General features: G+C 38.0%; 1 protein-coding gene, 1 long non-coding RNA gene and 2 pseudogenes across 3 annotated transcripts; 1 reads left to right on the forward strand and 3 right to left on the reverse strand.

The window, feature by feature from the left end:
• Positions 1-9,261: 9,261 nt before the first annotated feature.
• LOC145634626 (uncharacterized) lies at positions 9,262-12,407 on the reverse strand. Its single transcript, XR_014113450.1, has 5 exons — positions 11,986-12,407; positions 11,184-11,382; positions 11,028-11,068; positions 10,410-10,689; positions 9,262-9,451 (listed from the first exon to the last, which is right to left on the reverse strand). It is a non-coding gene; the product is annotated as an uncharacterized LOC145634626 (long non-coding RNA).
• Positions 12,408-37,931: 25,524 nt separating this feature from the next.
• LOC145636695 (endochitinase EP3 pseudogene) lies at positions 37,932-38,625 on the reverse strand (annotated as a pseudogene).
• Positions 38,626-45,510: 6,885 nt separating this feature from the next.
• Positions 45,511-49,579, forward strand: LOC145636696 (rho guanine nucleotide exchange factor 8-like; annotated as a pseudogene). The gene is made up of 7 exons (XR_014114144.1): positions 45,511-45,561; positions 45,646-45,904; positions 46,056-46,168; positions 46,837-47,156; positions 47,249-47,521; positions 47,830-48,032; positions 48,150-49,579. The product of XR_014114144.1 is annotated as a rho guanine nucleotide exchange factor 8-like (transcript).
• Positions 49,283-59,250, reverse strand: LOC145636697 (uncharacterized). Its single transcript, XM_081688259.1, has 8 exons — positions 59,194-59,250; positions 56,398-56,481; positions 53,393-53,923; positions 53,237-53,290; positions 51,697-52,298; positions 50,247-50,507; positions 50,153-50,169; positions 49,283-49,374 (listed from the first exon to the last, which is right to left on the reverse strand). The coding sequence occupies exons 1-8, from the start codon at positions 59,248-59,250 to the stop codon at positions 49,283-49,285; spliced, it is 1,698 nt and encodes a 565-aa protein (XP_081544385.1).
• Positions 59,251-72,089: the final 12,839 nt, after the last annotated feature.

A 72,089-nucleotide genomic window follows, 5' to 3' on the forward strand; every position in this document is an offset into this window, starting at 1 on the left:
GCCCTCGCTATTCCCTAGCAACAACAGAGTTACTAGGAGGTCCAACGACAAGAAAAACTGGCGTCGTAGACCCTATGACAGGCCAGGTCAGGTAAATGCAGTGAATAATGTTAAAACTAACGTCGCTCAAAGTTCTGTCGATAGGTCCCAGAAGCAAGATGCCGACGCATACCCCGACATTGCTGATCTGAGTATAGCTTCTGCGTCGACATCGGGGGCGTGGTGAATGCCCTGCACTCTCTAGGAAATGTCGCCCGTTGGCCAAGTAAGAGCGATAGGCCGGACGAGGGAAAAGACAAAACCAAGTGGTGCGACTATCATGGTGATAATGGCCACCGCACTGAAGACTGCAATAAGTATTAAGGTATATAGAAATAAGCTGATCAAAATAAAAACATGGACATATATATGAGTAAATCTGGTTATTAGACGGGTTAGTTCAATGATAACAATTGGTCTAAGCTGCACCCTTGTGCATATATTCTACATGCAGCATCGGCCCAATAAAGAAGACCGGTTGCAAAACTCGCCCAGTTGGTATTAGCTGGTCCCGAGACCAGCCAGCTCTAGCTGGTCCCTCACTTTGAAAATAAACATTTTCTTACTATGGCTGGTCCTTCCTAACAAAAATGAACATTTGCTAGGAAAAAAATGAACATTTAATAGAAAAATAATGAACATTTTTTGCTGGTCTCATTATTAGTCCAACTAAGGCTAGTCCTTCACTAGAATAATGAACATTTTATATAATAAAAATGAACATTTTATGGTTGAACATATTTTGACATTGTACCTATTAATATATAATATAATACATACAAATGTTAAATGAACATTTACTAACACGAAAGTGTACAAAATAACATGTGCACTTTTTATTTGAAAATCCTTGAACATAAAATTGAACATTTTATACCACTACGCAAATCCGAAAATTTATGTTAATTGAAAGAGAAAATGAACATTAATTTTATAAGAATGAACATTTGATAGGCTGAAAATGAATCTTTAATTTTGTAAAAATATTACCCTATAGCAAGAAAATGTTCATTTTCATTATATTAAATGTTCATTTTCAAAACGAGGGACCAGCCAGAGTTGGCTGGTCTCAAGATTAGCTTAAAAATTGCGAAACTCCCCCAAAACGAAAACGCGACCCAAACCATCACACCCCAAACGCGACCCACTCCAAAACCATCAATTTACGACCGTCATATTTTGGTTTTCAATTGATTTTTTATTTTTTGAAAAAACCGTTTACTTCTCATTAATTTTTCAAAAATAAATTTTGTAATTAATTTCTTTGATTTTTCTCTCTCCTCTAAAGGAATTTACTTCACTAAAAGCTGAAAAATCAACAATGAATATACGAGAAGAGATTCAAAATCAAAAGAATTATCCCAAGAAAAGGTAAATTTTCACTGATTTTTGTCTGAGTTTATGTGAATTTTTATCTAAATTTTTTTAAACTCTGTTCTTCAAAAATTTTCTGTTAATTAGTGAAATTGATGTTTAGATTAGTTTGTATTTACATTTATTTCACTTGTGTTTGTAGAAAATGGTTTAGAATAATTTTTGTGGGTGAATTCATAAAGTAACACGCTCACTTGTTTATATATATATGTTCACTTTTTGAAATACATATGTTCGTATTCTTTATGCATATGTTCATATGATCATATTCTTTATGCATTTACTAAGGAAAACAGTTAATATATATTTTGAATGATTATGTTCACTTTCTGAAATAAATGTGTTCATATATTTAAATATTTTATGCATGTGTTCACTTTTTGAAAATCATGCCTATGTTCATATATCTATTCTGAAATGTATGTGTTCATATATTTTATGCCCATGTTCACGTTCTAAAAATCTTATGTTCACTTTTAGGGAACCTATGCATGTGTTCATATTTTGCTTGATTATGTTCACTTTCTGAATTTTTATATTCACAATTTTATGCATGCATATGTTCATAATTTTAATACTTATAATGCGTATGTTTCATAATCATTTTATTTTTTATTTCTTCCATTTTTTATGATCATAATTAAAGGCCTTATATTTATTACCTTTGTTCTATATGTTCATTCTATAGAAGGAATTTATGGAAGATTTTATTGACTTGGGGCTTGTTTACATTTACAAAACTGAGCTGAACTGAACTGAACTGATTGGAGCTGAACTGAACTGAACTGAAATGATTAGAGCTGAACTGAACTGAACTGAGCTAAAATGAGTATTTTATGAGAGAAGGAAATTAGGAGCTGAACTGAACTGAACTGAACTGAACTGAACTGATTGGAGCTGAACTGATTGGAGCTGAAATGAAATGATTGGAGTTGAACTGAACTGAACTGAAATTAAGTAAATCTGAACAGGCCGTTGGTCAAACTATGTGAGGGTATTGTGAAAAACTAGGTGAAAAGCTAAAGCATGCAAAAGAACTTTTCCCAAACAATCTTCTTTTCAAAACTGTGGAAATTGAATTCATCGAAGCTATTAGCTAATTAACAAAAAATCTAACAAAATGCAATTGAATCCAAAATCAGATAAAACCGAAATAAGACAAAATGCATTCAAAATTAATCACCACATAATAAATCAAAATTCATACATACATTGATCAAATTGATCGAACTTAAGCAAAAATCAAATGAAATTAAATTCATAGAAAGTAAATAAAAAACAATTATAATTGAAACTAACCTAAAAAAAGAAAACCTAATTAAAAAAAAAATCAACAAAACATCATACTAATCTGCATGGATGATCTCTTTCTGAATAACAACTAATTTCATGTTGTAAGAAACAAATTAGGTTGAAAAAGTGAAAAAGAAGAGAAAATTTTAAAAAACAGAGGAGAGAGAAAATGAAAAACAAAGGAGGGAAAAAAGAGGGGGAAATAGAGGAGATGAAAATTATAATGAAAATTATAAGAAGAGAAATTTTGATGATAATTTGGATCTAAATTATTATAGGAAAGAAAAGATCACAGAGATAATTTGAAAGAAGGAAACTAAACTTTTAAAAAAAGGAAAGTGTTGGCGCGAAGAATGTTGATCGAATTAGGAAGAATGCTGAATGGGCTGCGTTTTATTCAGTAAAGCATGTGTTTTGGGTTGTTGTAGTTATTCTAGCTGCACAAGCATGCAACTTAGTATATGCGTAATAGGATCAAGGCAAGCTTATAAGGTCCTTAATGGATACAGTTTTAGTTAATGAATAGTGCCCTTATTGGGTAAGGTCAATATTAGGGCCAAAATGTTTATCCAATTTGATACATAAAGGAAATAGATAATGTTTAAAAAAAATTGTCAAGAATAATCCAAACTTTGTTTCGTCCACTCAAATTAATCCCACCTTTCGATTATATTTTAATAATCCCAACTTTATACTCCATTCGCCCAAAACAGTCCCAACTAGTCATGCAACTTGTTATTACGGAGTGTAAGTTACCGGACACATGTCATCCTACGATTGCTAAATTAAAAAATAATTATAAAATAAAAAATTATAAAATAAAAAACACCAGCCTTCAGCCCAGCAAACAGTCAACCCCCACTGCCACACAACCCAGCCTAACCCCATGCCTCCAATGCACCGGTCAGCACCGCCCCGACCACCTCCCTCTTCCCCTTCCCCTTAAACCACCATCCCTCCACCCTAAAATCCCAAGAAGCAAATAACCTAAAAAATTATTACACTCTACATAATTCAGCAAAATACCCACAAAATTTAAACCAAAAAGAAAGCAACCCAACTCAAAAAATTTGGTAGATATAAAAGCCTTTGTAAGCAGCAAAGTTCATAGCACATATTCAATAAAGTTTAAATTTTAGCCGTTATGTTGAGTAATTAGGTTTTGATGATTGTAAACTAATGATGATTATCTATCTAATGTGTTTGTTAAGTTGTGCATAGAAAGAACAAGTTATACTTGGAACAGGATACAAGGAACCTGAGCAGTCACATATATATATATAAGGAACCTGAGCAATATATGATAAACAATAGAGAAACAAGAACAATGATGAGTGTTATGGTTGATAAACATGATGATGGCTAAAGAACCATGAAGGTAACTATGTAAATAGGTGTTTGCATATGTTAGCTTCATAAGGTAAGTACACTATGCATACATGAGTTGTATATGTGTAGGAGTATTTACATAAGCTTTAAGTTTAATTAGTTCTCTCACTTGAAGTTTGTTTATGACAAACAAACTTCAATCTAATGTTTCTCTTAAGTGTTCATGTGAAGACATGAACTGACTTAGGTGAAGTCAATGGGTTGGAACATAGAAGACTTCAAGAGGAACAAGAGAGAATGAATGAACCTAAATCAGGTTCTCCCATGAGAACCAAACCACGAAGGAACCTGAAGGTATTCTCTAACAAGATCCACAAGGAACTTTCGGCAGGCTTTCCCACGAAAGCTGGAGCATGTTCCCTAACAGGTACATGAAGAGTTCCATGTTCCCTAACAGGTACATGAAGAGTTCCCTAACAGGAACTTAGTTCTCTAACAAGAACTATCTAAGTTCCCTAACAGGAACTTGCCCCGAGATATAGAATACATCAATATTACAAGATTCCAGAACAAGTGTTTCAAACAAACAACATGAAGACGGAGAAATCGAAGTATGTCGCTCTAGGATTCATGTAAGTATGTTGGACATAAAAGTCAGTCTGGAACAAGTCTAAAGAACCAAGGTGAACTCATGATAGTCAATGAAATTAGAGTTACTGACTTGTCAGGAACTCAGAGACTGTCAGAGTTCCAGAACCTAATTGGAACTTACGTCTGCACGTCGTTAAAGGTCGCAGGTCGAATTTAATGATATATATTTATCTACCGCGTGCATATCTTTTAAGGATTTGATCATGTTTCTTGAGTAGTTTACTTGCTAGGGTTTGGGTAAACATGTGTGATTGATGAATTGAGATTGATTTGGGAATTTGAGTAGTTCTTGTGTTGTGATTAAATTGATTCATAGAGGTTTGCATGTTGCATAAGTTTGATTGGAGTAGCTAGCCATGATTGCTAGCATTGATTGCATGATTGAATTGATTGACATGACCACTTGATATCGATTTGATCATAATTAGTTGAGTTTTTGATTATGTTTCTTCATATTGTTTAGCACTAGAGAAATCTATGTTAGAGAGTATGAAGATGATTAGTTGAATGCTCCTAATTGCTCCTACTATTTGTCTTTGCATTGCTTTGATTGCTTGACTCCCTAATTAGCTTGATTATCATGAATGCATGTTGATCCCCACTCCCTAGTGTTTCATTTGTTTGCTTGCTTTAGGAAGTAGAATAGCGCTACCTTTCACCTTAGACTTCGACCTACCTTAGGCGTAAATTAGAAATACTTGAACATAACCGTTCCTAGTGGTTCGACCCTTGACTTACCTCTATACTTGTATTTAGGTAGTTGAGTGATTATAAATTTGTTTGACCGTAGGGAGGATTAGTTTAACGACCTAGTTTTCCCCACGTCAAAGGTTTCTTCATACTCCACCCCATACTTTTGTGTGTATGTAACACCCCAATAATTCTCCCTTTTCCAAACCACTTACTTTAAATAAAATAGTGGAGAACCATTGGCATGCTACCGCCACGTGTTAAAACGTTAAGGCTTTATGAAAGTATTGCTGCGGAAAACCAAACATAAATAGTTTAGAAAACCAATAAGTCAAAGCTTACAAATTGGAACCATAAAGGCCCTTATTTAAAACCAAACCAATAATCAAAGTCCAAAGCATAAACGAAATAGCAAAGCATAAATAAGTTCAACACAAGCATCGAATACTCTCAATCACACAAATCCCTTGACAATGCGTTTGTCAAATCCCTGAACTTCGCATCATCAAGCTAACCTGTTCAAAACTGCTCCCCAATAATATACAAGTGTAATAATTGGATCATCACAGGGTCATTGAAAGGCGAAGGCCATGACCAAAAGAAAACACACAAAAGCACGCAATCAGCAAAGCTGAGTACATACAAGCTACAACCCACAAAACCTAGCATGCTCAACTAATTAAAGTAAATAAACATACAACACGAATTCATTAATCAAGACTCCACGCTTAAACAATTATCAATTGACTCAACATACTTTCTAACCAATTCCAAACACTTGACTCTTTATATTCAATTTAATTAATTTAATTTGGAGTAAGAAATAGACGAGGTTGTCCAATCACTACTACAAAAAGCGTGCTTTTTAGACGCTTTTCAGCCTTTTTTTCGACACATAAAAGCGTCCCAAAAATCTTTCTCGTCGCTTCTAAAAAGCGTCGAAAAATCGTGAGTCGAAAATTTTGTTAGACACCAAAAAGCGTCGCGAATCTCGACGCTTTATTGTGTCCAAACTTTTATACGAAGCGTCGCAATTAGCCACAGTTGGCGCACTTTCTTAACTTTGGCGACGCTTTTTCACGTCAAGAATCTTAAAATTGGTGACGCTTTTCTATGTCCAAATTTTCATACATTTGCTATTTAACATTTTGTCAACGTTTTTCCTGTCCATATTTTCTAATTCGGGGACGCTTTTTCTTGTCCAATTTTTTTAAAAAAATATCTAGAATACCAAAAAAATATATTTCATTCACTAATAATTATTTCTAGTATACTAATATTACAAAAAAAAAAAAATAATAATAATACATGTACAACAAATTTATGCCAATTTTTTTTTATTACATATAAATATATTATAGCATATGTACAATATCTCATAGTAATGGGTTTTCTATTACAACAAGTACAATTCCAACTTATGCTTTATTCATGACTAATTGTAGTGGAACAAATTCGGAATCACTAATTGAAATCTTTAAATAGCTTAAATATATCTTTCTTTCATCCTTGAAATATTGCAGCATTAGTTGTTAGCCCTTTTTTGCCGTTTCTCAGCATTGCAATATCCTAACTCAAGCCAATAGCCCACCAAAATCAAAAATGGATGAAGGTCAGTACTAGCAGCTCACCAACTATAAAATCAAAAATGGATATAGAATTGCATCCGTGAAAAGCTCCACTTTCTTCACATCAAAAGCCTCGACCATAGCCAAAGCATCTCTAACAGCATAAAGCTCAGCTGCTAGCGTCGTGACAGTGTTGTATTTGCTGGAGAAACCCAAGAACCAAGTCCCATCATCATTCCGAATCACTCCACCACCACCAGCAACATTAATCCTCCTCCAAGAGCCATCTGTATGGATTCTTTTGAACCCATGGATAGAATGCAGGCATTAGCAGTAGCTCCATCCTCACCAGAGGGAGGGTGGAAGATAGAGACAGCAGACTGAGAGGAACCAGCAATCCCAGCAGAGATAGGGATAGCAGCAAAATTAGAATATTGACAACATCATCTAGAATAAAAAACAACGGCAACAGCATTGCACAGCAACAGTAGCAAGGTCGACAACAGTGTGGTCAGCGTCCTGCAACAAGAACAACATCAATCATTTCAACTAATGACATAAATAAAATTAGTAATGTTATGGGTAAAAATCTGTAGAAATAAGTCAACGACAGTCAGACAAAGTCAAGCGGCGAAGACCTGTATTGACGAAGAGGAAAAGTGACGATGGGCCTTCGATGTTGACGAGAGACGAAGTCAATAACAAACTCCCTATTTTCCAGGAAGAGATACGCATGAAGACCCAGTCCAACCTCAGCCTCTCCAGTCCGTTAGAGATCAAAACAGAAAAGATATTTCACCAACTATAATCCGAGAATCAAGGAGCTCAGTTCTATCTTCTAGCAACGGCTATAATCTAACCTAGCAAACGTTTGTATAAAAGGGGGAAGCATCCACGAGCACTAACATATTGCATCCTAGCTACCTTCGTACTAAAAACCTACATTGTAAACAATCATTTCCAGTATTTTGCCATAGTGAAAGTTTGGTAGATCCTCATTCTACCCGCGGTTTTTACCTTCATTGGGTTTTCCGCGTCAACAATTCCTTGTGTCGTTTAATCGCTTTCATTTTATTTCGTCTTTGATTTTATTTAGTTGATCCATAGCCTAGATTTTGATAGTCAATCCCACTTAGTAAAAATTAGCATAAACAATTTGGCGCCCACCGTGGGGCTACAACTAGATAAAATCCAGAAAAACCCTATTCAACTCCCAAAATGTCACCCGATGAAATGACCCCATAACAGCTTAGGGAAGCCTATGAGAAGGCTCAAGCAGACCTTGAAGCAGCCAGGGAATCCAACGAGCGTCTCAGCAAGGAAAAAGAAGCGTCAGAGACCGACGCAGCTAATCTCCGTCAGCAGTTGGAATCAGCTCATAGCAACCGTCGTCGTCAGCCGAGGCAGTTAGGTATGGTCCCCATAATGCCGTCGTTGGATATCCTTGAGTCTCCGCACGACACCGATACCGAGTCCAGCGACGGAGAGATTGGTACAAACCCCCCGATTAGGAACAATGGGCAGGGGAGCATCCAAACCCCAGGGAATGGTCAAGACGACCCGCCGCCAAATCAATCAGAGATCCTGCTCCAGAGGCTGGTCGCTTTAGAGAAGCAGAATTCCAGGGTGTTGTCGATGATGAAGAGAATGCCAGGTGTCCCGATTCCCGTCCAAAGAGAAGCTCCAGATGGAATCGCAGCAACGCCATTTTGCGATGAGTTGGCCATGGCCCGGGTTCCCAGAAGAGTGTCGCTCCCGACGTTTACGTTGCTTTATGATGGGACGACCTGTCCAGAGCAGCATGTGGAGTATTATAAGCAGCGGATGTGGCAGGCTTCGATCCCGTTCGATTGCTGGGAAGCGTGCATGTGCAAATCATTCGGCGCGACGCTGACTGGCCCTGCTCTCAAATGGCTCGGCAAACTCGAACCAGGTAGCACTAGTGGAAAAAACGCTATTAGCAACTGGCAAAAAATGGCTTTTAGCAACTGGCGCATGGGGATGCTATTGCGAGGGCTACTAATGAGAATATTATTTGCAACTGGCAATAGTTCGTTGCTATTAGTTAATATTCGCAACTGGCCAATAACTAGGCCCGCTGCTAATAGTACCTATTTGCAGCTGGCATGTAGTTCGGCCAGCTGCTATTACTACCTATTTGCAGCTGGCATTAGTTTGGCCAGCTGCTAATAGTATGTATTTGCAGCTGGCATATAATTCGGCCAGCTGCTAATAGTCATTTTTTAAATTTAAAAAATAAATAAATAAATAAATAAAGCAATTTTTATCCAAATTTATGCAGGAAACTGCATTCATATACTTATAAAAGTTACTATTATAACAAAATTTGGTTAATTTTAATGTATACATTAAATACAAATGTTTAAAGATAAAAATTACAAGGCAACCAATTTACAAACAAAAAAAAAAAGCAGTGACATCTTCTGGGAGCAACAACATTTATGAGAAGCAACGACTCAAATCGACTACATTAGCCATGGATTTTCCTGTTAAAACCATAAGTACAATAAACAACAAATTGGTTAGAAATTCCTATAAACATAAGTAAAATTGAACAAAAAAAGCACTAAAATCTGACGAGAAAGAAGTTGAGTGCTCAAGGTTCAAGTAATAATGAGAGAAATACACACTGAATCTTACTATGAAATCCAACAGCACAACATGTGTATTAAAAGAGCAAATATTTCTTCAAACTATAAAAAATCCAAGGTTTATTTAGTCCGAAACTGTTGTCCTCTTTAGCAAAAAAATCCTGTTAGCCAAATCAATTTTTACCCCATTACCATTAATCCATTATGCCATATTCGCATTCATTAAAAGCAAAAAACAGACCACTTATGTGGGACACAGAGCGATTAATGTAAATACTGGACAATGAATACAAAGTTGGACTGACATTGAAATTGACAGTATATAGTTCAGAATTTATCTTGTGGGATTAAGCTTAATGCAACAAACTACATCACAAACAAGAATAAGATTTTATCCAAACACAAGTGAAATCTTAGCAGGGTAAAAATCACAAAAAACATTGGATTGGTCCTCAGTTTCAAAGCATTAGTTAATTCTTTTTGCATCCTAGTGACAATCTAATGCAAGTAGCAAGAGCAAAAATGAGATAAGGAAAACTTAAAGAGATCAATAGTCCCTCACCAAACAACTGAAGAAGCTACAAGATAACTATCCACATAGCTATCACACTAAACTAAATTATAACTAGATCGCATTCACACTCCCATATCAAGCAACTGATCAGCTACTCCTTCCACTGGTTGCATAAACAGGATTTTCAATGCAGTCTAGTGATTCCATGGTTTAGATTACTTGAAATTATGTGAGGATAATTAGTTATTCGAATTGAAGTAGGACAAGAAGTTATTCAAATCAAAGAAGGACAATAACCAATACGATGCAAGTAACAACAATTCTGGACACAAATTATACCTGTATAAGGCCCTTTACACGCCAAACATTATGCTTTAACACGACAATATGTGAATCATCAGGATGCATTGACTGCAGCTCCTGTCTCACAGCCTCTAAACATGCATTGTGCTCTGTTGAGAGCTGAAGTGCAAGAGCTTATTCTGTTGCCTTGACAAGTCTTTCAAAACAGCTCGAGAATCACCAATATTTGCGTTATAAAGATTCTCATTACATGCATATCTCTTCAAAGCCTTCAGGGACTAGCGAAGGCAGTTGGCGTGGGGAATTGTAGAGCACTCTACATAATAAGAAAGGAACCCTAGCTTAGCTTTGGAGATGAATCAAACAACCAGATCTGTAAAATTAAGAAACTATAAATTGAAAAACTGAAATAATAATATTGATTCTAATCATTGAGCAAAGAACATTTTGTCTTGGGGAAAGTTAAAGCTAAATTCATACCCAACAAACTTATACATCAGCAAAATCAGAAACTTAAATTAATAGCAATAATAACACCAAAAAAAAAAAAATCAGATTATTCAACTTGAATATTTAAGGACAGAGTCAATTAATTTTGTAATTATTGCATTACTTGAGTTCATGACAATTTTAACATGAATGCTAGATTCTGACCTTGATATATAATCTCCGCAAGTTGATCCACTGCATTCTCACTAGGGAAAAATGGTTGTTATGTGACAAGAAAATAGAAAATAAGGATCAACAAGAAGAGGATCATTGAAGCAAGAAGTAGCAAGCATACACTTCATACTCTACCAAAAGACCAACCTGCCCACGAAGAAGTTCTGCAAGAAACTAGCAGACTAGATATCAATTGATGATGCATATTCTGTAGCCCCAAATATCTGTTCTAGTACTCGGTAAGTTGAGCAGTAGGAGATGCACAACATATGTGATATGTCAATGTCAACCATTCAACATGTCATTCAAGCATCTATGGCTGACCCCGGCACACAACTCATCATACCTAGATCAACAAAGGGTATTTAAGATGGAAATCAAGTCCAATAATCCCACAACAAGGATAAAACCATTCTCCTTTTCCAAAAACCTACTCCTCTGCTATACTCCTTAAATTTCATATGTTTGACAGAAGAGGATATAATTTAATCAAAAAGAACAACAATTTGACAGTGTGAGTAGCACGATTATCACGCACCTAACCAAAATCTAACCACATAATATGCAACCTAATACAAATCAATCAAACCCTAGAGTTAAAGCCAAAGCAGCTGGTAATGCAATCTGTGATATTTCTACTCCAAGTTCATTGATCTTGAATACCATCCTATTTTACATACATCATATAATATAATAAAACCAATCAAAAATTAAAAAAACAAAAAATCAATACATAATCTCTTTTTACTTCCAATAAAATAAAATTAAAAAATTAAAAATTAAAATAAAATAAAACAAAACAAAACAAAACAAAAACAGTTTTAAGTTCCATATAACAATTTTAACAGCATACCCCATATAATTTATAATATGAAATTGGAAAGAAAAAAAAAATTAGTAGAAAGAAAAAATTGGAAAAATAAAGAAGGGTAAAAAAAGGAAAGTGTACCTAGCATTTTTGAAGAAGATGAAGAGAGGAATTTTGGTCTTAATGTATGGAAAGCATAATCCATCTTCCTCTACCATGGCTTTGAACAGCTGAAGCTCTTACTGGGTTAAAGATGATATTTTTTTTTACTCAATAGTAAAATAATTCCACAAAAGTGATCGCAAATTCAACGGTAAAATTCCCAGAAATTCAACCAGCAATACCCAAAACTCGACCAGCAAAACCCCTGAAATTTTCACCGCTGCCTTGCTGCCGTTCAACCCCCAAAACACCAAAGAATTCAGCAGCAATACCTTGACAAATTCGACCCCAAACCTACAAATTAGACCAGTAATCAAAACCACTAGAATCCGAGCCAAAACCCCCTAAATTAGAGCGATTTCGAGCCAAAACCCCCTATTTTCGACCAAAAAATCGACCTAAACCCCCCCCCCCCCCCCCACAAAATTGGAACAACAAAACCCGCAGAAAATCGAGCAAAATTACCCTAAATTCGAGCAAATAACAAATGAAAATTCAAAAGATCTAAGCAAGGAGGTTGGATTTTCGTTCAAATAAGTAGCAATTATTTCGATTAATTGAAATTTAGGGTTTGTACGCGAATTTAGGAGCTTTTCATCGTTTTTCTGGTGTTAGGGTTTACTACAAGGGGAGGCAAAGTTGAAAATTGGAGAAACGTTTAATTAAAATCTTGGGAAATTCTCTTTGGTAGACCTCTAATAATAAACATTTTCAGTGGTAAAATGCAAAAAAAGTTATTATCCTTGGTGAACCATATTTTAAAAAGTTTAGTCATGGGTAACATTAAGCAAGGTAATTAGACATTTCTTTAACTATAGTTAGTTTATTTATGTATTTTATTATTATTTTTAACTTTAAAAAAAAAAAAGAAATAATTTTTTTAACAAAAAAAATTGCCACCCCTTCCCTCAGCAACCAGCCACCACTCTCCGCCCCCAGTCCCCTACCCACGCCGACGCCCAACCCCTCTTTTGCCGGCGTGTCGGCCTCCCCCTCCCTCTAAATCAATAGCAGCCACCACCACCTAGATCGCAACCAAACAACTTCCCCACCCCACTTACCCTGCTGGCGGCCAGGGGCCACCCCTAGCCGGAGACGCCAGTCCTCCCCCACCCACCCCACCTCCTCTCTTCCCCTCCCCCGACGACCCCTCACCCTTGTTCGCCTGATCGGAAACCCTAAACTCCACCCTAAAGTCCTAAACCACCAGAAAAATCAGCTAAATCCAAAGCATAACCCTAAATCATCACCAACATTTCTTCCAACAAATTAATCTCACCATCATCAACCTTAATCGTTGCAAAACCTTTAGTTTGGTAGGGCAAGTAGAAAGAACCGATATTTTGCTTTAAAAAGGAGTAGGATTTTCCAATTAGGACACGAATTTGGGCGTAATTTTGTCGGGATAACGGGCGATCAAAGCGGATCCTTCACCGATCAAACAAATTCCAGATTGCGATTACGTGATCAAGTGAAATCCAGCAGATTTACACTTCGACAATTCGTTGCTTGCGATTGAAATCGAAGGTGGGTCTGGTTCTAGACATTGCAGCAATTTTCTACAAATGAATATTATAGTAGGGGGAAAGAGAGGAGGTGAGGCGGGGGAGGCTGAGCGTCGCCGTTCGGGATAGGGGAGGCTAGGCGTCGCCGGCCATGGGTTGGGCGTCTAGTCGCTAGCACTGGTGCTGCTGCGTTCTGGTGGTTAGGTGAGGTGGTGAGGGGTTTGGGTTTTATATTAACCATGGTTAGAGAATTTATGTTAAAATAGATATTCTCTTTGGTAATCAATAATTTAGGTTTACCAGCGATAATAAGATTTTTCGCAATTCACCATTGAGAAAATGAAAAAAGACAGTGTTACCAAAGAGAATTTCCCTAAAATCTTCTAGCAATAGAGGAGAGGGCTGAGTGAAGTTCAAGGACAATGGAGATGAGGTGAGTGAAGTTCAGGACAATGGAGAGAGAATGAGCTTTTCAATATTTTAGAAGAGAGGGAAGCTTGTGATGGGAGAGAAGCGAGTACGTGGCCACGTGGGTCAAATTTAGAACTTTATTCCCTACTTTTAGCAGCTGGCCTTTCAAGGTTAGTTACAAATATTTGGTCAAATTTTAGTTGACCTAGTATTTGTAGCGGGCATTTAAAAGGTCAGTTGCGAATAAATATTTTATTTTATTAAAATAATTATTATTAGTAGTGGGCATTTAAAGGCCAGTTGCAAATAGATATTTTTTACTTTTTAATCCAAGTATTAGCAGCGTTCATTACTATGTCGGTTGCTAATGACTTAGTATTTGTACCTGGCATTAATTTAGCCAGTTGCAATTAGTGTTTTAGTAACTAACACATATAACGCCAGTTGCTAATAGGGTGCTGCTAATAGCAATTTTTCCACTAGTGTAGTATAACTAGTTTTTCTATGTTAGTTAACAAGTTTTATTCCCATTTTGAAAGCAGCAGGCAGTTCGACAAGCAAACCAGCGACCTGTATCAGATCGTCCAGGGGCCCAAGGAAAGCATCAGAACCTATTGGTCCCGATTCAACAAAGTGAAGATGTCAATCAAGAACGTCGACAACATAACCGCCATTGAAGCCTTCCTCCGTGGACTGCATACAGATTCAGATCTGTACAAAGATATGGTCAAATATCCCTGCTCAACATTTGAAGAAGTTTGAACAAGAGCCGTGGCCCAGATGCGCTTCGACGAGGACATCGCCAACCGCAACTCCTATTCAAATGCTAGGGGCCCGTCCGACCGCAGAACTCCAAGCAATCAAAGGGGATCATGGCGACACCAGCCTTACGAGGCATCAGGTAGATCACATTCTGTTAATGCTGTGCAGGTAGAACAAATCCTCGACGCCCCGCAATATCCCGAGATATCGGAATATGGGTTCGACGTGAACATCGTAGCTGTGGTCAAAGAGCTGGAGCCCTTGGGAAACAAAGTGCGCTGGCCAATGAAGAGCAACAAGCCTGAGTCGGAGAAAGATATGAGCAAATGGTGCGAGTTCCACAGTGATCATGGCCACAAGACAGAAGATTGCCATGCTCTGTGAAGAGAAGTCGCCTTCCAGCTGAAGAGAGGCAATCTCAAGCATTTGCTGGGGAGAAAGAAGAGCGTCGACCCCAGCCGTCCTAAGCCAGAAGCAGCAACGAGTGGTCCCCCAAAGCCGCCCGTGCCTAAGGTAACAGTTAACGTTATCACTGGTGGTTCGGATATTTGTGGACTAACCTATTCTGCAGCCAAAAGGGTCGCAAAGTCCACTATAGATAATGCAGATGTCCCAGAAGAGATCAGAGACCCTCTGGAAAAGAAGTTAGAGGCAATGGCAATCACGTTCGACGATGACGACATCAACAACATCAACATAGAGCATGAAGACTCTTTGGTAATTTCGCTGATCGTCGAGAATTGTCTGCTTCGAAGGGTGCTAGTCGACGGAGGAAGCTCCGCCAATGTCTTGTTCCGAAGTACTATGGAAGATATGGGGCTGAAAGATAGCGACATCACCAGAAGGTCGAAAACTTTGGTCAGCTTCAGCGGTGAAAGCATGTCAACTCTCGGAGAAATAACCTTGCCAACCTATGCAGGAGGCCTAAACCCCCAAACAAAAATCAACATCATCGACTGCCCCTCAGCCTACAATGCCATAGTAGGCAGACCATGGACTCATCGACTAAAAGCCATCCCTTCAACCTACCACCAGTCAATCAAATTCCCAACCCCGTGGGGGATCCAAGAGATAAAAGGAGAACCCCGCGAAGCCAAATACTGCTACAAAACAACCTTAAAACCCACCATGAGAACCGCATAGCAATTACAGCATGGACCGACACCAGACAATCCCAACGACCACGAAATTGACGAAATACCATTAGACCCTGAAAAACCAGATCAAACCGTCCGTGTCGGAGCCAATCTAGCACCTGAACTCAAAGAAACCCTCCTAACCTTTCTCCGAGAGAATAAAGATTGTTTCGCCTGGTCTCATAAAGACATGACCGGAATAGATCCGAGCATCATCTCGCACAAGCTGAACGTCGACCCGAATCACAAGCCTGTTAAGCAAAAACGTCGGAAGTTTGCTCCAGAACGAAACTAAATTATCAATGACGAAGTGCAGCAACTGATCGACACTGGAAAAATAAGAGAAGTTAAGTATCCAGACTGGCTCGCAAATGTAGTCGTCGTCAGCAAAAAGAATGGCAAGTGGAGAGTATGCATCGACTTCACCGACCTCAACAAAGCTTGCCCAAAAGATCCGTTCCCGCTCCCGCACATCGAAGCCCTAGTAGATGCCACAGCTGGTCACGAACTCTTACATTCATGGACGCTTACTCCGGATACAATCAAATCCTAATGCACCAAGACGACCAATAAAAAACGGCCTTCATGACCGACAAAGGTATATATTGCTATAAAGTTATGCCCTTTGGACTAAAAAATGCAGGTTCGACGTACCAGAGGCTAGTCAATAGGATGTTCAAGGACCAGCTAGGGGACACGATGGAAGTGTACATCGACGATATGCTGGTGAAGTCCAAGAAGTCGGAGAACCACGTTGAACACCTCCGTCAAACCTTTGAGGTATTGCGTAAGTATGGTATGAAACTTAACCCTACTAAATGTCCATTTGGTGTATCTGCTGGTAAATTCTTGGGCTATATAGTAACGCAAAGGGGAATTGAAGCCAGTCCCGACCAAGTCAGGGCTCTAATAAATATTCAATCCCCCCGAAATGTTAAAGAAACCCAGAAATTGACAGGACGAGTGGCAGCATTAAACCGTTTTATTTCTCGATCGTCAGACAAATGTCATCTCTTCTATAATGTTTTGAGAAAAAATAAAGGTTTTGAATGGACTGACGATCATGAAAAAGCGTTGCAGGAATTAAAGAAATACCTAATGACGCCACCCCTCCTGTCGAAACCCAAAACTAATGAAACTAATAAGCCGTCAGCGCAGTCCTGACAAGAGAAGACGACGAAGCGGGGCAGCTTCCAGTTTATTATGTAAGTAAAACATTGCTCCCAGCCGAGGTAAGATACACATCCCTAGAGAAATTAGCTCTTGCCCTAATTACCGCCGTTAAAAAACTCAGGCACTATTTTGAAACCCACCACGTAGTGGTGATGACTAACTATCCACTTAAGTCTGTTTTGATAAAGCCAGATTTGACAGCGCGACTAGGCAAATGGAGCATTAATTTGAGCACAATGGACATCGAATACCAACCCCGGAAAGCAATAAAGTCTCAGGCCCTAGCAGATTTTGTGGCTGACTTCAGCCCCGATTTACAGGCCATAGCTGACAAGGAAGTAGAGGAAATCAACAACGTCCAAAAAGAGAGCAAGTGGATCCTGTTCGTCGACGGCTCGTCCAACCAACGAGGAGCTGGCCTAGGATTGGTGCTAAAGTCGCCACAAGGGGACATGATAGTAAGGTCTGTATCTTGTGATTTTAAAGCAACTAACAATGAAGCAGAATACGAAGCTTTGATTGCAGGAATGATCGTCGCCAAAGATCTAGGGGCAACAGCCTTGGATGTTTACAGCGACTCCCTTCTAATTGTCAGCCAAATGACAGGAGACTTCGCAGTAAAAGATTCCAAAATGACAGCATACCTCGACATAGCCAAAGAAAAAGCCAAACACTTTGACCCATTCACCATCTCACAAATCCCAAGAGACCAAAACGCCCAAGCCCCTAGCCTCCGCCCTCAAAAAGACCACCTTCACAAACATCCCCCGAGTCCACTTACAAAAACCATCCGTTACCCCCAAAGAAATCTTGCCCGTTGACGACGTCAATAATAACGACGATTGGACCAAACCCATCGTAGATTACCTAACCAAAAATATCCTCCCTAGTGACAAGGTAGAATCCCGAAAGCTTAAATACAAAGCCTCCCGATACCACATCGTCGACGGAGTCCTATTTCATAAATCCACGTCAGGGTTATCACAGAGATGTATCCAAAAGCATGAGCAACAACCCATCCTCAGCCACTTGCACGACGGAATATGCAGCAGTCACGTCGGAGGAAGAAGACTAGCCAAAATTGCAAAAAGACAAGGGTACTTCTGGCCGACGCTCCATAAAGATGCAATGCAATATGTAACCAAGTGCAATAGCTGCCAGCGGTTCGCCAACACCGTCCATAAGCCGTCGGAACCCCTCCACCAAACATTGACTCCGTGGCCCTTCATGAGGTGGGGGATGGACATCGTCGGGAAACTACCCGCAGCACCAGGACAAAGGGTCTATATGTTAGCACTAACTGATTACTTTTCTAAATGGATTGAAGCAGTTGCTTTGAAACAGGTGACGGATAAGGAGGTTATTGCGTTTATATGGACTAACATTATCTGCAGAAGTTCCGCATAGAATTGAGGACATCCACGCTTAGGTATCCACAGGCAAACGGACAAGCCGAATCCAGCAACAAAATTGTCATGGAAGCCATCAAGAAAAGACTAAAAGCAGCTAAAGGCAAGTGGGCCGACGAGCTCCCAGCAGTCTTGTGGGCTAATCGAACGACGCCAAGAGAGGTAACGGGGCAAACACCCTTCTCCCTTGTTTATGGATGCGAAGCCGTTCTCCCAGTAGAAGCTGACTTCCCGACATCAAGATTCGGCCTCATGATGGAAGAAAGGAATCAGGAAGAAATGGAGGTGTAGACACCCATTTGTGTCTCCCCAAAACCAAACCCAGTGATGAGTGCCTTTCACGTCGAATCATAATCGAATGAAACGAAAGTGTGGAAAGGTTTAGTGTTGCGGAAAGTTTTATTTCTTTTCTTTTCTTTTCTCTTCTCTCTGTTTTTGAAAACTTTATTTTAAGAAAACCGCCAATCTAGTTTGGTTGGTCCAAGATATGGGTCCAATAGTGGTGTAGTTGGATGGGGCTTGCAAAGAACTTTCCAACGATATATTATAAGCCCAATTCCGATGAATATTGAGGAATTTATGGCCAATTTACTAAACTGGGCCTGGTTTGAGTTTTAAGTACGGCCCAATGATCTAGGGGAGGGCCTGATATGATTTATCATTCCTAATGTAATTAGGAATGGTTTTGGTCTTCTAGAACATTCTAGAAGGTTTTATCATTCTTAATTCAATTAGGATTCTTCAGAGTTTTAATCAAGATCAAATAGCATTTTCGACTGAAATTATATTATTTTATCTTCCAGTACGGGAATTTTATCAGAATTTCGAAAACGCGTTAAAAGCCGGTTTGGCGTCCAACCCCAGGCCTTGGCGCTTGGAACTAGGATTGGCGCCAGACGCCAGCCATTGGCGCCTGGCGCTAGCCACTGGTCCTGGCGCCAAGGTGGTTCTTTGGTCTTCAGACTCTGTTTTGATAAATTATCATTTTTTGGCTGATTTTCTCTATAAATATCGTATCAAAAACTCCGTTTTGGGGGACGGATTACCATCTATCTTCATCATCTACAATCAATTCTCATCAACTCTCTTCAATCACCAAGGCTTTTAATTAATTCTCTTAATTCTTAAGTTTTTCATTCATCAATTTTCAATAACATTGGTCTTTTAGCATTCTTTTCTAAACTTTGCTTTTTCATACAAAATTCCGCATTCACAAGATCTAGAAACACCTAGCCATATTCAAAGTTGCCTTCGCCCTAGACGTGAAAGGTTTTAATTTCTGAGGGTTTGGTCCCAAATCTCTCTTTCAATTATTTAATTTAATTGTTTTGATTATTATTTTTCCTTGAAGTTACTAACGTGTGTATTTTGTAATTAGAAAGAGGTACGAGGCATCCAAGTAAGTACTTTAATGGTTTAATTGATTTTATGATATAGATATCATGCTTAGATTGTTATTATGATTCCTAGTATCATGTCTAGGGTGTTTTTAATATTAAGCATGATTAAAAGTATGATGCTTCCTATGATTTCTAATGTTTATTATTATGATTATGATTGATGATGATTATTTATTATGTTGCTTGATATGTATATTATATTATATATTGTTATTGCTTGATCACCTTTTATTGCAGGTTAAAGGGAATTGGTATTTGCATCATGCTTAATAAGATAATTAATAATCTTGTTAGGTTAATTGTGATTATAATTCAAGTGATCGCCAATAATAGTTTATTTGTGCATTAAATTCAACCAACATAGTTTAAACAGGTTTAGGGTTAAATTTATTGATTGTATGTTAGTCAGAAAGCGCACATGAATACGAGCAGAATAAAGTAGAGGCCTATTATTAGGGCAGGTTCAATCTCTTTTAGGTTGGATTTGTACCATCATCCCCGAACCCTTATTTGGTTCATGACCTTATGGAGTTGACGATCTCTTGGATCGTTAAGGGGTGTAACCTTCATCCTATGAACAGTTTACAAGTTCCTTAAAAAACTTGTTGGCGACTCTTTTGCTCTATCTTCTTCCCTTTTGGACGCCACCGTACTTTAGTGTATGATCACAGTGGGGTTCAAGCTAGTGGGATTTTAAAGGCTTGAAATTATTCCCTACAGGAGGACAGCCTAGACGCAACCAAAGAAGTAAGAGAGACGGCCTTGATCAGAATGGCAGCGCAACAACAGATTGTCGCAAGAAGCTTCAACAAGAATGTCAAGGCCAAGACGTTCCAGTTTGGCGATTGGGTACTTAGAAAGGCATTTCAGAATACAAAGAACCCAGCCGATGGTAAGCTTGCTCCTCCATGGGAAGGGCCATACGAAATTACCCAGATCGTCGGCAACGACGCTTATCGACTGACCGTCCAACAAGGTAACCCCGTTCCAAGAAGTTGGAACACAACTCATCTCAGAAAATACTACTTTTAAGCAGTCGTCAAAAGCATCTGTCGACAAAAAGGTAACGCCCTAACAAAATTCCAAGTTCATTTCGACCATTCAAAGTTTTTATTTATGACTAAGTGTACTGACTTAAGCATCGGAGGGTCGTTGGCGCGGTACTTTAACCATGTTGGTTTTGCAGAACAACGACGGACAAAGTGTGAGTTACACGGACGAAGCAAACGACGATAGACGTTAGCTGCTTTGACATCCTTCAAACAGGGTGAGAAAAGTTGCCGTTCAAACGACAATCAAAGCATGACGTAATCCCGGGGCAAATCTGACCATAGCGTCCGACGCCAAACGCCCGATACCTGAGCAACGAACTAGTCTTCAGTGTTCAGCGTCGACGCTGGGACGCAAGGGGCATTGGCAAACAACGCAACGAAAGGCCTTAAAATACAACGCCCTCGGCAAAGCATACTCTATAGTTATAAAATATTTCTCCTTTTTTAAGCATTCTGTCTTGTTTAAAATATTACTCTGATATTAATAAAGATCGAAGTTTTTTCTAAAGTTTTTCGCAAACCTTTGACATGTCAATATTTTAACTCTCTTTCACTTAATCATATTTTGAAGAAAATTTATTATTCAAATTTTTGTTTCATATCTACAGAACGCAAGTTGATATCGAGCAAAACAATGGAAAGCAAAGAAACACTTAGCATACAAAAACAGAAATATTAACGTCTTACTGATGTGTCCATTTTATATAGTATTTTACCCCCGTCCCTTGGTCATAATTAGTAGTGTTTTTGGCCCTTTAGGGCCACTTTTATTACTAATATGTGTTTTCTAGTGTTTTCGTAGTTTTGGTTAAGTTTTGCAGGGAATTGCACCTTCGGAGCATTTTCCCGGGATTTTTATGAAGCGACTACGAGCATTGGAGGAGCACGATCATTTTTGGAGCCCGAGGCAATTGGACCATGTATTCGAGACCCGAGAGGAAATATGGATTGGGCCGAGAAATCTAGCCCAAATCGAAGTCCAAACCTCCAAGATGAAGCCGGGCCCGATCAGGCAAGCTTACGCCCGATCGGGCGAGCTGCGCTCATGCCAGCTGCCAAGGAGATGCGCGCCCGATCGGGTGAGCGTAGGCTCGATCGGGCGCAGCACTAAAGGATAGGCATAGAAAAAAAGGCGGGCCCGATCGGGCGCCCCCTTCGCCCGATCGGGCGCTTGTTTTGTTAGAACCTGATTAAGCTTTGTTTAATTCGTGTTTTAGGGGATATATTTATTTTCGTTTTGTATGGATAATTAATCACTTCTTTCTCTTAGACTTTCTCTCTCTACTTAGTATTTTTCTCTCTCTAGAAATCTCTCAACTCTTGTACTTAATTCCTTCATTAATTCCAGATTTGTTTTGGTACAATTTCTTCCCTTTCTAATTTCAGCTATTTTAATTGTTTTCTTGTTTATGTTTTTAATTGTTTATTTGATTGGATTAGTTATGATGATTAGTGAGTAGTTTAATTCTAGGGTTCATGGGGATCCATAATTAATATGAAGGGATAGTTTGTTATTATTGATTGTTGATATTGCATGATAATTTCCTATTGAATTGTTTTAATTCTTTGCAATTAGATTATGAATCGAACATATGTAATTTGATTGTGAATGTTTAGCAATATTGAATTGATGAATCGAGCAGATGTTGATTTAATATTAAAGGCTATTTTTAATAGGAACTTAGGTCTAATAAATTGCGAGGGGCTGTTAAATCCATGTTGGTTAATAAATTGCGACAGCCTGTTAATCATGTTATTGATGCATTGTTAATTATTGATTGCTTCGTTCTATCCCGGAATATTAATTATTGGTGAACCTGCGACCCTAGATTTCCTTATTATTGATTCTTTTCTCCCTAAATTCACCCTTCGTAGTATAGAAATCATATTTAAAATATTGGTTACTTGGATAATTTAGATTATATTAATTAATTAGAATTAAAAAGACTTGCTTCCCTGTGGAGATCGACCCTACTTCCCTATCTACTTTAGTTAGAGAATTTAGGAATTATTTTTGATTAGGGGATACGACTTTACCCTGTCAAAATTTGGCGCCGTTGCCGGGGAAACGGTTTTATTTTTATTTTCTGATTATATTTTTGTAGTTTAGATTATCCCCCCTTTTTGCCTCAGAGAACATTAGTTCTTTGAGGCAAATCTCATATTTGTCTTTAGTTCTTTGTTTATGCCCAGGTGTTCTAGATCAGGTGACATCCCTTTTGATCCTGAGATCGAGCGTTCTTTTCATAGGCAAAGGAGACTGTACAGACAAATTCTGGCGGGTTCTGAGGAGGACAACGATCGAAGAGATCCTCCCACTGATTCTAGTGATACAGATATTCCTTCAGATTCAGAATCAGAGATGACGGCCAAGAAGAAACTCAGTGATTATTCGCAACCGAAGCTCACAGATTTCCCGCACCTTACTCCTATCTGGCTTTAGATGGAGTTCAATTTGAGATCAAGCCCCAATTTATCATTATGATAGAGAGGAAGCAGTTCAGCGGAGCTAAGGGTGAAGATCCTAACCTTCACATCGCAGATTTCTGCCAATATTGTAACACCATTAGACAAGCCGGGTTTACGCAGGACCAAATCAGGGAGATTCTTTTTCCCTTTTCTTTATGTGGCAAAGCAAAATTATGGTTTAATGGTTTGAATAGAACTGCACTTGGTATTATTGACTGGGAAACTCGTGCTTTGAACTTTTATAATAAATATTATCCTGCAGAGAGAACAGCGGTGCTAAGAAGTGCTATTCAGAACTTCGCTCAAGAGGCCGACGAAACATTATATGAGGCTTGGGAGAGGTTCAAGGATCTACAGAGAGAGTGCCCCCACCACAATCTAGCACAATGGCAATTGATCCAAGCATTCTATAATGGACTTGGAAATTCTTCCAGATCAGTACTAGATTCGGCAGCTAGTGGGAGGTTTATGAATTTAAATGTGGATGATGCAGGACAGGTTATCGAAGACATGGCTATACACAATTCCCAATATGGGAATCCGAGGGGGTTTGCAAATAAGGGGAAACATAATGTCGATTCTGTATCCTTTTTGCAAGCTCAATTAACTTCTATTTGTCAAAAATTAGATAATCTTACTACTACTCCTAACTCTGTAGCTAATGTTTCTGCTGTTGCTAACCATGAAGCTTTTTGTGAAAATTGTGGAATTGTAGGTCATTGGGAGCAAGATTGTAGGAGCTCTATGGAACAAGTTAATGCCTTTCAAACCTATAGGCAAAATAACCCCTATTCCAATTCCTACAATGCCGGTTATAAAAATCATCCTTACCTTTCATACCGGAGTGCCAATGTACAAAACCCTCCACCTCCACAACAACCACAACAGCAACCCCCACCACAGCAAAAATATTACCATCCTAATGCCGGCCAGAAAAGCCAAGCATCACCCTCATCATCTTCCGACCCTGCCATGACAGAAATTAGAGCGATGCTAGCTAATATGCAAAAGCACATGGAGAGTAGGGATGCGCAAATTGATTCTATTCTAGCTCATAATAAAATCATGGACAATCAAATTGCACAACTTTCATCTACCCTACAATCCCGTCAGCAGGGAGCTCTACCGTCACAGCCTATCCATCCTACAGATCATGCTAATGCAATCACTCTAAGGAGTGGTTCCCATTATGATGGACCTCCTATGCCACAGGAAGATGGACCAGTTTCTAATCTAGATTCCTCTATACCAAACGGTAATCCTGCTAGCCCTGCAGGGCTACAAAAAGATACTAACCCTACTAATGTTTCTGTGCAGGGTAAACTGCAGGATAAGGGAGGAGTTGTGTAGAGCCCAGTTATCAAGCTTCCATTCCCTAATAGACAACTGAAGAGTAAGCTTGATAAACAATTCGGTAAGTTTTTAGAGGTTGTGAAAAACCTGCAGGTAACAGTCCCCTTCACTGATTTAATCACTCAAGTACCTGCTTATGCTAAATTCATGAAAGACATTCTGACTAGGAAAAGGGCCTTTAATGAAGTAGAAAATGTAGCTTTCACAGAGGAGTGTAGCGCTTATTTGCAAAATAAATCACCTCCTAAATTAAAGGATCCCGGTAGTTTTTCTATCCCTTGTCACATTGGGAATGTTTTTATTGATAAAGCTTTATGTGATCTGGGTGCTAGTGTCAGTGTCATGCCATCATCTATATGTGCTAAATTAAATATGGGGAAATTAAAAATTACTAATATAACTTTACAAATGGCGGATCGTTCGGTAAAATATCCCTTAGGTATTTTAGAGGACGTACCTGTCAGAGTTGGTAAATTTTTCATTCCAGTTGATTTTGTTGTTTTAGATATGGCAGAGGACACACAAAGACCCATTATATTAGGTAGGCCTTTCCTCCACACTGCAGGAGCTATTATTGATGTGAAAAATGGTAAACTGACCCTTTCTGTAGGTGACGATAATGTTACCTTTAATCTAGGAAAGGTTTTGAAAGGGCCTATGTTGGAGGAAAATTGTTATTATATTGATACAATTGATATAATGGACAATATTTGTGTTGATAGCTTGCCGCAGGTTCTTGCGAAGGATCCCTTGGAGGAAGTTCTCTGCGGGAATTTATCTAGCGATAATGCAAGCATTTGGGGTAATGAGGTACAAAATATTGAAAAAGCTCTTTCCTTAGAAGAGTTAAGCCCCAAGGAGACAATGAAGGTAGTAAATTTAGTTCAGGAATCAAAACCTGCAGAGGTCAAGAAACCTGAGCTAAAACCTCTCCCTTCTCATTTAAAATATGTTTTTCTAGATGAGCAGGAACTACACCCCGTGATCATCAGTACTGCACTCACTGACCTACAAACTTCCCAACTTCTAGGGGTTCTCAAAACCCATAAGAAGGCTATAGGGTACAGTATTGATGATCTTAAGGGTATTAGCCCTGATTTTTGCATGCACAGGATTCATCTAGAGGAAAATTATAAGCCCTGCATTCAACCCCAACGAAGATTAAATCCAAACATGCAGGAAGTAGTCAAGAAAGAGGTGATGAAATTACTCGATGCAGGTATCATCTATCCTATTTCTGACTCCAAGTGGGTAAGTCTTGTACAGGTAGTACCGAAGAAGGATGGGATGACTGTGATAACCAATGATAAAAATGATGAATTAATTCCCACCAGAACTGTAACAGGGTGGCGTATGTGCATAGACTATCGTAGACTTAATATCGCCACTAAAAAGGATCACTTCCCTCTCCCCTTTATTGACCAAATGCTTGAGAGGTTAGCTAATCACAAATTCTTTTGCTATTTGGACGGGTATTCGGGATTTTTCCAAATTCCGATTCACCCTGAAGATCAGGAAAAGACCACCTTTACATGCCCTTATGGCACTTTTGCATATCGTAGAATGCCCTTTGGTTTATGTAATGCACCTGCTACTTTTCAACGTTGCATGATGAACATTTTTTCTGATTTCATAGAGTCTATTATGGAGGTCTTTATGGATGATTTTAGCGTATATGGTTCTTCATTTGATTCATGCTTAATTAATCTCGCTAAAATTTTGAAAAGATGTGAGGAGTGTAACTTAGTGCTTAATTGGGAGAAATGTCACTTCATGGTGACAGAGGGAGTAGTCCTTGGTCATATTATATCTGATAAGGGCATACAGGTAGACAAAGCTAAAATATCAGTGATTGAGCAATTACCTCCCCCAGTCAATGTCAAGGGAGTTAGAAGCTTCTTGGGTCATGCGGGGTTCTATTGCCGCTTTATCAAAGATTTTTCTAAAATTGCTAAACCACTGACACAGCTTTTGTTCAAGGATGCCCCATTTATTTTTACTGACGAGTGTCTTGAGGCTTTTCACAGGATTAAGCAGGCTTTGATATCGGCACCCATCATATGTGCTCCTGATTGGAACCTCACTTTTGAGATCATGTGTGATGCAAGTGACTTTGCATTAGGAGCCGTGCTCGGATAGAGGAAGGATAAGGTTTTGCATGTTATTTATTATGCCAGCAAAACCTTAGATGAAGCCCAAGTCAACTATGCCACCACAGAAAAGGAGTTTCTTGCTGTTATATATGCTTTAGAGAAATTTAGATCATATCTAGTTGGTTCTAAAGTTATTGTTTTTACTGATCATGCAGCATTAAAATATTTGATAGCCAAGGCAGAATCAAAGCCAAGGCTACTCCGTTGGGTTCTCTTGCTCCAAGATTTCAACATTGAAATAAAAGATAAAAAGGGAGCAGAGAACGTAGTGGCAGACCACTTGTCACGTATCAGGTATGATGAGGGTAAGGATTCTTTACCTATAGATGATTCTTTCCCTGACGATAACCTGTATGCAGTTGTTGAGCATCACCCTTGGTACGCCGATTTTGCTAATTATATAGTGGGTGGTACTCTACCTCCTGACTTGTCCTACCAACAGAAAAAGAAATTCCTCTATGATGTTAAACATTATTTTTGGGATGACCCTTTTTTGTTTCGTGAGTGTGCAAATGGATTATTTCGCAGGTGTGTTCCCGAATGGGAGGTTCACGGCATCCTTACCAGTTGTCATACTTCACCCTATGGTGGACATCATGGCCCCACTAAAACGGTGGCCAAGATTAATGAGTCAGGTTTCTTTTGGCCTAATATGTTTAAAGATGCTAACACTTTTGTGCAGGCTTGTGACTCTTGCCAGAGGACTGGCAACATTTCGCGGAGGCATGAGATGCCCCAAACTGGGATTCTAGAATTTGAAATATTCGATGTTTGGGGTATCGATTATATGGGGCCGTTCCCATCTTCCAATGGAATTGTTACATACTTGTAGCCGTCGATTATGTGTCCAAGTGGGTTGAAGCCATAACTTCACCAACAAATGATTCCAAGGTAGTCATTAAGCTCTTCAAGAAGATCATATTTCCCAGGTTTGGTGTTCCACGAGCTATTATTAGTGATGGGGGTACCCACTTCCATGAAAGACAATTGGATAAACTCCTCAAGAAGTATGGCGTATATCACAGAACAGGGCTTAGTTACCACCCTCAAACTAGTGGTCAAGTTGAGGTCTCTAATAGGGAAATCAAGGCGATCCTAGAAAAGGTAGTAGCCAAGTCAAGAAAAGATTGGAGCATGAAGCTTGATGACACACTTTGGGCATACCGGACTGCATTTAAAACACCGATCGGTACTTCACCTTATAGATTGGTTTATGGTAAGGCATGTCATCTTCCCGTAGAATTGGAGTACAAAGCTTTTTGGGCGATCAAAGAGCTTAATATGGATTCTAAGGCCGCGGGAAAGAAGAGACTCCTTCAACTCAATGAGTTGGATGAGTTTAGATTGTCGGCATATGATAGTGCGCGGATCTACAAGGAGAAGACCAAGAAGTGGCACGACAAGAGGATCCTACCAAGAGAGTTTGCACCGGGCGATAAGGTTCTTCTCTTTAATTCTAGATTGAAGATTTTCCCAGGAAAGTTGAAGTCTAGGTGGTCCGGTCCCTTCACTGTCACAAAGGTAAACAAATTTGGTTCGGTAGAGTTGGTGAATGACAAAGGTGAAGAATTCAAGGTGAATGGCCAAAGGTTGAAAGTGTATCATGAAGATGCTACCATTAGAGATGTGGAGGAGACTCTCCTAACTCCACTTCCAACATGAGTTTCAAGGTGGTGAGAAGGTCGTGCGGGACCTAGATAAACCAGCGCTTTGTGGGAGGCAACCCGTATTTCATGCTTTATAGGCTAGTTTTCCTTTTCCTTAATTTTTCCTTTTTATTTTTATTGTTTTTTTTTAGAGAGGCGAGGAGAGTGATATTTCACCGGTTTTAAGTGTTGTTGTACAGGTATGAATTTCACAGGGTATAAAGACTTAGAGAAATTTTGAAGAAGAAACGGAATCGGAGGAAAAAGGCTCTCTCGGGCCCGATCGGGCGCGCAAGTGAGCCAGAATTCATGGTCAATTTCGCCCGATCGGGCGAAATTGCCCGATCGGGCGTGTAAGTGAGCTAAGAATCGAAGCATATTTCGCCCGATCGGGCGCGCAAGCTAAGTGGATTCCAGGGTTATTTTCGCCCGATCGGGCGAAGCTTGCCTGATCGGGCAAAATTTTTGGAAAATCGAGTAAAAGAAAAAGAAATGTCGGGCGAAGTTCGCCCGATCGGGCGAGAAAAAGGGCGAAAAATCATTCGTGTTCGCGCCCGATCGGGCGCGCAACTTGAATTTTGGAGAATCACACCTTCGCCCGATCGGGCGAGGCTCGCCCGATCGGGCGCGCCATCAGGACGACACCCCCTTTATTTTCTTTTCTCTTCTTTCTTCCCTCATTTCCTCCTTATTTCTTCTTCTTCATTCACTTTCTCTCTCTAAAACCTCCATTTTCAAACCTTAAACTTTCACTTCAATCTAAGATCTTCTCCAATTCCTCCATCCAAACTCAAAATTTTTTACATATTTCATCTTCCCTCACCTTCCTCTACACTCTATCCTAATTTTCCCCAATTTTCTCTCAATTTTTCTCAAACCCTAAGAGAGAGAAACCTCAAATTTTCTACTATTTTCAACGACAATGGCCTCCAAGCGTTCAAGAAATCAAAGGGGTGAGAGCTCTAGTGCGGCACAACCAACAATCAACCCGGACCTTCAAATTCCGGGATGGGAGGAAGTTGTAATCGTTTCGGAGGAGCAACGGGTTCGGATGATCAACCTCATCGATCGTCAGGTAATTTCTACCCGTTTCATACATCATCCTACTTTAGCTAGGTTAGGTCTTGACAAATATGTAGAAAAATTGTTTAAGGGCATAGGCATGAGTGAGTTTTTTCAAATGTTCCATGATACTTATGATTATTTAACATTGGAATTTGTATCAAGTTGTAATGTTATCAAAATGAATGCACTTATCACTCATGTCCAATTTCGATTGTTAAACAATAATGTGAGATTAACTTTAAAGGAATTTGGTAAATTGTTTGACTTGAAATTGGACAAGCCTATTGAACCTTCTCAAGACCACACCGCCGTGGTCTACAAGAGGTTAACAGGGGAGGATTTGGTGAACCTCCAACATGCCAAAGGGACATGGATTCAACATCCCGTCCCCAAACTTTGGCAAAGATTTGTCGGCCTCACCATTTTTGGGAGGAATGAACCGGCAAATGTTCAGAGGGATGAATTGGAATTGTTGGATTCCTATATAATTCCTAATGCTGAAAAATTAAATATACCTCATAGGATAGCCAACCATTTTCAAAGGGCGGCCAATGCGGCCGAAGCTAGTAGGTCTAGAGCGCCTATTTACTTTGGGGGGTTAGTGACCCATATAGCTAGGAAGCATTTAGGTTGGAACCCCGATGGCCATAGAAAAGTTGTGGGATCGAACCTAATGGACCTACTTATTTTGGGAGTTTGAATTGGGTACAACCGGTGGGGAGTGATACTTGGTGGATTGTCCACCGACAATCGGGTAGGAGGGATCAAGACTTTACCTTACCCCACCCCGCCTTGACCAAATTCGAGAGGGGGAATCCCTCTTATACCTTCGAGTTAGATGGTCAAGGTGAGGTTCAACCACCTCACCCCTCACCACAACCTCACCAATCCCCCATTCACCACTCACCCCACTACACACCACCCCCACCTTTCACCTACGGCATGCCTACAATGCCTACTACCTCGGTCGACTATAATGTCGACCCAAATGCCCCATATGACTTTTCGGCTTTTAGGAGCCAACTAGACCGTATTGAGACGGGACAAGGAAGGGTAGAGGGCATGATGCAAAACCTAGACTCTAGGTTAAGCACCCTAGATGGGAGGTTTGGTCTTATTGAGAGGAACCTAGGGAGGGGCCTTTACCCCATGTATGATGATTATGCCTGTCAGGGGGCTATTCCTCCCGATTCCCTTACTCCCGATTGGTTCCAATACCCCCAAGGAGGGTATTCTCACCCCGGTGCTTATGGTACTTATGTGGACTACTCTTCGGTCCACGGATATGGGGGTATGGGTGGGAATGTAGACCCTAACTACTATGCCGGTGGTTCGGGGTATGGTGGTGGTGGCTCTAGCCATGGCGGGGCCGGCTCTAGCCACGGTGGGGGGTACTCTAAGATGGATGAGGATGAGGAGTAGGCTACTCTCCCAAGTCAATGAGGGCATTGCTTGATTTGGCTTGGGGGTGTTCTTTCAACTTGGAAATTCTCTTCCTTCTCTCTCTTTATTTGCTTTCTAGTATAGTTTTTTTTTCTTTCCTAGTGTAGTTTTTATTGCTTTCTTATTTATGAAAAATACAAAAAAAATTCAAAAAAATAAAAATTCAAAAATACGTTCCAATGAATTGTAAATCATGCTTCCCTGTGCCCCATACTTGAGAAAATTGTTTTGATTCTTGGTATTTGATGATGAACATTTTGGATTTGTTGGTCATGATTTGAAGTCTAATTGTTTGGATTCCTTAACTTGCGTCAATTTTGCCCAACTACTTGTGAATATAGTGCCTGACTAGTTGATTTGGTTAGGAAATGTGTGATAGTTCCATAATTCCTGGTATGTCAATGAATTTGAGTATTGATTTGCAACTATGAGTAGTGTTTCATGACTTTATAATATGCACATGAGGAGGACGAAGGCGTTCATTCCTTAGGTAGTCTTCAGAGATATTTAGATACATTTGTTCCCTTCTTGTTACCCATGTTGTTGCTTGTGCCCTTTTATTGTTTATTTAGCCACATTACAAGCCTATATGAGCCCTATTGGTTACTAGTCCCAAGCTTGGCTTGGGGGAGCTATTAGTTGGTGAGGTGAGGGAGTTGTGGTGTGCATATTATTTGCACAATGTGGGAATAAAAGAAGAGTTATTGTTCTTTGATTTTTGATTGGAAAATATTGATGTTGTGTTTCAAAGTTGAAATTTCCAATATGAGTTAAAAAGAAAAAAAAAGAGCAAAAGAAAAAAATTTAATGCTCAAATGTTCTATTTGAAGGTTGTTCAAGAGAAAGTAAAGAAAAAAAAATTCAAGTTTAAAAAGAAAAAAAAAAAAGAAGAGAATGAGTTCAAAGTTTGTATTTCACTCAAGTTCTACATTATCATATTTTATGAGTGAAATTGTAAGTGTTGGGATTGTTTATATTGTTTGGAGTTGTATTTGGTGGATTCTTGTTGGAGTTAGTTATGTTGATGGAGACGTGTATGATCATTATTTTTTATCTTGGGTTTATTAGGATTTGGCTCCCTTAATGCATAGCTTTTCTCTCACATAATCCCAAATTTATCCTACCTTTACCCTAGCCTTACATTACAAGATTAAAAGACCTTCCGACCTTGTGCATAGAAGTTGTGTAAATGTGAAAGTGTTGTCTTTCAATGCAAGCTATGACTTGACATATTTCGAGTCGACTAGTAGGATTGAGCGTTCATTGTTTTATACACACGAGAGTGTGAGTTGGGAGGGCATTGTTCACATTAAAGGGGTTGGGTGGAGAGCGATCGAGTACATTCTTTACTCGCCACATAAATGAGAGTCGAGTGTGTGAACACTAGTCTTGAATTCTATATGCTCTTGTGGTTTTCTATACTTGACAATTGTTGGGGAGGAAGGGTGATTAGATGAATAAGATTGATTAACGTTGAAGCATGTTTGTTTAATTTTACCTTGAATCGTTGGCTTTTGATTTGTTGATTGGGGTGAAGTATGTTTTATATGTTCATTGATGAGCCCTTTGCTTAGGGACAAGAAAAGGTTTGGCTTGGGGGAGTTTGATGTGTCCATTTTATATAGTATTTTACCCCCGTCCCTTGGTCATAATTAGTAGTGTTTTTGGCCCTTTAGGGCCACTTTTATTACTAATATGTGTTTTCTAGTGTTTTCGTAGTTTTGGTTAAGTTTTGCAGGGAATTGCACCTTCGGAGCATTTTCCCGGGATTTTTATGAAGCGACTACGAGCATTGGAGGAGCACGATCATTTTCGGAGCCCGAGGCAATTGGACCATGTATTCGAGACCCGAGAGGAAATATGGATTGGGCCGAGAAATCTAGCCCAAATCGAAGTCCAAACCTCCAAGATGAAGTCGGGCCCGATCGGGCAAGCTTACGCCCGATCGGGCGAGCTGCGCTCATGCCAGCTGCCAAGAAGATGCGCGCCCGATCGGGTGAGCGTAGGCTCGATCGGGCGCAGCTGTAGGGAATATTTTCAAGCCTTTAAAAATCCCACTAGCTTGAACCCCACTGTGATCATACACTAAAGTACGGTGGCGTCCAAAAGGGAAGAAGATAGAGCAAAAGAGTCGCCAACAAGTTTTTAAGGAACTTGTAAACCGTTCACGAGGTGAAGGTTACACCCCTTAACGATCCAAGAGATCGTCAACTCCATAAGGTCATGAACCAAAATAGGGTTCGGGGATGATGGTACATACAAATCCAACCTAAAAGAGATTGAACCTGCCCTAATAATAGGCCTCTACTTTATTCTGCTCGTATTCATGTGCGCTTTTTGATTAACATGCAATCAATAGATTTAACCCTAAACCTGTTTAATCTATGTTGGTTGAATTTAATGCACAAATAAACTATTATTGGTGATCACTTGAATTATAATCACAATTAACCTAACAAGATTATTAATTATCTTATCAAGCGTGATTGCAAATACCAAATTCCCTTTAACCTGCAATAAAAGGTGATCAAGCAATAAATAATATACAATAATATGCATATCAGGCAACATAATAAATAATCATGATAAATCATAATCATAAATATTAGAAAGAATATAGGAAGCATCATACTTTTAATCATACTTGATATTAAAAATACCCTAGACATGATAATATGAATATCATAATAACAATCTAAACACGATGTCTACATCATAAAATCAATAAAGTACTTACTTGGATGCCTCGTACCTCTTTCTAATAACAAAATACACACGTCAGTAACTTCAAGGAAAATAATAAACAAAGCAATTAAATTAAATAATTGAAAGAGAGATTTGGGACCAAACCCTCAGAAATTAAAACCTTTCACGTCTAGGGCGAAGGCAACTTCGAATATGGCTAGGTGTATCAAGATCTTGCGAATGCGGAATTTTGTGTTAAAGAATAAAGTTTAGAAAGAATGAATGACTAATGAAAGTTGAAGAAAAGAGATGAGTGAAAAGGATTATTTGACTGTAGATGAATGCTAATTGGTGAATTATAGATAGTTGATGAAGACTTAAGAATAAAGAGAATTGGTGAATGATAGATGATAAATCCGTCCCTCAAAACGGAGTTTTTGATACGATATTTATAAAGAAAATCGGCCAAAAAAGATAATTTATCAAAACAGAGTCTGAAGATCGCAAAAACAACTTGGCGCCAGCCCTGGCTCATTGGCGCCAGGACCAGTGGCTAGCGCCAGGCGCCAATGGCTGGCGTCTGGCGCCAATCCTGGTTCCAGGCGCCAAGGCCTGGGGTTGGACGCCAAACCGGCTTTTAACACGTTTTCGAAAATTTGATAATTTTACCGTACTGGAAGATAAAATAATATAATTTCAATCAAAAATGCTATTTGATCTAATTAAAACTCTAAAGAATCCTAATTGAATTAAGAATGATGAGACCTTCTAGAATGTTCTAGAAGACCAAAACCATTCCTAATTACATTAGGAATGATAAATCATATTAGGCCCTCCCCTAGATCATTGGGCCGTACTTAAAACTCAAACCGGGCCCAGTTTAGTAAATTGGCCATAAATTCCTCAATATTCATCGGAATTGGGCTTATAATATATCGTTGGAAAGGTCTTTGCAAGCCCCATCCAACTACACCACTATTGGACCCATATCATGGACCAACCAAACTGGATTGGCTGTTTTCTTAAAATAAAGTTTTCAAAAACAGAGAGAAGAGAAAAGAAAAGAAATAAAACTTTCCGCAACACTAGACCTTTCCACAACATATTATGATTCGACGTGAAAGGCACTCATCACTGGGTTTGGTTTTGAGGAGACACAAATGGGTGTCTACAGCTGCACTGAAGGATAGGCATAGGAAAAAAGGCGGGCCCGATCGGGCGCCCCCTTCGCCCGATCGGGCGCGTGTTTTGTTAGAACCTGATTAAGCTTTGTTTAATTCGTGTTTTAGGGGAGATATTTATTTTCGTTTTGTACGGATAATTAATCACTTCTTTCTCTTAGACTTTCTCTCTCTACTTAGTATTTTTCTCTCTCTAGAATTCTCTCTCAACTCTTGTACTTAATTCCTTCATTAATTCCAGATTTGTTTTGGTACAATTTCTTCCCTTTCTAATTTCAGCTATTTTAATTGTTTTCTTGTTTATGTTTTTAATTGTTTATTTGATTGGATTAGTTATGATGATTAGTGAGTAGTTTAATTCTAGGGTTCATGGGGATCCATAATTAATATGAAGGGATAGTTTGTTATTATTGATTGTTGATATTGCATGATAATTTCCTATTGAATTGTTTTAATTCTTTGCAATTAGATTATGAATCGAGCAGATGTAATTTGATTGTGAATGTTTAGCAATATTGAATTGATGAATCGAGCAGATGTTGATTTAATATTAAAGGCTATTTTTAATAGGAACTTAGGTCTAATAAATTGCGAGGGCCTGTTAGATCCATGTTGGTTAATAAATTGCGAGAGCTTGTTAATCATGTTATTGATGCATTGTTAATTATTGATTGCTTCGTTCTATCCCGGAATATTAATTATTGGTGAACCTGCGACCCTAGATTTCCTTATTATTGATTCTTTTCTCCCTAAATTCACCCTTCGTAGTATAGAAATCATATTTAAAATATTGGTTACTTGGATAATTTAGATTATATTAATTAATTAGAATTAAAAAGACTTGTTTCCCTGTGGAGATCGACCCTACTTCCTTATCTACTTTAGTTAGAGAATTTAGGAATTATTTTTGATTAGGGCATACGACTTTACCCTGTCACTTACACACAGAAATAGTCAAAAGACCACTTGCCCTCAAGTGGGACAAAGTACGATGATAACAAGAAACAAAGTTTCCAAACAAAAAGACAGAAGTTCATCCAAAGCATACAAAGCAAAAGATTAAACCATCACAGACGATGGCCTTCAAGCATCAGCTCCGTCGACAGGGAGATCACCAACAACTTCCTTGACGACCTCATCAACACGAGCGTTGTCGTCAACACCTTCGACCTGCAACTCCTTAACATCTTCTGAAGGATGGCCATCGACGACAGCAAGTTGATCCTCGACGACGGGAAGCTGAACCTCGACAGCGACGACAGGAGAAGGAACAACAGTAGAAGGACCAGGGCCTGAATCTGCAGTCGACACCACTACTGCGTCCTCCTCCAACTCATTGAGAGCCCCGCCATTGGCCAGAAAACAGTTGATCACCTCTTGGGGACGCCATTCCGAAGTCTTCCCATCCAAGAACGGTTTCATGAGCTTCGCCTTCACCTTGATCTCCAACTCCGCATAATCATCCAAGGCGTCCTCCAACTCCTTCTGGGTGGGCGTCAACTCTCCCTGTGCCTTTGTCAGAGCCTCCTCCTTGACCGCAATAACCCCGACCTTATCCTCCAAATGCTTGGCTTGCTCCTTCAACTGCTCCCTGAGCTGTTGAGTTTCTTCCTCCGTCTTCTTTGCCAGGTTTGACAGTTGACTCTCTAGAGTATCCACCTTCTTATTCGCCTCGTCCAACTCTTTCTTCGTCATCTGAAACACGTTGACAGCAGTCCTCCGTTGGTCCTCAACATTCTTAGCAGCGCTGTCCAACCTCTTCATTTCCTTAGCCAAACCAATCACCCTGTCCCTCAACACCAGCGAATTTTGCAAACACTGGCCAAACATACCCCAGATTACAAACCAAAAACTTTATCTCCATAAACCAAAAAGACGAAACTACATAAAACACTTACGTATAGATGAGCTGTCGCAGCCTCGGAGGCTATGTCCAGCGCTGAAGTTCCAGCCAAAAGCTCTCTAAACTTAGGAAAGAGCAGTTGATTCAAGGCGGGGAAGAGAGAGTGTTGGTCGCCCTTCCGAATCTCCAGAAAGTTGGCAGGGAAACGCGCCATGATGTCAGGATCCGAGGGAAACGCGCCATGATGTCAGGAAACGCACCAAAAGCTCTCTAGACTTAGGTTAATATAATGTTTTCATATTAGTCAGAAAGCGCACATGAATACGAGCATAATAAAGTAGAGGCCTATTTTATAGGGCGAGTTCCTTCTTTTGTAGATTGGATTCGTACCCTCATCCCAGAACCCTATTTGGTTCAAGACCTTATGGAGTTGACGATCTCATGGATCGTTAAGGGGTGTAACCTTCACCTCGTGAACGGTTTACAAGTTCCTAAAACTTGTTGGCGACTCTTTTGCTCTCTTTTCCTTCCCTTTGAACGCCACCATACTTTAGTGTATGATCACAGTGGGGTTCAAGCTTGGGGTTATAGTGCTTGAAATATTCCCTACAATAAATGAACCCAAAAATTGAATAAATAGAAAAAACACAAAGTTTCATATGTGGCTAGTAAGTGTGTGGCTGGAAGTACTTGGTCAGAGGTTATTCAGTCGGTTAAGGGTTACTTTTTCTTTTTAATAATCGGTTAAAGATTACTTAGTCAAGGGTTATTCAATCGATCAAAGATTACTTTGTCATAGGTTACTTGGACATGAGGGGTTACTCGATCGATCAAGGGTTACTCGGTCGCTCAAGGGTTACTCAATTGGGATTTACACGGTCAGGGGTTACTCGGTCATTCAGGGCCTAGGGGTTACTCAATCAGGGGTTGTTCGGTCTGGTTACCTAGTCAGTGTTTGGTGTGTGTCAGTCGGCCAAACGGTGTGAACAACACACAGAAAACGCACCAATAAAAAAATGTTGATGATGATCCTATTTTATACCTAAATAGTATTTTATTACTTAAAGAGAAATAAATCAATAATATTTTTTTTGGTGTTTAGAGAGTCATGAGGGTGATAATGAAAATTAATCCCAATATCACTTGGAACCAAGAGGGATCAGAGATCTAACCACTTGAGCTATCCCTTCTCTATAAAATTATGTTTGTCACTTGAGCCACAAAGGCAAGTAATAAGAATCAATTATGAACTACATAATGATTAAAACATTATGTTAGTTATATATTAATTGACTAATATAAAATTTTTAGTAAAATAAAGAATTTTTTAGGCATTTTTTTAATGGGCACTAATATCTTACGGCCTTACTACCATACTCCTAGTTTTGTAAAAAAAGAAATTACATTTTGACATTTTCATATTGTCTTATCATACATGCCAAGAATTAAAGGATAACATTATGATACTATGCTCAAACTAGTAAATACGAGGTATAAAGCAAGAAGAACACTTAGTTTGTAACAAACACTTACGTCCAGTTTCATGGGTGACATGAGCAAAGAAGGCGGCGACTTCACGCTTAGTATCATCGGAGGATCCACCTTTGCCGAACTGAAGATAGTTATTAAGAGCATTCAAGAAAGCAGATCTGGTGTAGAAGCGCTTACCAGCACAGCTAGAGCCTGCTTGGTTACTAATCCCATTAAAGAACGCGTCTATCACCAAACTTTGTACTGAAACAGCACCACCACAGAAAGAGTAACAAGGGCCTTGTTTGCACCCTTTGCCACAGTAGGCTTCGCCGTTGCCACAATAACCATATTGGCTACAGCAAACGCCGGATGCACACCCACAGTTTTGAGCTGCAATCATTGTGCATGACATACAAGCAATTGCCACGAGTATGGCGAATATTTGTCTAAGGGATGACATTTTTGTTGTTGAGTTTTTGAGTATGTGATTACTGATGATGAGTTAGACATTGCAAAATTGGGTTTATATAGAGATCATCTAGGAAAGAAGACTAAGTAAACGCCGTATGTAAGATGTGATTTATATGTACAAGTTGTTGACATTTGGGTTTGGACAGCCATATTATGCGAATGCCATTTTTTACTTGTTCATGATCATGTATTGAATGATAGATTTTTCAAGAAAAAAATATTACATGTAATTAGTGATAGATGATATAATGTTTCATGGATAAGGCCATATGAGGGGATTCCCCATGTACCAAATTCATGTTCGTTCTGGTAGGTGATAAGTTGTGATTTTAATATTTGATGTATGCTCCCTTCAATTTGTTTAGATTTTGATTTTATTTACGTTTTTTTGTGTAAAAAAATTATAAAAGTTTAAGTTGAAACAAATGTAATAAAGCACCACCCCTAGGAGGAAATTGAAAGTAAATATGAATAATTATTCCCTCTATCTCCAAGTAAAAGTTCACTTTAAATGATTTTAGTACTTGCATCTCCTCAAGATAAAGATAAAGAAGTGGGAGAATTGAAAAAAAAAAAATTATAATAAAAGGTGAGCATAGGTCGTGCCATGTAGTCCCACCATGATAGTGCTAGCATGTCTCTTGTTCAAACAGAGTGTACCTAAAACAGATTAAGAAATAGTCGTGTCATGCCATACTCGTACCAATCTTTCATAAACAAATTAAATCCCATTATTGTAGAAATCTAACTATGTCAATGTATGATGATATCTTGGTTCAACCCCATGGTATATATGCACCATACGGTTCTTATAATGGTAATTAAAAGTTATAAAAACAACAATTAATTGTCAAATTCCTCGATCAAGGAGTTAAGTACACCAGAAAAACTGAAGAAATTAAGCCAAAAAGAAGAACAAGACACAAGGATTATCTGCCATCATAGATGCATCCGTAGAAGCTTAGCTCAGGGCCTAAAACTAAATTGCATTAATGAGAGAGAAAGTTCTTACAAAATCTAGAGAGAGAAATAATACTGAGAGTATGAAATCTAATTAATTAGAAATTACAAGGTGCATAGCTATTTATATCAGCTAGCTTTTATTGCAGTACTACTTAGCTTTAAAATAAGAAAAAAAACCAACTTCTTAATTGTTGTAACTAACTCTGATGGCGTGGCAAGGCCATGCTTGACTTGTGTTAATGGTATTCTCAACCCCCCCCCCCCCCCCACCCCTCTCAAACTTGGAAGGGGCTTGGTCATGCCAAGTTTGGACAGTAAGTCATTGAACTGAGAATAAGGTAAGATCTTGGTGAGAACATACTGAGAAGAGGTAGGCAGATAAGTGAGTTGAATGAGCCTTTTCAGAACCTTTTCTCTTGTGAAATGACAGTCAATGTTAATGTGTTTGGTCATTTCATGGAACACAAGGTTCTTTGCTAAGTGTATGGCAGACTGGTTGTCACAGTGCAAGGTAATAGAATTAGCCACATCAAGTTCTGCAAGAATTCTGACCATCCATGTTACCTTTGCTGAAGCACTTGCCATTGCCCTATATTCAGATTCAAAAGAAGATTTGGAGATATTAGGCTGCTTCTTTGACTTCCAATTTATAGGGGCTTACCAAGTTGGAGAATGTAACCAGTTATTGATCTTCTTGTGTTGGGACAGGAAGCCCAATCAGATTTAGAGAATGCTTGTAAGGTGATTGAATCTCCAACTTTCATCAGAATGCCCTGTCCTGCTGTTGCTGAAACATAGTTTTAAGTGTGTTGGAGAGCTTCTAAGTGAGAGGTTCTAGGATGTTGCATAAATTGGCTCAACAGATCAGGCTTGGTGTTTGTTAAGAAGTTCAGTTTACCAACCAAACTTTTATATTGAGAAGGATCAAAAAGTAACACACCATCAGTTTCCTGCAGCTTCATATTTAAAGGGAAGGGAGTTACAACGGGTGTAAAAGAAGATATCCCACAGTCTGACAATAACTCCTTTGTGAATTTCCTTTGTGTGAGAACAATTCCATACTTGATAACCCACCTCAATTCCAAGAAAGTAATTCAACTTCCCAAGGTCTTTAATGCTGAAGGTCTCATAAAGATGTTGCTTCAGCTTTGTGATAGTATCAATATCATTCCCAGTAAGAATGATATCATCTACATGTACAGCAACAATAGTGATGTTGGTGCAGGTTTTCTTCACAAACAGAGAAGCATCACTCTTACACTAAACAAAACCTTGATTCTTGAGCTCATTGTGAAGCTTGGCAAACCACTGCCTAGAAGCTTATTTCAGACCATACAATGACTTAGTAAGCTTGCAAACTTTACCATTTCCAGCTTCTAAACCCTCAGGAATCTTCATATAAACATCCTCGTGAAGGTCTCCATGCAAGAATGCATTATTTACATCTAATTGAAACAAATTCCAATTCTTGCAAGCAACCAAAGCAACAACAGCCCTTATAGTAACCATTTTGACAACTTGGAGAGAATGAAGGTTTCTTCATACTCCACCCCATACTTTTGTGTGTATGTAACACCCCAATAATTCTCCCTTTTCCAAACCACTTACTTTAAATAAAATAGTGGAGAACCATTGGCATGCTACCGCCACGTGTTAAAACATTAAGGCTTTATGAAAGTATTGCAGCGGAAAACCAAACATAAATAGTTTAGAAAACCAATAAGTCAAAGCTTACAAATTGGAACCATAAAGGCCCTTATTTAAAACCAAACCAATAATCAAAGTCCAAAGCATAAACGAAATAGCAAAGCATAAATAAGTTCAACACAAGCATCGAATACTCAATCACACAAATCCCTTGACAATGCGTTTGTCAAATCCCTGAACTTCGCATCATCAAGCTAACTTGTTCAATACTGCTCCCCAATAATTTACAATTGTAATAATTGAATCATCACAGGGTCATTGAAAGGCGAAGGCCATGACCAAAAGAAAACACACAAAAGCACGCAATCAGCAAAGCTGAGTACATACAAGCTACAACACACAAAACCTAGCATGCTCAACTAATTAAAGTAAATAAACATACAAAACAAATTCATTAATCAAGACTCCACGCTTAAACAATTCAATTGACTCAACATACTTTCTAACCAATTCCAAACACTTGACTCTTTATATTCAATTTAATTAATTTAATTTGGAGTAAGAAATAGACGAGGTTGTCCAATCACTACTACAAAAAGCGTGATTTTTAGACGCTTTTCAGCCTTTTTTCGACACATAAAAGCGTCCCAAAAATCTTTCTCGACGCTTCTAAAAAGCGTCGAAAAAACGTGAGTCGAAAATTTTGTTAGACACCAAAAAGCGTCGCGAATCTCGACGCTTTATTGTGTCCAAATTTTTATACGAAGCGTCGCAATTTGCCACAGTTGGCGCACTTTCTTAACTTTGGCGACGCTTTTTCACGTCAAGAATCTTAAAATTGGTGACGCTTTTCTATGTCCAAATTTTCATACATTTGCTATTTAACATTTTGGCAACGTTTTTCCTGTCCATATTTTCTAATTTGGGGACGCTTTTTCTTGTCCAATTTTTTTAAAAAAATACCTAGAATACCAAAATAAAATATTTCATTCACTAATAATTATTTCTAGTATACTAATATTACAAAAAATAATAATAATAATACATGTACAACAAATTTATGCCAATTTTTTTTATTACATATAAATATATTATAGCATATGTACAATATCTCATAGTAATGGGTTTTCTATTACAACAAGTACAATTCCAACTTATGCTTTATTCATGACTAATTGTAGTGGAACAAATTCGGAATCACTAATTGAAATCTTTAAATAGCTTAAATATATCTTTCTTTCATCCTTGAAATATTGCAGCATTAGTTGTTAGCCCTTTTTTGCCGTTTCTCAGTATTGCATATCCTAACTCAAGCCAATAGCCAACCAAAATCAAAAATGGATGAAGGTCAGTACTAGCAGCTCACCAACTATAAAATCAAAAATGGATATAGAATTGCATCCGTGAAAAGCTCCACTTTCTTCACATCAAAAGCCTCGTCCATAGCCAAAGCATCTCTAACAGCATAAAGCTCAGCTGCTAGCGTCGTGACAGTGTTGTATTTGCTGGAGAAACCCAAGAACCAAGTCCCATCATCATTCCGAATCACTCCACCACCAGCAGCAACATTAATCCTCCTCCAAGAGCCATCTGTATGGATTCTTTTGAACCCAGGGACAGAATGCAAGCATTAGCAGTAGCTCCATCCTCACCAGAGGGAGGGTGGAAGATAGAGACAACAGACTGAGAGGAACCAGCAATCCCAACAGAGATAAAGATAGCAGCAAAATTAGAATATTGACAACATCATCGAGAATAAAAAACAACGGCAACAGCATTGCACAGCAACAGTAGAAAGTCGACAACAGTGTGATCAGCGTCCTGCAACAAGAACAACATCAATCATTTCAACTAATGACAGAAATGAAATTAGTAATATATACGAATACCAGCCAATTACAATGATTCAAAAAGAAACCACACCTAAGACTTTAAAGCAATAACTAGAAAACCACCAATTAAATACATTCAAAATGTGCCTTCCAAAAAAAAGAAATACATTCAAAAGGAAGCTGTCATTTTAATAACTAATAATAATGGTTCTCTTTGCTTCATTTCTTACTGCTTCACAATTTCTCTTTATAAATTACTTTTCAATTTCCAATTCAATTGATGGACTCGAAAATTCTTGTAAATTCTCACATGAAATCTAGCTATGGTATTTCTCAGTTTAGATTTTGATGTTATAGTGGGGTAGCTAAGTTTGGTATTTTTTGTAATCGGATATCAAGTTTGGAGAATTAGAATTAGAGGGTTTTTTTAAATCTATTGCGCATGATGATTTTGCTCACAATTATAGAATGATATATAAAACATGGATCTACGGAAAATCGGAAATACTACACTATTTTTAATCATATATACTGTATAAAATATTTTAGAATCAAGAAATTATATTGACAAATTCATATATTATGCTTAAATATTCTCTTATTTCCTTCCCACATATCTTTTGTTTATTTTTCTTTATGACAATTTACTTTTTTGTGCTTTTTGACAATTATATTAAAACATTATATAGTGACTTAATACTCGTAATATATTCACTATTCTAAATTAAAAATATATTATTATTAAAAAGGAAATTTTGCAAAAGACTATCTTTTATAAGAAAAATTATGCAAGAAACCATCTTATAACTTTTTTTTTTTGCAATGACACACCTTAGTCAAATTTTTTTTTGTAATGCACCTTTGGCCGGAAAAGAGGGACCCTGTTTTCCTGCGTTGACCTGACCACGCACGAGACACGTGACCTCTTAAAACCACTCTCCAACTACGCCAATCACCAGAACACCACCGAAACCGCCTTGCCCATCCCATCGAAATTGCCTTACCCACCCCACCACCACCAAATCCACTCTCTCTGGTGGCGTTCTGGTGAGTGGTGTAGTTGGAGAGTGGTTTTAAGAGGTCAATTGCCTCGTACGTGGTCTGGTCAACACGAGAAATAGGGTCAAATCCTCTTTTTTGCCCAAAGGTGTGCATTGCAAAGAAATTTTTGATTAAGGTGTGTCATTGCAAAAATAAAATAAAATAAAATAAAAAATCTATGGTGGTTTCTTACAAAAAAATTGTTTATATAAACGTGGTTTTTTTGCAAAATTTCCTATTATAAATACTTCTTGACTGCAGTTGAATATTTCACCTTACCTCAATTAGCTAGCCGTTAATCTATGTCATAAGCTATAATACTACCTCCGTTTCTTTTTAGTTGACACGTATTCCTTTTTAGAAAGTTTTTTTTAGTTGACACGTTTCCTTTTGGGGTAACTTTTTTACCTTGCATTTACAAGCTACCCCACTTGCTTTTTCACTCTCTCTCACTCTTTCTCCTGTCCTTAATATATGTGCCTAAATCAAACGCGTCAACTAAATAGAAACGGAGGAAGTATAATTTTAATGATCATATAATGGTTCTATTTATCATTTGAATCTTCATTTTAATTTTAAAGTATAACAACGTAAGTTGGTCATGATGAACTGATGAAGTATACAAGTGTATATCCTAGTATATATAATGTTTGGGTCCAATTCATTCTAAGTGGGCTAGTCCACAAATCATTTAAAAGAAGATTCAACCCTCCAAATGTGTGCTAGGAAAATTTCAAGATGCATCATGGTGCACCTAGAAATAGGTGCACCACGCCTATACTTTTGAAAGTAAAAAAATCTGAACAATTACAAATTTTGAACATGTAGTAAAAACATCTGAACATCGCAAATTTTAAACATTTAGTAAAAAATCTGAACAATCGCAATGCATCACGCCTATACTTTTGAACATTTAGTGAAAAAATCTGAACAATCGCAAATTTTGAACATTTAGTAAAAAATCTGAACATCATAAATTTTGAACATTTAGTAAAAAAATCTGAACAATCGCAATACACACGCCTATATTTTTGAACATTTAGTAAAAAAAATATGAACAACAACATATTTGAATATTTAGTAAACTAATCTGAACAATCGCAAATTTTGAATTATTACGTGTCACACAAATTTTGAAAAAATTTTGTCTAACTCGTAATAATTCAATAGTTTTGTAATATAAACTGAACATTTACTGTATACAAAATGAATATTCCTTATAAAATATGAACATAAAAATTGCATGTTTATGTTAAGTTATTGTGACGTGTTCATATTTTTCTACTAAATGTTCATTTTTTTTAAAAATGTTCATTTTTTTTAAAAATGTTCAATTTTTTTTACTAAATGTTCAAAAGTAGAGACGTGGTGCACCTATTTCTAGGTGCACCATGGTGTACATAATACTAATTGGCAGTTTTGAGTGGTGTACCGTTCTCAAGGTGGATCGGGTGGTAGTGGAGAGGGCTCACGTTCTTGCTACGACAACAAACTCTAGTTTATCCTCTTTTTATTTTGTCTATTAGTTTCATATTCTGTATAAGCTCTTGTCAAAAAGATCATTTGAACGAAGCAGATCATCGTCATTCAATTTCAGAAGAATGTTTGATTAAAAAAGCTATAGTTCTGATAGCAGTAGTCATTCCAGTACTGAATCAATACGCCCTATGGAAGTTTTTCAACCTGTAGGATCTCCTATGATTTCTTCTCCTAATCACAAAGCCTTCACTTCGCGTGTTACGAAAGATGTTGGTGTCGTAAAATATACAGCCAAGATACTCTCAGGTAAATTATACATACCATATCTGCCGTTTTCTTCAGATAACAGATTTCAGATGAAAAAATTGTCAGACATTTTTTTTCTTCCTGTATTTTGGTGGGAAAATAATTTTAAAATGTTGTTAGATTTTGACAATTTGGGTTTTATTTTGTTCAGATATTGAATTGATGAAAGAAAGGTTTACAAAGTTGTTGGGTGAAGACATGTCAGGTGGTGGCAAAGGTGTTCATCAGTTTTGGCTTTGTCAAATGCAATCACTAATCTTTCAGGTTCACATACTTGCTTTTCTTTTCTGTTTCAACTGAAATTAAGGTATTTTGTTCATAATACTTGATTAAACAACATATACTGCATTACATTTTGTCATACAAAATTTGCTCTGTTTAATTTGCAAATATTGGATGATACAAAACAGCTACTTATATTACAGGATATACTCATATACATATGGTATGTTGATTACATATGCTGTATTACCTAGAAATTATGTTAATTGAACGACATTATGCATGAATTTACAAGACCTCAAAACAGGAAAACTATGATTCAACAATCTTAAATGCAAATCATATGTACTTAGGGGGTGTTTGGTAGGGAAATTAGATGTAAGAAACGGATTCATTAAGTGTTTCCATTTCTAGTTGTTTGGTATGGGTTAAAAGTAACAAATACCATTTTCGAATGGTAACATAATCCCCTAATTTGTTACCCTTGACAAACTAGTGGAAACAAAATACGTTTCCTTACTCAATCACAATATACTCAAATTATTTTCATTCCACTAGGATATCAAACATATAGTAAAGGTAACGTTTATCATTACCCTTTCCCCTACTTATTTGAATCCTTTCCATTTCATTTATGGTGCTTATACCAAACACCCCCTTAATTTCTATACACATGACAACACTAATTTTCTTAAATTATTATGCTACAGCTGTATTGGGAGATTCAAAGAAATTAGGGCCAATGCCCGCGGATTTGAAAGCAAGGTGGAGAAAACTAGTGGACTGGCTCTTATCGGTCACTGACCACATAGTCGAACTCGTCCCTTCCAAGCAACAAGCTGCTGATGGTTCCTCCATGGAGATAACAAATATCACCTTGACCTTTTTTTTTTTATCTGGGTATTCAGGAAACCTACAGGAGGTTTGGTTTTTGATTGTGGAATGTGTTCTACAGATAACGGTAACAAAACAACGAAGCGATCTACTAGTTAACATCCCAGCATTGCGGAAGCTCGATGCTATGCTTCTTGTAAGAACCCACAAAACTAATTTACCTATTTCTGCTCATAACTGCACTATTTTTCCCTCACTGATGAGCAAAATATTGTTCTGATAAAACAGGACTGTTTAGATAAATTCAGAGGACAGACAGAGTTTACGTATGTTGATTTCAAGGATGCAAATGACGCTGAATAAGCCTCAAGCCGAGACAACGACAAGTGGTGGATACCCACTGTCAAGATCCCAACAGGCGGTCTATCAATTGAGACGAAAAAATAGATACAGCATCAGAAAGATGCTGTCAATCAGGTTCTGAAAGCAGCCATGGCTATCAATGCCAAAGTGCTTTCAGAAATGGAGATCCCAGAAAGCTACATTGAGTCTCTTCCTAAGGTGAAGCGTATTTTCTCGTTGTTGTCTGTAACAGAACATTATTAACGAGAAAAATGGCGCAGCTCTTCCGATACCACGGACATGTTGCTACCTGGGTTACTTTATTTTGATCTAGTTGCAGACATATACTACATGATTCAGCATTCAGCAATATCAACCAATGAACCATAGATTCAACTATTACCCGACTTTTAGAGATTAAACAACCCAAATCAAATTGTACCCAATGTTGCAGGATCCAACTTTTAGCCAGCCTATATATGAAGTTTAACTAACTTCTAAAGTTTTCTTTGGGCATGCTTTGACAGAATGGACAAGCAAGCCTCGGTGACATAATCTACAAAAGCATCACAGATGAGTACTTTGATCCAGAGGAAGTCGTCATGGAGCTCAGCCATAAGCATGGAGAAGAGGGCGCTCTTTGAAGAAAGGGCAGAAACTATGCTACTCATACAACACCACTTTCCAGGGCTCCCTCAGTCCATGCATATCCAAAATCCAATATAATAAGGTAAATTACCAAGATGATTTCATTTACTACGTAATTCAGCATCTGATCCCAATGCCAAATATAATCTCTAAAAGTCTGGAAAACTTGTATTCAAGAAATCAACTTTGTATATAACAGGATGTGGGATATGCAGTACTAGAGAGCTACTCTAGGGTACTACTCGTAGAAAGTTTGCCTACTGTCATCTTGAATTGGGTAGATGATGTCATTTACGCTGATGCTTTAGCGGTAAAAGCAGCAGGAGGTGAATCAGATGAGAATCTCTCACCAGGGACACCAGCATCGATGACTTTATTGGATTTTATGGGTTGAAATGTTGACCAGGGAAAAGCGGCAAAAAAGAGCCCAGGTGTTTTGATGAATTCCTGAAAGAGCAAGAGCATGAAAAGATAATGACAAAGACTCCAGAAAACAAGAAAATTTCCTATCTTGAGAAGCTTGAGCACTGGGGAGGCCTAAGAAGTCCAACAGCTCGGCATTAGAAGACTGGGAAGGCACAACATAATGACATAGAAAAAGACAGGAAAGATCAAGCTGAGGAACACATAAAGAGCATAGGACATCAGCATCTAGAGACATCTTACATTTCTGGGACGTGTATATAAATTTTAACAGACACCGAGGTTTGTACTGACCTAGTCCTTTAGGAGTTCTTACTATGACAGGACAGGGAAGTTTCAGCATTTAACCACTTAGGTGGGTGCTTGTGGCTGTTGTGGGAGGTATACAATATCCTAACTGTCAGAGGGCAAAGAGTACTTGAGCTCTAATGATGATTTAAAGTGCTCTTTGTTTCTCCACCTCTGTTTCTGTGAACTAATATGAAAGAGCAAGATTTTCCAACCAAAGGGAGTATGGTTAGTAGACAAGTAAGCATTACAGAAGAAAAATATATAAAAAAAAAAAAAAAAAAAAAAAAAAAAAAAACTAAAATTCTCAATGAAAAGCAAGATGAAGAAAGGAACTTTCTTTGTATTAGGTCCCAAAAAAAAAAAAGTTCAAGAGATAATAATTGATAGATGGAGAACACAATCCTCAAAGAGACCTCAGGAGCTTTTGGAGGACCTGTAACTAATCAGCTCCTAGATAGCTCATCACTCAAATGTGGAATCGGCAAGAGAAGATAGACTAATCCAAAAATATAAGATGAAGTAATAAGCACAATCAATCACATTGAAGCACTAAATTGCATATTTGAGATGGTTAACAAGAAGACACTCAAATAGACAGACATGATACAAGACTCGACATTACGAGGATAGTCTGGCAAATTGCATCATCTTGGATAGGGTGAAACAGGAGGTTGGTGTTCCAAACAATACATTCCCAGCACTGGCAGCACCTAAAAAGAGGTTAATTGTACAAAAATCAAAACAGAGAAGGGCATGTTTTGTCCTCTGACATAGATAGTTCCTCTCAATTCCCAAACCCCTAAACCCAGAAAGAGAAGAATCAAGTCATGTTTGTGTGTGAGAGTGAACATATTTCAACAAACATGGACTTGCCATTTAAAAAACAAATGTTTCCTAATCTTTAATGCACTATCCATAAACATACACAGACAAATGAAGAACTAAGCCTTGTCTGATACCCTAATAACATTGGCCAGCATATACATACGTCATACATGTGTATAATCAATTGTTCCATATACAATGTCAATAAATGTGAAAGCTCCAATCTGCCAGATGATTTGACTCAAATTTTTAGGTAAGCTGTCCCAAGGAACACAACAGATAAAAAGAACCTTAGAGTGGAGCCTAATTCAAGTGCATATATAAACAGAGATTGAAAATATGCAGGATCATTTTCCACACTGCCATCAGTTAGATGCAGACATCATGACAGTTTAATATGCTTGCAAAGTCATGTAACATTAGCTAAACAGAACAGAGGAATAATTAGATAAAAGGAACAAGATAAACAGAACTAAAAAGTGAAAGAAATGGTAATCAAAGTGAAATATGTTTTCTAAATGATCTCATGTCAGGAAATCAAATTACAGTGGTCAACTCATTGAATTAAGTCAGAAAGGCATAGATCACATACTCAAGGATCTATGGCAATTACTCCTTTTGATACAAAATTAGAGTTTTCTTCGCAAATTCCTCTACACACACCTGATCTTGGAGAAATCCTACAAAAACAAATAAATAAATTAGTAATTCAATAAAAAGATGATTAAATATTAAATTAAATGTATTAAAAACATACCTGGGACCTCGAGTAGGGCTCACTGTCTCCACTCTGATGGAGGGTAAACCGACTGAAAATCTAGTGAGCTCAGCATTGAGTCCAGATATTCTCATCTGCATACACATCTCCAAGTCCTGTTCCCCCTCCTTGGGTATTACCGAAGCCCTACGATGCTGAACTCTAATGTAGTGGCTAATCAAATCCGCTATCTTATTACCCTCTCTGGGAATGTGAACTACGTCCCAACTATCAAATTTGGAAAGCCTCGTCATGATGTCACTGTTCATAAAAATTGAAACTAGAATAAATATAAAAAAAATTTAAACATAAATAGTCCACTAAGTTCCTTGTGCATGCAAATAACTGTTAAATAGGTCAGAATAGATCACCAAGAAAAAATGGAAGAAGGCAAGCACTGGTTTACAGATTGCTAGGAACTGAGTACAGAACAGAGGGTCAGGGAAACACTTGCAGCCCCTGCCATTTAATTATGAAGGTATCATACTACTTTTTTATGGTCATATCATTAATTTTAGAAGGTATCATGTGTCCTATATTCCCAACCAGATTAGCTTTACTACTACAAGGTTGTGGATCAGAGTTTTTCGTCTGCCTTTAGCAATGCTTACACCTGCTTGGGCTAGACAGATTTTTCAACATGTTGGGCACATTAATCAATTAGAAAATACAGGACCACGGCTACCTAAATGTATCCATCTTAGACATCAGATTCAAGTCAAACACTTCAGGTGACTCCTAACATAGTCCTCAATCAACATTCGTTCACTAAAATGAGTAGTTTTTTCTTGCTAAAGCTGGTTTGATTTTAAACTTATGGCTTAGTCTATAAATTTGTTCCTCAATATTCATAACTTTCTCAGAGTTAATGATTCCGCGTCTCCTTCCCTTTTGATTCATTTTTTTTGGGCTAAATTCTCAATTCGATTGGTTTTTGACAGAGAGGAATGAAATAAAATTTCAGCTGGAAAATCAACAAATAAAAGATTCTTTAAGAACTTGTATGATACAAAGTATTAGTATGAACTATTGGCATTTCTTATGTTGCATCAACTCAATTATTTCGTGTTGTTGCTTCCATTTCATATGTCCTTTCAGGAGTGAACAAATGTAAATTAAGATACGTGCTTAAGGCTGAGATTAACATATCCTTTAAACAACATATAACCAATCAATCATATTAAATATTTAGCTTTATTTTATTCAACTGTCTTAGCTGTTGGCAGGGTTAACCTCACCTCCACCTAATTAGAAGGGTCAGAGTACCAATCTTAGTCCCCAGTTTTCTCGCCTTAGTCAGAAACTTTCAGCTATATGACAGGAAATTATCATTTAGATTCATCATCTTTCAAATGACAGAATGATTTTACCCTTTCCATACAAAAAAATTCAAGTACAAGTTGCAATCAATAAAATATTTCAAACACAACATATATGTAAAAAAATTTACCAGTACAGTGTGGAGAATTCTGGATGGATGAATGCATGTCCCCTAATAGCATCCACCCAATCGAAATTGTCAGAGTTGATTTTGATTTGAGTAAAACCTTTGGATTGAGCGTGTATGATAGATCTAAGCAATACGATTCCTTCGGCTCCAAATGACGTGGTTTCCTTAAAAGTAGTCCAAAAAAGTCCAAGATAACCATTCCCAGATACAAACATAATTCCTCCCCCGCAGACACAATTTTGCTGGTATTGGGAAAAAGAAGCATCGACAAACAATTCTACACACGGGGAAATAGGTCTCCTAGGAATCAGTACCTGAATTGGGTGAACCAATTCAGCGGGCTTAGGAATTTGATTAAAAAATGCTGCCCAATGGTGAGGAAAAGCTTTTATCCAGTCTGGATCATTAACAACGATTCTTCTCTTAATAATTTCTCTCCAAAATCCCTCTTCTAGAGAAGCAGGCCATCTCATCAACATATCAACAAAATCTCGAATCTTAATTAGTAAGATATCACGGCCACGATCAATTTTCATGTCTTCATAACAAGACTTCAATTTTTCTTGATATTGCGCATAAAAAGTATTATACTGCTTCGCAGACTGAAAAAAGAAACAAAAAAAAAAACATTTTAATTAGCATTTTGGGACAGCTCACATCCTAACTGTCAGAGGGCAAAGAGTACTTGAGCTCTAATGATGATTTAAAGTGCTCTTTGTTTCTCCACCTCTGTTTCTGTGAACTAATATGAAAGAGCAAGATTTTCCAACCAAAGGGAGTATGGTTAGTAGACAAGTAAGCATTACAGAAGAAAAATATATAAAAAAAAAAAAAAAAGAAAACTAAAATTCTCAATGCAAAGCAAGATGAAGAAAGGAACTTTATTTGTATTAGGTCCCAAAAAAAAAAAAGTTCAAGAGATAATAATTGATAGATGGAGAACACAATCCTCAGAGACCTCAGGAGCTTTTGGAGGACCTGTAACTAATCAGCTCCTAGATAGCTCATCACTCAAATGTGGAATCGGCAAGAGAAGACAGACTAATCCAAAAATATAAGATGAAGTAATAAGCACAATCAATCACATTGAAGCACTAAATTGCATATTTGAGATGGTTAACAAGAAGACACCCAAATAGACAGACATGATACAAGACTCGACATTACGAGGATAGTCTGGCAAATTGCATCATCTTGGATAGGGTGAAACAGGAGGTTGGTGTTCCAAACAATACATTCCCAGCACTGGCAGCACCTAAAAAGAGGTTAATTGTACAAAAATCAAAACAGAGAAGGGCATGTTTTGTCCTCTGACATAGATAGTTCCTCTCAACTCCCAAACCCCTAAACCCAAAAAGAGAAGAATCAAGTCATGTTTGTGTGTGAGAGTGAACATATTTCAACAAACATGGACTTGCCATTTAAAAAACAAATGTTTCCTAATCTTTAATGCGCTATCCATAAACATACACAGACAAATGAAGAACTAAGCCTTGTCTGATACCCTAATAACATTGGCCAGCATATACATACGTCATACATGTGTATAATCAATTGTTCCATATACAATGTCAATAAATGTGAAAGCTCCAATCTGCCAGATGATTTGACTCAAATTTTTAGGTAAGCTGTCCCAAGGAACACAACAGATAAAAAGAACCTTAGAATGGAGCCTAATTCAAGTGCATATATAAACCTTAGACTGGATATGAGACTCACTATCAAGCTCACATCTAGTACAATTAGCATCAAGATTGGGGATGGCTCTTTGGAGAATAGTGGCTGTGGGAAGAATTTGATGGGAAGCATTCCACACAAGCATTTTGTACTTGTAAGGAGCACCTATGTGCCAAAGTTTGTTCCAGTTTAAGGGAGGAAAGGAAGGGTGAGAGGTGAAATGAGAGCAAAGTCTATAAGCACTTCTAATCGTAAATTGACCATTAGTTTCAAGCCCCCAACATATGGCATCCTTGACAGCAGCAATTGAAGGGAGGGGAATTAGCTCGATTAATCTGCAAATGTGACTTGGAATAACATGACTCACTCTCCTTAAATCCCACCTCCCATCTCTAATAATATCACTTACTCTCCAATGTGCCAATCTATCCGGAATTGAATCAATGATCTTGTAAAGTGGCTCATCTCCAACCCAATGATGGAACCAAAGGCAAATGTCCTCACCATTCCCCACCCTATAAGAAATTCCTTTTAAAAGAAGATCCTTGCCCTTAAGAATATCTTTCCAAAGTGGAGAATCGGAAGAGTTAGGAAAAGAATTAAGGAAAGAGGAGTTTTTAAAAATATCTAGCTTTAAGAATCCTAACCCAAAGTTTATTAGGATCGTTAATAATCCTCCAACCCAACTTAGCCATGAAAGCAAGGTTCCAATTTCTCAACTTCCGAATACCCAAACCCTCCATACTAATTGGAAGACAAATTTTTTCCCAACTAGTTCTAGCAAGATGATGAGAACGATCCACTTTATTCCAAAGAAACCGTCTACAACTTTTCTCCAAGTCATCAAAGAATAGCACACGGGATAAGGGTTGTTTGCATAGCATATAGTTGGTAAGAATTGAGCACCGATTTGATTAAGGTAGTTCTTCCCGCCATATTAAGGAGCTTAGCATACCAACCCTTAATCCTATCCTTAGTTTTAACTAAGAGCTCATTATAGTCCGCTTTCCTTAGTTTATTAGGACTAATGTTCACACCCAAATACTTACCAAAGGAGGGAGCTCCCTTGATATTCGAAGCCTCAAGGATAGCAAGCTTTAAGGTAAGACACATTTTAGGGGGGAAAATGACTTTGGACTTTGTTTGACTAATGAAAAGACCCGACTTATTTCCAAATTCCATAAGAGTATATTTGATGGTGTTAACATTGTCAATGGAAGCCTTTCCAAAGAGGAAAACGTCATCCGCATAAAAGAGATGTGAAATGCTAACATCATCACCTATTTTAATAGGTTTCCAAAGACCATGCCCTACTTTTTGTTCAATCATAATAGAAAGGCCCTGTTTGGTAGTAAGCTTATTGGGGTATATTAGCTTATTTGACTAACTTTAGCTGATTGACTAGTCAAATAAGCTAATACAAGTGTTTAGTAGTAAGCTTATTGAAAGAGCTTATTTACCTCAATAAGCTTTTTTCTAAAGCGTTGGTTTGAGCAGCTTATTCAAAGAGCTGATTTGTTATGGTGAAATTAAATTACAATTTTACCCTCTTTGTAAACCCTATGACATACAACTTTGCCCTCTTTGTAAACTCTAATACAGTATATGTTTACTTTTTATCAGATTTTTTTATTAATTATCTGAATTTTTTTTAAGTGTTGAAGACTACTACACAAAGTTTAGCTATTGAGCCAATTAAGGTTCGTTCCTATACTCTAGCATAAATAATTTTAGTGGGATTATTTATATTGTTGCTAAATTTTGTAAGTTATGTGATTTGATTTGATTTACTTTCAGTTCCTCCCAAAGGCTTAGTGGATGGTGATTGTCATTCCATGCAAGAGGCTAGGCGTTTGAGTACTAAGGGCATCCACAATAGAACAAACCTTTAAGAGGTTTGTTCACTTGACACGTCATCATTACACAAACCTCTTCCCTAACAAACCTTTCATCAACAATAGATAAACCTATTTACAGGTTTATGTAGGGGACTCACTATCAATACAACTCATTAAATTTATTCCTACAACTTTTTTTCCTTGAAAAAAAAAGGAAAAAGATTCACATTATTGCCAAGTAAGCCACACAAAACGGTTTGTGTTTACAAACCCCTCCTTCACAAACCTCAACCCAACAATAAGAGGTTTGTGAACAAACCTCTAAATTGTTCCCACAAACCTCTCCACAAACCTCTTATTGCTATTGCCCTAACGAGATGACAAAAATTCGAAATAAAATTAATTACTATTCCGTAATAGTTTGATGGCAAATAGGCAATCTAGAAGACCACTGCGTATTTTGGAGTTTTTTTTTTAATTTAATAGACATTCTCATTTTCCAATATCTAAAGGTTGTTTGCATTGTAGCATTACAAAGTTCAGCGTGTAATAATTTTTTTCGATTTTATTGATGTTGTGCATTCAGTATTGTTAGTATTAAATTATTCTTCCAATGTTCATATAAAAAAATGATCTCACAACTTCATAAATAGAATTATGTACAAAAATCATCTCGCAATATCATTAATAAAATTATATGCCCAATTATACCTATCATGTAAATTTGTTTAACAATAAATACATATATCATTTATGAAATAACTATTCCTTTAAAGTTAAATATGCTCATGTCTTTATTGGTCATTTTGCATACTCAAATAGCTTTAAGTAATCAGCTATTTACCAAACACTTTTAGACAATCAGCTAATACAATAAGTTAGTCAAATCAATTAATAAAATCAGCTTCAACTTTCAGCTTTCTCCCAAACAGGGTCAAAGTCTTTCTAAACAAAGAACAAAAATGTAGGATGAAAGAGGGTCGCATTGTCTTATACCTCTTGAAGGTGTAAAACTCTCGGTCGGTTCTCCATTCCAAAGGATAGATATAGACGGAGTAGTAATGCAATTCAAGATAAGCTTAATTTATAATTTGTTTACTACACATCAAATTCAATGGAAATAAATAATAATGTTTCAATTTTAAATTTACAAAAGTTTGAAAAAACTAATTATTTTGTAACCAACCTTGGGAAAATCATGAAATCGCCTAAATAATATCCGAGGCCTAAGAGGTGTGACGGGGGCAGTACTACACAACGGAACTCGTCCCTGAAAAAATGAAGACAAATAAAAAATAGCAATTAATAAGTGTTATTACACTTAATTTCTAATGGCTGCAAATAGTTTATTAAAAGGAATGATTATAATTATGCGCTTATGAATGACCCTACTTGATTGATGATAATAACTTGATAATTTAAATGAGGATTTTTAATTTCATCCTAGCAGCAGAAAATTTAAATGATAATCCCTAAACCTAAAAAAGCACCAAGTATCATTTTTGTGTTCCCTCCTTATGAACAGTGCGCTGACCATATTGCCCTTGTATTTGAACTTGAATTCCTTATGAATAGTGTGCTTCCCGAATTACCCTCAAAAATATGTCATGTGGTCCTAGAATTTACTACCCATATTGCCCCTAAATTTTAACTGGCATTTCCTTATGAATAGTATTCTTCCCGAATTGGCCCTCATAATTTTCTCTCCTCTCACCTCAATCTTTACGCATGGTGTGAGACTCTGAGCACTTTGACCTTTGGTCTAAATTTCTTCACTTTCCTCTCTATCTCTTATTTCATTTTCTCTCTCTACAGATTTCCTCTCACCTCACTTCTCTCTCCTAAATCTATGAATTAGGAAGTACTTTGATCGGAAATTTTCGATTTGCAGTTTGATGTCCTTCACCATCGTTGCCGGAAAATTAGCCATCTAGCGCTGCACCCAGTGGAAGCACCGCCGCTATTAACGTTTTAAAATGCTGCAGCGGAGGCGCCGACAGTGTGAATGAAGGATCTTAAAGGAATTCCGACCTTTCGGGTACACCAGGTTGGCTTGTGTTGCATCTCTCTCAAGGTTTTACTTTTATTTTCATTCCAAAATTTTTCTTGCACAATTCTCTGATTTTTAGTTGTTCTATTTTGATTTCATCGTTTTAATTGAATTAATTTTGTAGGCTGATCTGAATCGAGGCTATGGTGGGTACTGGGTACAACACCAGATGGGCATGGATCGAGTGCTCAAAGCTGCTCAAACATCTGCCTCTCTCAAATTATCAAATCGCTCTTTGAGGTAATTTCATCTCCAATCAGTTTAGTTCAACTCCTAATTTCGTTCTGCTCTTAAAATATTCATTTCATTTAAGTTCAGTTCATTTCGGCTCCAATCAGTTCAGTTTACCTCAGCTTAGCTCAATTCAGTAAATGTGAACAGACCCTTAAGCTTATAAAACTATCATCAAGATACTATAATTACATAGTCATTATTTTTTGTGACAAAACTTTATCATGCATTAATTTCAATAAAGAATTTACAATAACTTGAGGTAGCGCGTGCAAATAAATACACTTTCAATAAGAAAGATGATGAGCTTAGGAGGATTCTTTCTATTAGAATATATTTAAAGGTGGGTTAATTGTATATGATTTTTAAGATTGGTCAAATTATTTATGTTTATGAGCAAGCTATTTAGAGGTGGACAATTTATTAGGGGTGAGTTAATTTGCATATGGTTTTTAAGGGTAAACAAATTTTTTAAGAGTAAGATAATTGTATATGATTTTTAGAGCTGAGGTGAGCAAATTTATTTAGGGATGAGCAAATTCTTCAAGGGTGATAAAACTATTTAGGGGTGCACAATTGATTTAGGGGTAATGTAGTTATGATTTTTAGAGGTTTGCAAATTATTTAGAGGTTTCCAAATTTTTAGAGGTAAGTGTATGTGATTTTTTTAGAGGTTTTGAAGAAAGTTTGCTTACTATGTCCAAATGGAATAGATTTTACGTGCCTAATATTATATCAAACATTCGTTCATATTGTTGTTGCACAAATCAAATATATACCGTCATAACAATTTTGATATGCCAAACGAAAAAACATCAAAACTCCAACATTATCCATAGCTTCACTCCATTGTCCATGCATAGTGATACAAAGTACCTTTTGAAGTACAATTTTTAAGAAGTGATAGTACTAAAGTTATCATGTAAAATTACATTGAAAAAAGGAAGTGTTCTTTTACAAGCTTATATATTTGTAATCTTGTGGTAATTTTTTGTGCTCTTTATTAATTGTTTTATTTGGAAGTTGTAGTTGTAAAACTTTGAGTTAAATATTCATCTGTAGCATGGGAATCCGTGATCATTACTATTATCAAAGAGAGAAAGATCACTTAAGAAAATAAAAGGACTTAGCTTGGGAAAAGGCTCATTGGACCACTTAAGCTAGCTAATTACATTTTTTAAAGTTAAATTCTGAAGAAAGATCATTTGAGAACCCCCAAAATTGCCCCTAATTTAAATAAACAGCCCAAGTATACCCATTATTTTCACTTAGATCTTACAAAAATGATGATTTAAAAAATAAAATAAAAAATTCATGCACGTTTTTCACATGATATTCACATTAATCTTGACAATTGAAAAAAAAAAAATTACACGTTTTTCACATAGATCTAGTCAAAATAAACAAAATCTAAAATATCAAACACGTTTTTCACATAGATCTAGTCAAAATAAACAAAATCTAAAATATCAAACACGTTTTTCACATAGATCTAGTCAAAATAAACAAAATCTAAAATATCAAACACGTTTTTCACACATCCATATAAAAATGAGTACAGCATTAACTTAACCCTACATAAATTAACTCAAAATAAAGAGACCCCATTAAATATTATTTCAAAATAAACTAACCCCACATAAAATTACTCAAAAAATCATGAAATTTAAACCATTTTCATGCAAAATCGTTAAGTTATACCTGAAGCCAAGTAATACTGCTTCTAAGAAGAGAATCAAGAGCAGCAGTGAGTCTCATCGTTTGAATTTTCAAGATAGGTTCTTGTTCTTCTCCAGCAGCAAAAAAATAACTCTCTCTCCTACCCCGATTTTATTGTCTGGTTTTGCGAGTGGTTTTGCTCAAAAAAAAAAAAAAAAAAAAAAAGGGGTGAGGTTATAGAGAGGAAATATAGGAGAGAGGAAATATAGCAAGGAAAATATAATAGAGGTGAGGGTACAGTTCATTTAATTGTCTCAAAAAAAAAAAAAGTACCCTCGTCAATTTTTTATTGTAGCAATTTAAATTAGCTACACAAGTGCACATCAATTGTACAGTGTTCGATTGGCTTCCGATTATATTGTTACCAAATTTCACCAAAAATTATAATTGTTGTCCGAAAATAACACTAAAAAAATATTCTAATAAAAATTACTACTCCCTCTATTTCATAATATTAGTCCCATATGGAATCAATCACATCAAATAAGAAAAAAAAAATGGAATCTAACATTAAAGTACTGTACAAAATAATTCATAATTACTCCCTCTATTTTTAAATATTTGCTTCATTTCTCCATGCGCGGAGTTTTAGGAGAAATTAAAGAAAGTAATAAAAATATGGAGGTAGGGGCCTAGTGGGATTGATAGAAGAATAAAAAATTGTAGAAGGCAAAAGTTGTGGAGAGAATTGGAGGAGAGAGAATATATGTTGGGACTACTAGGTGAGAGAAATTAATTAAATATTGTAAAAGTTTTCCAAATAAGGAAATGAAGCAAGTATTAAAAACGGTCGCAAATGAAAAGTGGAGCAAATATTTAAAAACGGAGGGAGTAGTTTACATTATTTAAGATTTTTGATTTTTTTTATGGGAAAACATAAGTTATAATGCATAATTTGAGGAAAATATTTCCTTACTTAGAGTTATGTCATCAATTCACAACCATGGGTAGAATTTTTAAAACGACCAAAATAGTATATGAGACTAAGGTATTGTTTAGTTTACCTTAGGGTCTGTTCTCATTGACTGAACTCAGCTGAACTGAACTGAAATGAATATTTTATAAGAGAATGAAATTAGGAGCTGAACTGAATTGAACTGAGCTGAATTGAACAAAACTGAACTGAACTGAACTCAGAAAAAATAAGTTCAGATTAGATTATCGTTTTATGTGCAATATTATATCACTAAATATCTTTAGTTTCGTAATAAAAAATTATGAAAATCATATATTAATAAAGTGCACATTATTACGAATCTAACAAGACTCCACTTAATGTATTTTCTCCGCATATATTATTGTATATCTAAGGTCAAAATTTGGTCAAATTTAACATTCAGATAAGATCATAATGCTAATCCAAAAACAAAGAGGTAATCAGTAAGAAATACTCGTAATAATATACTGTAAGATAGTGGTGTTCCTTTTTTTTTTTTGGAGAATAGCTGGTAGTAGTAGTCCAATTGAGTGACGTAGTGGATTCCTTCACTCCATACATAACAACGGTGCATTTTCCAAGATATATTACAGGACCAAAAACTGACGGCCTGACCCCACAAAATCAAAAGCACAATTTCTTCATACTCCAGAGTAGGGTACAAACATAGGAATAGAAGAAAGGACAGGTATATGTTTTTACGTGAAAAAGGAAATCACATTTAATGCCTCAGTTTTATTTTTTATTTTTCTTTTTAATTTTTAAATCGTGGCTACCAAACTTCCTTCAAAAAAAAATTAGTTTTTTTTTTTTTTTTTTTTTTTTTTTTTTTTTTTTTTTTTTTTTTTTTTGTATATATATTAATTCATACAATTGTAATTATAGAGTAATTGTGTAATACAAAGTAATTTTTGTTGGAATAAAGGAAGAAAAAAAACAAGTTTAAAGGAGTATTTTTTCATTCTCTTGTTTACCCTGGCTGCCCTGGCAAGACGGAAGAAGGTGGAAACTATTTTTCAAGAAAAATGAGAAATCTCATTTGCCTGGGCAGACCGAGCAAGCTTGCCCGGTCGGGCGCGAGAAGCCACGTTTGGCTGAGCTTGCTCGCCCGGTCGAGCGTGGTCTTGCCCGGTTCGGGCAAGTGGGATACCGAGTTCTTAAGCGTCTTTTTGCCTTCTTCTTGAATTCCTTTTTTGTTCTCTTTTAATTCCTTATAACCCTTACATTTAAGAAGATGATTATGGTGATTAAATCTTCATCTTTATTCTGATTTATTCACCCTTCATTGATGGAAAATATTCTTCTATGATCTTCCATCTTCCTCCATCCATCATTATAAGTTGAAGGATCATTTTCTGATTTTGGACACCAAGAAAATTACACATCAAACACAAGCTAAATACTTATAATGGGCATAAGTTACTTGGCTCCAACCTTTCACCCAAAAGTGCCTTTGTGTGGAAGTGGTGTGTTAACCTTAGGGAACGTGCCGGTGAATACAATTGTGCACATCGGTTGCGCCGGAATTTCGTTTTTAAGTCAATGATTTGCATCACGACACACCGTACTCTTTCATTGTCATAAGATCATCTTATGATCTTAGTGTTTACTTATTTTTGTAGCCTTGAATACATCTTATTTTACAACAATTTGAAAACGATAGCATGTCACTAAACGTAAAAATCAAAGCTTTAAACCTAACATGGTACTAACATGATATTAGAAAGAACAAGAGGCACCCTAAACATGATACTAGAAAGCAATAAATAACATCCTAACATGATACTAGGAATTAATAAATAATAAACATGCTTTCTATAAAAATAGAGCAATAAGATTACATACTTTGAAGCCTCGTACCTCTTTCTAATAACAAAATACACGCGTTAGTAAACTTCAATGAAAATAATAAATCAAAGAATTAAATTAAAGAAACAAGTTAAATAAGGTTTAAACTGGATTTGGGACCAAACCCTCAGAAAATTATAAACCTTGCACGTCTAGGGCGAAGGCAACTTTGAACTTGGCTAGATGTTTCTAAGTCTTGTGTATGTGGTATTGTGTTTAAAAAGGGGTGGTTTAGAAAGAGAGAGAGAATATCAAGTAAGCCTTGATGAGAGTTGATGATTAAAAACGGAGGTCGAGGACCATATTTATAAGAAAAATAGTCCTGAAAATCATAGAATTTGATAAGGAATAAAACTACACGTTGTCGCCAGAAATTCACTCTATCGCGTGGCGACAAGGTCTGTCGCCAAGCGACAGACTTGTCGTTTGGCGACAGCCTGGCTTTCACTCGTTTTCCACGCGGAATCCGATCTTTAACCAAATTTGATCTACGGAATTCGTCCGGAAGCTAAAAACGTATAATTAAAATAATAATATAATAATAAAATAATAATATTTTATTCCAAATAAAAATCCATCTTGAAATAATTATTAATCCTAACTCTATTAGAATTTAAAAGAACCTTCTAGAAACTTCTAGAAAATTATAATTAATCCTAATAATTTTAGGAATAATAATTAACATTGGGCCCTCCTCGAGATCATTGGGCCGTATGTAAATAACAAACCGGACCCAGTTTAGTATTTTGGCCATAACTTCCTCAATATTCATCGGAATTGGGCTTATAATATATTGTTGGAAAGGTCTTTGCGAGCCTCATCCAATTAAACTATTATTGGACCCTTATTACGGACTAAACTAAACCGGATTGGCTATTTTTAATAAAATAAGGTTGTTTTCAAAAACAGAGAGAAGAGAATTTAATAAAACTAAACCGCAACACTTAACTTTTCACACTTTCACCTCATTCGATTATGGTTCGACGTGAAAGGCATTCATCACAGGGTTTGGTTTTGGGGAGACACAAATGGGTGTCTACAGAAGCCTCCACTTTGACTGAGTTTGGAGAAACTTAGGTTTCGAAAACAAAAGTCAAAGTAGCGATAGGGACAAAGAATGATTCAGAACGTTCTGCGATCCCAAATCATTCTTGTAACGCCGATACCTGCAAACTAACGTTAGTTAAAACAGATAAAGAGAGTTAAGAAACGCGTATCTTGCACCGTCGAGCACACGTCTCCGCAAGTAACCGATTTCATTGCTGTATTTTTGTTGTTGTGACAACTTCCACAATACCTCGTGAATGCCATCGTTGAAGGCTAAGATGGGCACGGGCCGTGCCGGCACGCAGGCGGCACGGGCCCGGCACGATTCCGGCACGGCACGGCACGTCGGCCCACCTGTGGGCCGTGGGCCGTGCCGTGAACAAAAATCTGGGAATCGGCACGGGCACGGCACGAGGCACGGTGACCGGCCCGTGGGTCGGCACGCCAGCACAGCACGCCGGCACGGCACGTGGCACGAGGTCACGGCACGTGGCACGGCCCGACACGACACTTTTATTTTTTTTTTTAATTATATTTATTTTTGTTTTTTGCTAAATTAATAAAATTATTTATATAAAGTTAAACATAATTAGATAAATCATTTATATAACCTTATTAAATTAAAAAAAGTTGTTCAAAACAAAATATATTAACATTAACAAATAAATTAATAACATTATTTATATAAAATTAAGTTGTACTAAAAAATATATATATATCGTTTTTATTTACATTTATTATTAAAAAAAATAAAAAAAATAAAGAAATAAAAAAAAAGGTAAAAGTGGAACGGTTTGGCCCGCGGCCCGGCGCGACCCGGCCCGCCAAGCACGTGGGCCGTGCCGTGCCGTGGGCTGGGGTGTGCCAAATTTAGGCACAGCACGGCACGACACGCCCACCACCGCGGCACGGCCAGGCACGGCCCGCGGCGGCACGACACGGCCCGTTGCCATCTTTAGTTGAAGGTAACATTATTTCGCCATCTTCAATATTTTTGGTGACAATCCTCCACAGTATCTTGGGAACATCGTCGAAAATGACCGTACTTCGTCATCTTCAATATTTTTGGTGACAATCCTCCACAGTATCTCGGGAACATCGTCGAAAATGACCGTACTTCATCATCTTCAGGGTTGTGACAGTACTTTGCCACGGCAATACCTCGCCACTATAGAAAATCTCCTCCATACCTCGGGACATCGTCGAAGGTGACCATACCTCTTCATCTCCAGAATTGTGACATTATCTTGCCACGGCAGTATTTCGCCACTATAGACAATTTCCTCTCTACCTTGGGACATCGTCGAAGATCATTTTATTTTATGGTCTTTGATATTGCTATTGCGCCAATATGTCGATGCTTTCGCTGTTTATGAACAATTACTTTGGTGCTTCTATTGCTTATAAACTATTATTTCGGTGCCTTTACTATTTATGAAGCATTACCTTGGTGCCTTTGCTACTTATGAACCATTACCTTGGTGCCTTTGCTACTTATGAACCATTACCTTGGTGCCTTTTGCAATGAGCCAATATTTAGGCGCTTTAAGCTAAGTGAGACGATCTTTCATCAGGTCGATCACTTAATGTGATTGTAACCGAGCCGATTACTAAATCATGTCAAATTGCTTAGAGGGGCTAACTGGCGTACCAAGGAACCCAAACTGCTGCACAAGGTCCATATAACCAAAATATGGAGCTCCGTATTTTGTCGCCGCTCCAGCGCTAGCCAAAACTGACTGTCGCCGCGTTTTGTTCCTGTCGCCAGGCGACAGACTTTGTCGCCGCGCAAAAAATCTGTCGTTTGGCGACAGATTCGGGTTTTTAAAATACCCGTCTTCTTTCTTTCTCATTTCTGTGCTGCTGCTCTGCTTCGCGTTTTTGCTCAAAACTTCGAATCGCTTGTTCTTGCTCATTTCTCACCTGAATTCACTCAAACTTGTTGCAAATTGAAGCTTATTTCATCTATTTTCCCCGATCTATGTAAGTTTTACTCAAACTCAACTCAGTTTTTGCTTAATTGCACGTTCTTGTTCACGAATTTTCAGAAAATTCGAACATGTTTATGCTTAATTTGCTTTGTTTGTTGAATTTTATGCCTTGAATTTGTTTGATTATACTTGTATATTACCTTGGGAGTATTTTGAGACTTGTTTGACTCAATTTGGTGAAGAAACGAGCAATTCACCATTGTTGGACCTCTCGAGGTCGTGAAGAACAATGTGACCTGTTCTTTGCGTTTTTGCTAGCTTTTCTTGTACAATTTGTCACAATATTTGCAAGAAATTGTTTAGTTGCTTGAAAATACTTATGCTTAGATTGAATTTTTGCTCTGTTTTAGTACTACGTACTCTGCTTTTGCGAACATAGTATCATGCGGCTAGGCGAACCTTAGATACTATAGAACCTTAAATTTAATTATTTTGCATAATTTAGCATGGCTAGACGACGTGGTTCTGGTTCTCGGTCGAGGGACTCGTGCCGGGAGGATGAGCCTGCCAGTGAGAGTGAGGACGTTCCGTCCACGTCCAGACTTGGACCTTTTCTAGAGTGGGATGAGCACACTCTTTTCTTTGCCCATGTGCACCATTTATCGGAGCGAGTCCGACGCGGTCTTGAGAGTGGGAGGACCCGTAGCCACGGCTCGGGCAACTCCACCAACAGCACGCACTACGACACATTCATTAGTAGAGATGAGGCGTTGCGGCAGCTTTGGGAGTCATGTGGGTTGACTCCTCTTCTTCGGGCCACCCGGGCCATGTTTTCTTACGATGGGGGTAACCTCGTCGTCCGCGCTTTGGTGGAGTTCTTTTGGGACACCACCAACACTTTCCATTTTCCCTGGGGTGAGATGACGGTCACTCCAGTCGACTTTAGTCTCATTACGGGACTAATGTTTCAGTCTACTCCTCTACCGTTCGACAGCGACATCACTGTCTATTCGCCGATTGTACTGGAGTTGTTGGGTCCGATTACTGTTCGGGCCCGTGCTAAGGCTCAGTCGGGACAGCTCAGTTCCCGATGTATTCGCCACGGCACACTGGTAGCGGCTTTTGAGGATGATGCGACCACTCGCGAGCAGCGAGTGCGCATTTTTGTGCTTATTTTGCTGTCAGGGACTTTTTCCCCTGACAAGGGTAGTCGAGTACTTCTTTACTACCTAAAGGTTGTTCGCGACCTTGACTTGGTCGGGACATATGACTGGGCCAGGTTGGCCTACGCTGACTTCTTACTGGGCCTGCGACGTTCCTGCCGTCATAGGGCCTTGCCTGGAGAGATCGCACTTTCCAGCTTTTGGAGGGTCATAGAGGTATATTTCTCTCCTTTTTTGAAATTTAGCCCTAGACTTAGAGCAAGCTTTTACCGACTTTTCGTCATCTATGTCGATTTGGTTCTACGAGTACTTCCCTTCGCTCGTGCCGGCGATACCTTCTCCTCGCGAGCTCCCTATTGCTGCCGGTTGGGGAGGTCGTCGCGGTCCAGTCGAGGCGGCACGCTTTCGAGAGCTGATCCTCTCGGTAGGTTCTCGTGAACATTTACTTCTTTAATTATCATCTCTTTGTTAGCATTTATCTTACATAGCTGTTTTGTAGGAGCCTGGTGTGGTCTACCGACCCTGGGCTAACCTTGCTGTACCTTTGCTAGCTGCACATTACACTGCTGAGCGTCGTTACTTTTTGGGGACGTACGACGCCGTGGTCTATCTAGGAGAGAGGGTGGCCATCCAACACTCCTCAGATGTCTTCGTCGTCCCTGCCCGTCCCCCTCGACATATGTTCCATGAGGCATCGCTGCGTGATCGGGCGAGTGGATCGTCTCGGGGTACTCCTGGCGGTCCTATGTCCATCTGGAGCAGTGCTATGAGGAGGATTTGCTGCCTCTGCTAGCGCCGGCTCCTGTCCTGTCTGAGGAGGCAGCGGTATACTTTTGCTTTATTTCTTTTTATTCACTTTGGTAGCCCCCAAGTGAATTCTGATCATTTAGTTTTACTCTTATCAGGCCGGGCCTAGGGAGTTTATTCCCCCGAGGATGTCCATTCGTTATCAGGGCATGTACGGGCCGATCGAGGAGCTGATTCCTCCAGCTCCTGAGGAGGAGCGGTTCGTGGAGCGCTCTATTCCTCGTCACCAGACTCGGGTGAGCATATTCACATTTTTTGCTATTGTATTTGGTTTTTGTACCATTACTGACTTCGTTCCTTTGACAGTTTTCTCGCGAGGTGGTGACAGCTATGGCGAGGTGCATAGACGCCTTTCGCAGCCAGCTCGTGAGGTTGCGGAACCGTGCTACCTGTCGTAGTAACGACGTTGAGGAGGTATTACTCTTATATTTCTTTTGTATTACTTTTTATTACGTCTTTTACTTGACTTTTAACTTGATTCATTTTTTGCAGGGACAACCTATTCCTTCTCCGCGTACTCGGTCGAGGCCCGAGCCTAGGAGAGAGCCGACTAGGTCCGGCTCGAGGTGTCGCCGCACTTCTTCGGGCGGTCGGGGTGGCCGATCTGAGGCTGGTCCTACGGAGGACTCCGCTTCTTCTCCTGAGGAAGTTTCTGTCGGGCCGACTGGCCGAGGAGGAACGACAGCGGCTCCCTCGATGGGTGGTGGGACGTACGAGGTCGGCTCGTCGTCGCAGCATCCCTTGCAGGTTTAGCCGTTGTCTATCGGGTATCAGGGTGAGTCAGGTTGGACTGGCCCTGAGCTGAGGTTTCCGACGGCTGGTGGATCGGGAGATGGTGAGGGGCATACTCCACGTAGTACTGCATTTTTCGATGCAATTGGTGTACCTCATCATTTGCGGCCTCCCGCACCGTAGTTGTACCTGTGTTTATTTATATTTTGACTTTTGTAGGACTTTGTCTATTTGTATCATATGGCTTATGTATTAGACACCTTGTATATATGCAAACTCTTATTATTAGACTTATTTTATTTCAGCATTTTATTTTTCATTTTATGTGCATGTGAGTGTGTGCGAAAAATTGTGACTTAATTTTTGCACAAAAATTTCCGTCATTTTTATTATTAATGGAGGGTACCGACTTTCTCCCCCAAAAGAAAAAATGAAAAATAAAATGGAAATACTTTGACTAAAAATAAGTCTAAAATTAATTAAGCTCAATCAAAAGGGAAAAGCAAAAATGAAAATAGTGGGGTTTGATAGGCAAAATCAAAGTCGAATCGGAGTTAGAAAAAACGCGGTTTTATGTTGCGCGTGGCTGTCGCTGGTTAAAACATGCTGTCGCCACGCGACAAGCTTTGTCGCCATGCGACAGACTTTGTCGCGTGGCGACAAGCCTGTTGTCTGGCGACAGGCTTAATTTTCCGAATTCTTTCAGGAATTGAATTCAGGCGAAAATTTGTTTATAAATAGCCCCCAGATCTGACGTTTTCTGTATAATTCGAACAGATTAATAATTAATTAAATTAACAATTAATCATGTCTTTAATTAAGAAAAGTTTTTGTGATTTCACACGTGAGTGGTGTCATTCTTTAACCGCTAAAGAGAGAAAAAAACCTTGACTTTTTTCACATGGGGGGTATTTATGGTATAAAGGGGGTAGATCTTGACATAGATTTTATTCATACTCATTGTTTTAGATTATTCTATGATGAAATATGCCCCTTTACCGGAAGAATTTGGTGTCATTCTAGGCTTCCCTTCCTTAAATCTTGCGGTAATGCCTAGGGTGAGTGAGTATTATTATAAAGATTATGAGCGTTTTCTTGATCTTACGGGTAAAGATCTAAAAAACATAGTGCATGGTAATAATGTTGATTTAAAAGAATTTGCACGTTTTTACTTTGATAGACCACGCTCCGAATATTTTCATGTTTATAGAAGAAGAGCCTTCTACTTTTGCATGCTTAGCCAATATCTCCTTACTAGTGGTAAAAATAATGAGGGCCAAGCAATTATCATATCTATATTAGAACAAATTGAATCAGGGAGAAATCCAATGCCATTAATTGTTGGAGAGACCATGTTGGGTCTTGATGAATTGAAAAGGAATCCAAAAGCATCCCTTCGAGGTTCTCCAATTTTATTACAGGTAGAAAAATAATATTCTTAATTACAGAAATTAAAAATTTATTTTTGTATAGTAATACTAATTATGTGCATTGAATTTTTACAGATATGGCTCATGGAGAGACTAGGGTTTATTAGTCCTCCTGATGATATTGACAAGTATACTCCCAACTGCTTTGTTCGGCGAAAGAAGCGTTTCTCTTTAAAGATGGGTCGCCGTGAGTGGGGCAAGGTGTTTGCCTCTGGTGACTTCTCCATTAACTGGGTCGTTCCTTGGTGGAAGCTTGAGAAGATGATTGGTTGTAATAATCAACCCTTTTGTCGTCTTCCTAGCTTGTCGAAATTGACCTTCTATTATCCTTGTAGAGTAAAGAGACAATATGGAATTGCACAAACTATCCCTACAGGAGATCTTCGCTGTCCTTATGAATTCCCTGTTTCACAAGAAGTTGTGCGTTTTGACAAGTATTGGTGTGCTAGACCTTTATGGGAGGTGATTACCCATAAGGTTCCACCTTCTTTGTCCAATAGTGTGAAGCAATGGCTAGATGGGAGATCTCAAAAGGACCAAGTCAAAGTAGAGAAGACCAATGTGAAGACTCGTCTGGGAGACAAGAAAGTTCCTGCTAAGGAACGCCTAGGTGAAAAAATTGAGTTTAAGACTCCTATCATGCCTAAGAAGAAAAGCTCTAATAAGGACAAGGGAAAAAGAAAAGTGGACTCTACAGCAAAGAAGGTTTGGGTAGAGAAGAAGCATGGAGTTTTAGTGGAGGGAGAGACTATCTACACCAAAATAGAATGTAGATCTTCTAATGGGTGCCTCCTAGCAAAAGTAATGGATGAAGAATTAAGAAAGAAAAGAAAGATTAGAGCATTGCTTTTCTCATGATTTATTAGACAATTTAAATTTGTTTAAGTTAATTTAAATTTCTTTAAGCTTTATTTCATCAACAATGTAATTTTTATTTATTAATGCAATTTTAGCTTTTAATTAAATTAACTTTACAATTTAAAGCAATGAAAACAACTTAAAATATTTTTTCCGGAAGATCTCTTCGAGTACGGAAGTCGAAAAATTTCCAGAATGCACCAAACTTGCCCAGATGCTTGCAGAAAACTGGCGCTGCCCTTTCTGAGTCTGTCGCCGGAATTTTCTTTCTGTCGCCTAGCGACAAAATCGTCGTCTGGCGATAGAGTCTATTTTGTAGCGACATACTTTCTTTCTTGTAGTTATGTTATTGTCGATGCTGGGATGCGAAAATTTTAAAAATTAAAGTGGCCGCACCCTTTAAAGGGTTGCCTACGTATCCTTTCCTAAGGAATCAGGCCAAACGTAGCTCTCTTGAGTGTCCTACTCAAGTAATTATAGGTAGTACTTCTTAAGTTGGTCAAGATTTGTCATGTTTGAAAATTCATTGCCATCCATGTCAGTTAATTTAGTCGCGCCTCGTGACAAGATTTTCTTGACAATGTATGGTCCGGACCAATTAGGCCTCAACTTGCCTCTTGGGTCCAAAACATTTTTCCTTAGTGCTTTTAATACCAAGTCTCCAACCTTGATATTTCTAGTCTTGACCTTTTTGTTGAAATGTCTAGCCATACGAGTTTGATAACACTGGGTATGATGTAGAGCTTCTAGTCGTTTTTCGTCAAGTAGAATTAGCTCTTCATACCGTGCTCTAGTCCATTCAACTTCATCGAGTTTACTTTCTAACGCAATGCGTAGAGAAGGTATTTCTAATTCCACAGGTTGTACGGCATCCATTCCATAAACTAAAGTGAATGGTGTATTTCCTGTTGATGTTCGGATTGACGTGCGATAACCCCAAATTGCAAAATGGAGTTTGTCAGGCCAATCTTTGTAATTTTCTGTCATTTTCTCGATGATAGTGTTTAAATTTTTATTGGCTTCCTCAACTGCTCCATTTGCTTGAGGCCTATAAGGGGAAGAGTGATGATGTTGAATACCGTATTTTTGTAGCAATTCTTCACATCCGGCTTGAAAGTGAGTTCCATTGTCACTAATCATCTCATGCGGGACTCCATATCGACAAATTATGTTTCTTTCGATAAAGAGAGCTACATGTTTTGCAGTGAGTTTAGCATATTATTGTGCTTCAACCCATTTTGTGAAGTAATCAATTGCGACGAAAATGTATTCGTGACCTCCTGTTCCAGGAGGTGTAATTTTTCCAATTATATCAATTCCCCATGTTGAGAAGGGCCATGGTTTGGTATGTTAACCTGTTTGCTTCTGACATAACCTATATAAGCATGTATACATCCTGTTTAGTTGCAGGTTCTTGTCCATAAGGGAAAGAGTCATTAGCATCTTCGAAGATTTCCTCTTCTTCAATGGCCTCAACAGGTTTAATAAGACTCGATGGGTCCACTTGACTTTCTTCATCGGAAATGGCCAAAGAATACGATAGTGGTGCGGTGTTGATACTTGGTTTCTTGCTTGCAGGGGGCAATGGAAGTTTTTTACTATCAATTAGATCTTGGATGGCTTCCTTTAGCCTCCAACAATTTTCCGTGGGATGGCCCCTACCTTGATGATACTTACAGTGTGCGTTTGGGTTCCAGCTAGTCGTTCTCCTTTCGACAGGTGGGTCCCCAAACGGTCCAATAGGAGTTATAAGAATTTTTCGTGTAGGCGATCGAACGTGGTGTCATAACTCATACCGATAGGAGTATAGTTCTTCCTAAACGCTTTCTTTTGTCCTTGATTATTCATAGCTAGGACTTCATTCAGATTAAAGGTGCCAACATTATATGAGTGGGTTGTTTTGGAAGAAGAAGGATTGTCGTTCTTCTTGCCTTTCCAGCCACTGTTGGAGTTATTGTTGTTAGCAGATTTTTGTTTAGCTCGGTCGTCTTCAATATTGATACCAATGTCATAGACGGCCTTGAAAGTGTGTAGATTATTTTGGTACTTAAGTTGCTTTGAGTATTTTTCTTGGAGGTTCTTAATGAACATCCTTACAGATTCCTTTTCACTAGGCACCTCAACC

The sequence above is a fragment of the Chenopodium album genome, chromosome 6 (genome assembly GCF_948465745.1).
Source record: "Chenopodium album chromosome 6, dcCheAlbu1.1, whole genome shotgun sequence".
Taxonomy (NCBI): domain Eukaryota; kingdom Viridiplantae; phylum Streptophyta; class Magnoliopsida; order Caryophyllales; family Amaranthaceae; genus Chenopodium; species Chenopodium album.

What these genes read in the sequence shown, in the direction of transcription:
- LOC145636697 (XM_081688259.1), bottom strand. Translation starts at nt 59,250, where the DNA reads ATGAGACTCACTGCTGCTCTTGATTCTCTTCTTAGAAGCAGTATTACT. An exon ending in GCAGTATTACTTGGCTTCAG is followed by an intron (nt 56,482 to 59,193) that starts GTATAACTTAAC and finishes TCATTTTTTCAG; the next exon opens with GGACGAGTTCCGTTGTGTAG. An exon ending in GAACAATTGATTATACACAT is followed by an intron (nt 52,299 to 53,236) that starts GTATGACGTATG and finishes TTCTTTTTTCAG; the next exon opens with TCTGCGAAGCAGTATAATAC.